General features: G+C 35.6%; 1 protein-coding gene across 1 annotated transcript; it reads right to left on the bottom strand.

The window, feature by feature from the left end:
• Positions 1–9,059: 9,059 nt before the first annotated feature.
• On the bottom strand, positions 9,060–40,407 carry LOC131151986 (transcription factor bHLH104-like). The gene is made up of 5 exons (XM_058103529.1): positions 39,942–40,407; positions 39,391–39,474; positions 19,827–19,904; positions 19,216–19,378; positions 9,060–9,501 (listed from the first exon to the last, which is right to left on the bottom strand). The coding sequence occupies exons 1-5, from the start codon at positions 40,031–40,033 to the stop codon at positions 9,253–9,255; spliced, it is 666 nt and encodes a 221-aa protein (XP_057959512.1). The 5' UTR covers positions 40,034–40,407; the 3' UTR covers positions 9,060–9,252.
• Positions 40,408–72,089: the final 31,682 nt, after the last annotated feature.

A 72,089-nucleotide genomic window follows, 5' to 3' on the forward strand; every position in this document is an offset into this window, starting at 1 on the left:
AAGTCACATCGACTATCCATCTCCCACCCCCTTGTGGGGTGGTTAGCACAAGTCTGAACATAGATATCTTATCTGTATAGCAACAGTACCGTGCTCGTGTAACTGAACTGAACTATCATCCGGGTTCTGATAACATATAATACATGATAATATACAGTTTAACATAAATAGATTGATATCATTTTTTGTAATAACATTTTACATACGGCCTTGCGTCGATTACTTTCATATATGTGGCCTTGCGCCAAAATCATATATATACATACGGCCTTGTGCCGAAATCATACGTCATTCATGGCCTTGCGCCAGCTATCAATCACGACCTTGCGTCGAACATTTCATACATATCACTCTGAATAAATAATTCATTTATCATGTATTTTGAAACATAATATACAGCATGCATTATTTCATAATTTCTTAAACATATTTCATTCATAAATTTTTCATATCATAATACTTCCCACGTAAAATAATATTCATGCCACACATTGCTGTATAAAACCATACATTATATTCTGAAATCATAATTTCTAGTATTTCAAACAAATATATACATTTCAACATAATAGTAGTATTTTCCCAAATGTGCATTTTCTTCATGATATACAAATATAATACATGCTTTCTAGAAAATTGATTTGTTGATAAATAATAATAATTTGTATGAAAAATAACTGTTTTAGTTTATTCTCTTACCAGAAATTGAAAAGAAACTTCCTAAAATGCACTCGTCTTGCACCTGCAGGGTTCCCTGTTCAACACCCTAAAACGACAACTTCCAGAACTAAACTTTAGTATTTTTCTGTGAATAACATTTCCTATAACTATGGTAAGACCAAATTTTGCATAAAAAGCTTTACCTTAAATCGAGGATGAATTTCAACTCTGCCCCACCAACAATCCACTTCAGCAGACTTGGAGAGAACTTCCTCAGAAGCATTGTGATGGCCTCAAATCGTCGATCCAGCAAACATCGGAGTTGAAATCGAAGAGAGATGAGAGAGAGAGAGAGAGAGAGAGAGAGTGTGTGTGTGTTTCTGTCGATTTCTCTACATAAAAAATCGAGTTTTACACTATTTATACTATGGGCTTCATCGACAAGCCACATCATCTCGTTGACGAGGTCAAGAGACAATTTGTCGACGAACTCTCCCCTTCATCGACGAAATTCAGAAGCCCAAAATATCCCCTCAGTATCTTCTTGTCCACGAAATGCACCCTTGTCGATGAGCTCATAGTGCCACGTCGTTGACGAACGCTTCAAGCCTACTGCCTCCTTCTGTTTCTATTTCCCATTTTCCCTTTTCTTTATTATTTAAATATCATTGTTCTTCGGGTCATTACACCCTTAGTGGTTGCCTCTAATCTTGATTATATCAAGATGTCTTATGAAAAGCACATTTAATATATATTAATCATTTATGATCAATAGTGTTTTAAGCCTAGAGTGATGACTTGATTTTGATTTAGGCTTTTCGTATTCAAAAGTGAGTTTAGGGCATAGTGATATGTGATATAAGATGGATCCCTATCACTTAGTATTGTGCAATGGACAACAGTGGCTTAACTTAAAGATTTATATTTAAGCATAGGTTAAGCATTTGGAATTATTTACCTGGCAAAGATGCCATGTCCATTTGGAAGTGGATTTCATTTCAGCAAAGTGCCAATGTTTTCATATTTTCACCAATCATTATGATATATATGCATTTAGTTCAAATTGGATATATTACATGTATTTCCACACTGACGTGATTCTCTAAAGGTTCTTAGTAAAACAATATTATATAGTGAATGCATATACCAAGATTTGATATTTTAAGCAAAGACCACTTCCTAGCCTTTTGGTCATTACTACCCTTAATCCTAGGAACTAAGGGTGGATTAAATAATTATATAATATTAATTTAAATCCACTTTTCCTTAGGTCCAAAGGGGTTTGCCTTCATAATAACCCACATCATTTCTTTGTCTATATTTCTGGCATTTCTATGTTGGATACGCCCTTTCATTTTACAAGATAAGCGATATTTATATGCATGTGCCAGATTTTACTTACTTGTTTTATTTTGATTTGACAACGTATGACTGTGGGACTTATAATATGAACACTTTTTGAACTATTTATTTCTTTTGACTCTTAAGGGTTTATTATGATTATTCTTTTCATATTCAGCTTTGATTATAACTCTAGAATAATCATTTATTTCTTCTTCTAAGCAGATAATTTTCAATATCTTATTAATCTTTCTATTTTCTAATGTGGCATGATAATCTTTTAGATTTTCTAATTGTGCTGCCAACTTTTCACTTTTGTTTTCAAGAAAGATTTTCTACTTAGACATCCTAACTATAATCTTATGAGCATTGAGGAATTTCTTTTTCAGTTTCTCATAAGATGTCATGCTTCCAAAACTAGATGCACATGATTTAACATTATAAGATTTATCACCATAAGTGTCACATGAATCATTGCATGCATTCATAGCAACATCATCACAAGAAACATTTGAAGATTCATCACAAAATATATTGTAGACATCAACAGAATAATCATCAAATGCATCATTAATAGAGATAGAAGATAAATCATATACCTCTTCACCAATTTGCATTATTAATCCATGATTTACCTTTTCTTGATCATTTGAGATTGGAGCAACCAGAGTAATGGTCTCTTCTTTCTTAGGTACTCCATATTTCTTTTCCAGCTATTCCCAATTTCCTTAGCACTAGCACAAGCCATGATCTCATGAAAAATATCAGTCTCTAAATCACAGTATAATAAATCCATGGCTTTAGAATTAATCATATTAAAATTATTTTCATTTATTTGTGCACATCTTCCCTTAGCAGTCACAAGCCAGAACCTCTAGTCCATAAATTTTATAAATATGCTCATTCTAATTTTCCAATGGGTGTAATAGACACCACAAAACAATGGTGGACTAGTAGGTGATTGTCCCTCTCCGAATGGGGATACACCAATGAGAGTCATCTCAATCTTTTAGCAAAAACGTTTAAGTTAATGCCACGAGACTTTGATACCAATTGTTAACTTTGGTGCAATCCCAAGAGGGGGGGTGAATTGGTATTTTAAAATTTGTTCACTAGGTCAGTCCACTGATCTAGCAATAGTATTACGCAACCTAGGGACAATTTAAGTATGTATGAAATTGCAGATATGATATATTAACAAAATTCAGCACATGCACTACAATTTCAGTATTTATCAACAAGATACAATACCATGTCAATCAGATATGCAGTATATTCAATAGGGAAATTAAATCAAGCACAAAGCAAAATATAATGCATGAAATGTAAAAGTGACATCGAATATGATATCGGGGTTCAGCCAATCCTGTCTGTGTCCCCGAATTGTCACACCCACACAAGGATTACACTATAAGCTTACTTAATAGGTAGAGTGGCACCTAAACAACCAGGTTAATTAGCACAGGACTGACCTCAACTTTTACAAACAATCCTTACCGGACTGGATTACCACCCCCTCAGGCCACACTTGGAATACAATAGTATTTTCACAATATAACCGATACAGTAATTATGATTCTCAATAAAGAAAATATGTACCAAATGTAATCAATCACATGCACATCAACAGTATAGGTTATATAAGCTTAGTGATGTGTATCTTTGTGCAACCAACACTCAACAAGATGTGATAACAAGTATACTCAACTATATCTTTGAAACAAGTTATATCAAATCTCAATAACAAATCAAATTTTCAAAGATGCTAATCAAATATTCAAACTAACTCAAAATATTTTCCTTCAATGAAATAAGCACAATAGTAGTTTGAAAATACTATAGCTTGGAAAAATATTTGCACAACAAAATCAAAGCAATAAGAATCTTGCAATGACAATGCAAAGATCTTTAAGCTTGTTAGTTTATCCCAACACAAGACTTACAATATTCAAATCTGTGGGATAAACTTAACTAAACTCCCCAAAATTAATATCAATAATCAACCAAAACAAAGGGAGTATTAGTAATATCTAATAAGCACTAGCACAATCAATAAGCTCTCACAATGCTAAGATGTATCAAGGGAATGAAGATATGAGAGTATTTGGGTAAAATAGGATTTTGAAATAGAGAGGAATTTTGCTAATGATTTTCTTAATCTTGTTGCTAATCCATCCAAATGAGGTCCTATATATAGACAAAGGCCAAAATATAATCGTTTAGGACATGTAGGGCATTATTAGGAATGTTTTAAAACATGTTGACCTTATGGGACATACCCTGTTTTGATTATGACAAATATTCAGTCATTTAATATCTATCTAGTTCATGTGCAAGTTTAAATTGGCATATCATAATGATGGCACAAAGAAGAGATTGAAGTTGAAGACCCAATATACGTGTTGTAATGTATTTCATTTATTCAAAGGGTCTGTAATAGTAAATAGGGCTTTGATTTTAATAATTGCATGCATCACCTGCATAATATGATAGGTAAGCTCAAAATGAAAATGACCTTAGAAAGACCTTAGGGATTACCCTTTGGTCAACCTTCGGTCGACTGACGTCAAATTTTTTCAGTGTCTTCAAAGGGACGTAGAAAAGACCCTAGGACACTCACCATTACACTTATATGTGTTAGTCACTTGAATAGGATAATTGTGAATTAAAATAGAACCGCAATGCACATTTTATGCACTTTCAGTCGACCGGAACTTTCAGTTGACCGGCACATGCATTTCATTTCATTTTGCCCCCGGTTGACCGAATCCAGTCTCAATCAACCAGTTGACCACATCCCGGTCGACCGAGCCATGATAGTTCATTTGACCTTGGTCAACCGAAACCCCTTGAAGTCAATAGTTTGACTTCTTGGTCGACTAAGACATTTTTGTACTGCACCAACCTGGTCAACCGAGACATTTTTGTACTGCACCAACCTGGTCGACCGAGTTCCCACGTGTGGGAACCCAACAGTTTGATCGACCGAACAGTTAGTTCATTTCACCCTAATCGACCAAATCGCGCTATTTGGAAAAATCGCCCTTCTCGGTCTACCAACCCTGAAGTTCAAAATTGGCCCGATCGAATGAGCCATATGAACTTTAGTTGACCAAAAGTCTTCTGGTCGACCTATGCTCTCAAGTTGCTCCAAATTTTTACCGCGGTTAACTATTTTGAATAGGGTTAATCAGGGTTAAAATGATTTAAAACAAAATTAATAAATACACTACATGTCCTAACGGCTAAAATTCCTCCAACTTCTATAAATAGCCCATCATTTGCAAAGATTAAGGGGGATTAGCCATTTTGATTAGGAGAGATTCTCTAAAATTCCCAAAATCTATAATACTCATCTTTAAGCCCCAACCACTCATACTTACCTTCTCTTATTGCCAAAAGTCTTTTGTAAGTTGATTGAGTGATCATTTTGAAAGGTTTGCTCTGCTTGTTTGTTTGATTGAAAAGATTTTCTTGAAAGCCAAACCTAAGTCTTCTTAGGGGACTTTGTCAATAAGCCTACCCTAAGAAGACTTGCATTTAGCTTCTGAGTATCACATTTGTATTGCAATATCTTAGGAAGTTTGTATTTGCTTTTGGGCTGCAAAAACGTTTTCAAAAACATACTCAAATATCTTATGTGATTTATATTGACATATTTTTGAAAAGATATTTGTGTTTGTGATACTGATCTTTGTTACAATATTTATTCACTTACATATCATTTTCTAAATACAAAGGTTAAATATCTTTCGCAAACCAAGTATATACACTATATTCGTGATTGAGATATCCTACTGATTGATATACATGAGACGTACTTGACATCTTTGTGTGAATCTGTTGATTGAATTTCTTGAGATACAAATATTGTTTGTTGGCACTCTTACGCACTAATTACAACGATTGTAAATCTATTTGAGAGTAGACATCTAAGACCACATTGAGCTTGCATATTATATCTTGTTGGTGGTGTATGTGATTGCACGTAACTGGGTACACATCTGCTTTACACAAAAGCACAATCACTGTACCAATCTTATTGATTGAGCAAATAATATTGTATTTCCAAGCATGGCCTGAAGAGGGAGACTAGCCCTTTGAAATAGTCTCGGATTGGCTTAGACCCAGTTAGAAAAGTTAGGTGCATCATCCTGTTAAGGTATAGGTTGAGGTCAGTCCCGCTAATTGACCTGGTTGTAAAGGTTGAGGTCGGCCCTGTGCTAATTGACCTGATTGTAATTAGTGCCGCTCCACCCGTTAAGTGAGCCTTTAGTGGAATCCTCGGGCTTGTGAGCTAGAGGTGGGGACATACACAGAGTTGGCCGAACCCCGATAACATATCATGTGTCTGTTTACATTTTTGCACTTTATATTTACCACACGTATATGTTATGGTATGAATGATGTGCATGATTTAAATTTTCGCATATTTTATTTAGCGGCACGTTTGGAATTGTATAAAAAGACCCTAGGTTACCAAATCATATTGACTTCTAACTTAACCTATATGAAAAGTTTAGAATTCCAATTTACCCCCCCCCCCTCTTGGGAATACACCAATTCTAACAAAACACATTAGAAAAATCAACCTTGTTTAAAGTATTTTAACCTCGGTAAATAATTTGCAACCCAGGTTTCGGGTGGCTGAACTTTAGTTCGGTCGCCTGAATATACTCAGCTCAAAAATACATTTTTAATGGTTCGGGTGCCCGAGTTCAATTTTGATTGGCTGAATAAAAGTGGGAATCTTTGGGTGCCCAGGACTAAGTTCGGTTACCTGAATACAGGTCTTCGGTCGCCCGAGGCTTATTTTGAATTAAAATGTTCGGCAGCCCGAGTTGGTGAAAAGTATCCTTTTAAGGGTTCGGTCGCCCGAGGGAGATAGGATCATTTCTGGTTCAGTCGCCCGAAACCAGGTCAACCCATTGACTTTTTGGCGGTTTGGGTGCCTGAGGTGTTTTGAACACCATAAGTTCGATCATCCGACCTCTCACAGGATTTTCATTTTAAGTTCAGTTTGTCTCAATTTTAATCCTCTGATTTGTGAATGATAATGAGGACTTATTTGGGAAGTGTTAGGACCTAAGGTCTCACTAAGGTCTATTAAGCTTACAATAATTATTACAAGACATTTTTCTCCTAATTACTATTACAAACTCACATTACATAAAATGAATTACAATCATAAAAATAGTCTTTAGGGTCTTCATATTTTGCTTTCACGTGTCATTACTTGATCTGTTAATATAAACCTGCACATACACTTGAAAGCTATTAAATACTAGAGTATTTGTCATTATCAAAATCGAGTGTGGCCTATAAGGTCAATAGCCACCCACATAGCGGCTTTGTCTCAAGTTTATTAATACTCTCACTTATGATGGAGGAATATCGTGAAAACAAAAGGACACTTGGAGCTTACATAAGAACCAATAAAACACCCCGCGCATCAAACCAAACAAAAGAAAAAAAACAAACACATACCAATACCAAAATAAAATCAACTAAACATATTTCATATAAGTTGTACCTCATACAACCATATAATTCTTCTTATTACGTGTTTGCACTTTATTTTCTAATGCCCAAGTTTTCTTAAAAAACAATCGTTTGCTTCTCATTTTAATTTTGGAGGTGCCTGCCTTTTTTCTTTCCTTTGTTCCATTCAAATTTTTGTGAAGAATTAAATCCTTCATTGTGTGCACTTTTGAGGACTATGTGCTTTGTGAGCCCTCTATTCCTCTCAGTTTTTTTTATTCCTTTGGACAAAATGGACAAAACTTCATTCAAGTTAGGCCCATACCAATACATTTGGTATAAAGTCAACCTACGAGAAGTCTCATGTAGATAAATCCTACACAAACGAGTGTTCCTCACAAAAATATTAGCATGATCTTTATTATATAAAGATAGTTCAGATTGCAACCTTATTTATGAGCAAAACTAGTCCATTGGGTCAAAGTGATAATACTTGACCAAGTTGTATCAAAACCGGTCCATGTTTGGAAGCTTGTTAAATTTGAATTTCTACAATTTTGATAAAATACAATATTAAAGTATACCGAGTTTTTTTTTTTTCCCAGACTTACACTAGACCAAATTAAGATATAAATTCCAAGCACTCAGATCAATAAAATATCTTCAAAGCTTCCCTACATGAATAAAAGAGGACAATTGTGTCTCTACCTCCATGCTTGCATGATGCATAACCTTGCTTGGCTAAAACAGAAAGCAAAAGTGGAAAGGATAAACAGACCCTCCTACAATTAAACTTCGTTGCACAAAAAACAGTTGAACTAGATGAGGCCCCTAACAAATATTTAGCCCTAAAAAAATTGAAATTTTGATTTGACACTAATTTAAATTTCAGCATATTAAATAGTCCATTGAAAGCGGTGATGGAAGGAATAAAACTTTACAAATAATTGGATCATATCAGTATTTGACATTGAATGTGATTTAAATATTGTAGTACATTGAATAAGATCCAATAAATGCATTATATGATATTTATGATATTTTTTAGAACAACTTTTGGTGTATTAAAGGGAGTAGATTTTCCTATAAATCATTTCTATAAAGAAGAGAATAAAGTGACAAATGCGTTGACTCGACAAGGTGTCATGAAAAGGAATAATTTTGTTTGCAAATAGTAGAAAACTTCCTATAGTTATCAAAGATTTATATAGATTGGTTAAGATAAGTACAATTTATATGAAATATATTTAGTTGGTTTCCTTTTGACATTAGTAAGATTTTTTTTTTTTTTTTTTTTTATATATATAAGGTGTTTTTATTTGATTATGTAAGCCCCAAGTGTCCTTTTGTTTCCACAGTATTCCTCTACCATAAATAAAGGTTATTAATAAAATTATATATATACCATCCTCTTTTACTATAAATAAATAAATAAATCAATAAAAATAAAATAAAAATAAAAATGTTGGTTGTTTGCACTCCATGTGATCTGCAATATCCAAAGATTAGTCGACGAAAATTGACGCCAAATTCATGTCAAAAATAACTCTAACTGCCACAACCAACCTCGGAGGGGAAAAAAAAAACCAATTACCCTCTTATTAATTATTCCATCCATTCAATCCCCAATTATTCCATCCGTTCGTTCCCAATTAAATCTAAAATTCGGTCAAATTAGTGTAGCAGTAACTTTTTGATAATACAAAATGGGGTGAAAAAACAAGAATCATAAAATGAGCCATCAAGAATCAATGCATACAAATAAAATTGCTATGCAGCAGGTGGCCTCAGCTCATGGTCATGGGATGTATCAAGCGTAGATGGAGGTAAACATTGCCACATTGGGATCAAACCATATCCAGGGAAAACAGGCATCTTGCTCGCCCCAGCATGATAAGCTGTTGGGTGCGCTGGCATAAACCCAGCTGGTCGCATTGTCATAACTTTCAGTTGCTGCTCCAGCCTTTCTTTATCTGTCTTCATTTTGAGTTTCTCCTCACGAAGCTCATTCTTCTCTGCCTACGTTCAAGAGTGAAATTAAAATATGAATACTGGAAAGCAGTTGAAGAAAAAGCAGTTCCAGACACAAGCAAGACTTGAGCTCTTCATAAATGTGGGTATTTGCCTTTAGATGAGCATTATAAACATGAAAAGAAGGTTTCGATTAACCTACAAAATTCAACCAAAATTTGCCGTTCAAACCTTTGTTCCTGTATGTCTACATTTTCTCTCTCTTATGCCTTTATTAAACCTTACTTTTTGATGTACCAGTTGGAAAATAAGATCTTGTTAAAGAACAAAAAGTGTTAGCGCCTTAAATGACCTCAGCTTCAGCAAACCACACAAAAAAAAATATATAATCAATGAACTGCATAAGATTCCCTACTTTTAGTAAACAGGAAACCTCCTCTAAAATGAGATCCGAAAAATTAAAATAATCAAACAGTGCACACTGCAATTAAAAGGTAATTAACTTTTCAGTGACTCACTTATTACAAGGGATCATTCATCTTAATACAGGTGACTTACCGACAGAGTCCATATCTTCAAAACAGAGGAAACTGTACACAACCTATTTGAATTTAAGAAGCTGTAAAAAATGGAGTGTTTTTCAGAATCAGCAATAAAAACAAGGGAAAGGAAAAATATTATATGATGGCTGAACTTTTATGACCCAGCATTTTGAGCAATCAAAAAATTGGGATTACTAAGATGATGGCCTTAAGATGACGAATGGCAGTACCAACACAAATAATAATAATAATAGAAATGAACACATTCATGAGAAGCTAAAAGAAGCAATAATTAGAAAAAAAAAGGTTTTGTAGGATTTGGTCATCTATAAAAATAAAGGCAATTCAGGCTGAAGAAACTGTGTACGAGAGAGACCAAATAGAAGGTTGAGGCAGAATGTCTCTATGATTTAATAGAGGACATGGTCCTAGTTACACAGACTGGCACAAAAGAATTCAGCAACCAATCCCAAGTAGTTTGGCCCGCTGGAAATCGAGATACAAAGCTGTTGTCATGATGTCTTGTATTACCTTGATGGCGATGATGATACCAACCTGGCTTCATGATTCAATCTGGTTTGATACAGAGGAAAAAATAAGTGGGAAAAATTAGAAATCTGTGCTGGTAGCACAGTACTTGGCCATCAAACCCAGACTAGGGTTTTAACTTTATTTCAAATTATATTTTTAGTGAGACGACTGAGCCATTATTTTATTGAGTTAAGAAGCTGAAATCATTTCATTAGTGAAAGTTTGATCTGTGCATCTTTCATGGACGTCGGTCTCTTGCTAAACTTCGTAGATCTTTTCTTGTATATGTGCTAGGATTCTAGTTGACCTTCATTATTGTTTCAATGATCAACAAAGGCTTTATTTGGTAAGTTAATGAAAGTCTATATCCACAGGCCCAATATATTACTGTAACAATGAACCTAAAGTGTAAAGACAACAGCCTACTTTTCCTTTAATACATACATAGCTAAATTGTGAAGTTGTCAATATGAAAATACATAATTTCATTTTCAATAGACTCGCATTTCAGAGATTCACCACACAGTACCTAGGGAAAAATAGAAAATGATATCAATAAAATAATTAACAAACTTATGGTTCAAGGTACACCCTTAAACAAAAGTAATCTACTCAGAAGAATAAATTCAGGGGTTGGAAATAGACGCATCTATACACCACATTTTTCATCAACAATTCATCTTTGTTCACATAATTTCAGGATTTTGAGCGTTCAAGGGGTCATTAGGTCTCATTTGTGCTTAAAAGCCGAGTCAAATGGCAATTTTGTTGGATAAAAATTTCATCTCATGGCAATAATAAAAATTAATGGCAAAAATCATCCTAGTTTAGGATTCTGGGCCTCCATTTTTTATTAGGCAGGAAATCAAAGGCTAGCCCCATGGAAAGAACAGTCCTTTCCACAGCTGAGGTCATGGTTTGAACAGCATTCCCCTCCCCATCCAATGAACCAAAAAATATATATATTTTTATTAACATGGATTTGCTTCCCAATTTGAGATTTTCATTCCTTGGATTATTTCTCACTCAATACTCAACCCTTGGATCATTTACACCTTCAACAAACGTAAATCACTAACATGATAACCCTCTTGAAGCAACTACAAATACTAGCCCCCAATCTAATCTAAAAACATTAAACTACCATGCAAGATTTTGAATATTCTTTTAGTATTCAGCATCTTCGTCAATAAATACTTTGTACCCCTCACTGAATTGACTAAACGATATCCCCTCATCCTATACCTTCCCGTCAATGTGAGCTCTTGGGGAAGATCAGCCTGTTATCCTTAAAGTAACTTTTATCCGTTGAGCGACGGCCCTTCCACCACTTCCTCATGAATTTATTTTAAATCGGGATCTTTTGGCTCAACTTTTTCCGCTCACCCTCGATATCTATCACCTTAAGAAATTAGGGGTGAATAAAACCCATATCCTGTCCTCTTGATAGGCTAAGAAATTGAAGGCCTTAAACCTCCCTCCTCAAGCATCTAACTTGTGTCAAAGCTTCAAGCTTCCGCCACCTAAGTAGAAAGTCAAATAAAAATTTGGGAAAATGATTTTCGACCCCTCAAAAGGTAATCAAATTATAGCATTGGGAGTTACATATCATGTCCCTTTTCCCTTTGATTGCAGATATTATTAGGGATATTTAACAGAAAAAAAATGCTTTTATAAATTCCCTCTTTTACAAATCCCTTAAAAAATCCTTTTTCAATCAATTTTTTTCTAAGAAATGTTATTTTACTTGAACATTGAAGTTTCTCTTAGACATCTCATCCTCCATCTCCAAAAGCTTCTCATAAGAAACACTTTGACCAATTTGGCCAACGTGGATTTGCACATTGCAGGTATGTAAATCAGCAAAGAGAAGCAAAACAGAACCTAAACCCTGAGTAGACTAAAGCTGGAAGAAGAAACAGGGTTTAGAGTGGAAAACTTGAGGGGTCAACTTTAATACGAATAATGTGAAACAATCAGTCACAAAGGGCTATTTATACTTGGTTACAGTGGCTCTCTAATATCATTAAAAGGTCACACACATACTAATCATCTGACTACTAAATACGAGAATTGAAACTACTAGGCTGAGACCACAATATATATACATATATGTGTGTGTGTGTGTGTGTGTGTGTGTGTGTAAACAAGAGAACAACTTGAAACTGACTAAAAACACAGGGCAGCAACACTTGTGTTTAAGACATAGGGCTAGTACAGTATATGTGCAATATTAGCAGCCATGCCCCTGCATTAATCTCCCCATCTTGAAAAGGAAACCACCAATAAGAAAAGACCTCAACGACTTCAGCATATGCTTCTGGATCAATCTACTTTAGCTCGTCTTCTGCAAATCCAAGGTCCTTCACAAGCCTGCTCACCCAACCAATTTACCAGATATTGCCTAAATTGGTCATTTCTTGGTTTCAGCACTTCGACATCTAACACATCCTCAATAACATCTGCTTATCCCAAAATTAATTGCCAAAATTGATTAGATCTGTCAACAAGTATACATCAGAAATGATGAAGATTGGGCTAATTTGTAAATCAGGTGGTAACCCTATCAAGTTGTGAATCTCGTTTTTGCGCCCACCAAAATAATAAAAATGGTGTTTTAATTTTTCTTTGGATATTCTTTTGACCTTTTTTTTAGAAATTAAATTTCTTTACAAATTTTGACCACGCCTTCTAGGTTGACAATAAGTCATCATCCTTTAATTAAAAAGTAAAAAAGAATCAACTGATCCTAGAATGGGTCATTTTGTCTAACTAATTTAATTTGAAGAGGACAAACTGACATAACGTATCACTAATAAGAAGCACCATTCCAAAACTCTAAGTGGTAGGAATCTAATGCATCCTTATCCCTCAATCATGAAACTTGGCGTTAGGGAATCTCTATAAATCTGAAGTTGATTAGAGTCTTAAATAATAGGAACCCAATTTAATGAAACTGACACCTTGTTAATTATTTAAAAAATATGCAAAAACAAAACCTAATTTTGAATCCAAACTTGGAAAGGCATCCTTACGGAATTCTACAGTCCAAAAATTAAGTTACAAATTGAGGTCAACCAACTTAGTAAAAGTCCATCGAGCACCTCAATTACCTTTTTCATTTTTTTTTAACAAATTGATATTCTCTTATTCCTTGGTATAAAAAATAAATAAAAAGCAAACAAACAAATAAAAAAACAATGAATTCAAATTTAAAGCATCACAACAATATTCACCTATAGAAAGAAAATAAATATGAATATGACATGAATCTAGCCTAAAACACCATATATCGCATACAACAACAACAACAAGGCTTAAAGAACTTTCCTTTTTATTTTAAGGGTATTCTATAATCACACAACACGCCTAACACACTCTATTTTACCCAACCTACTTTAACTCTATGTATTACATCCTCTTCAATTTCCCCTTCCACTTGCATAATAGATCCAAGATATTGATATCTACTAGTTCTATTAATTTCTTGATTATCAAGTTTAATCTTCTCTCCAATACTCTCCCCTTATGTTACTAAAACTACATTTCATATATTCTATCTTATTCCTACTTATGTTAAAACCTTCAAACTCTAAAACAGTTCTTCAAAGTTCTATCTTAGATTCCACACCACTTCGGAATGCACGGGAAAGCCTTTTCTAGTAGACCTGGACATGTTCCATAGCACGAAGTCCCTTCTTATCTAATAGCTCTAATTGTGGGGATATCTAAAAAAAAGGCTCTCTCTCTCTCATCCACATCCAAATGTTTGTCAAGCTGGACCGTGATGAGGGATGGGAATGGCTGAATCCGTCTGCCCTTTCTTCGGTAAGCAACTGGCCTTAAATTGTATCGAGCTACAAACAGCCCCTATCTCGAACACTCATTCCTATCTATTGATAGAAAGATCTTTGTCAAATACCACCTTATTTTTTAGGAATTCCTCATATCCAAGGCAGCTTACCACAAGCACCCCACCCCATATACCAAGGGGTCACATTTTGGATATTCGTAGTTCATCGTATATCCAAATCCATTAATTATTTGATGACAAATAAATGACAATCTAAAATAAAGAATAAATAAAAAATAAGAATCTAAATATAAAGAAAACATACATCCTTTCAACCTAAACAAAGGTCAAGCATAATCAATCATTACTTCTTCCCATGATAATCATACTCCACCAAACATGAAGCAAGCAATAATAAATATGTAATCTATACACATATATGATCATCCTAACGAATCAAGGCTATCAACCATGAAACAAGAAAAAAATAATAAAAATATGATCTTTGCATCATCTATGGAGCAAGACTTAACACCTAAGCCTATGTATAGGGCTTAAGTTGAGCAAGTCATGGGAAGCCAATTTGGTACCATCAATGTTTTAAAAGGCTTAATTGAGGCTCGCCTCAAGGCAAGCCATGCCTAAAACTTCTTTAGGCTCAACCTAAAATACCAAATCCCAAAAAAGCTAATGCATCACATACTGAGACTTACGCATTTGTGCAACAAGCATGCCTTTTGCGCCTTTGTACTTGAGGCATATGCATTTTGGGTGTGTGATTCTCAAGTAAGATTTGGCCAGAAAATTTTAACTCTATGCCTATATAACAGGAATGGCATATTATGAGTTGATTTCTGAAGCCTTGAACCTCAACCTTTCCAAAATAATTGAGTTGTATCTTAGATCTTGAATATCAATTTGAACTTTGTAAGGTTATAACTATCTCTTGTCATGATTTACGTAATGAATTCAAGTTGGCAATTTTTAAATACCTAACAAGTAGTTTTCTAATTATATAAGATTTCTTTTTTACATTATATTTGTGATTTTCTTAATTTTTTATTTATTATATGTAATTTATTTATATATTTTTATCTAAAAAAAAAATCTCGAAAAGGCTTACGCCTCGCCTCTTAAGGGTTAGAAAGCCTTGCCTTATGCCTTCGCCTTTTAAAACATTAGGTATCATCAAAATAATATAAAAAATAAAAGTAAAAAAAGAAATAAAATATTTAGCTACAACATACAAAGATGATTTAGATATCAGCACTTGGGATGAAAACCCAAGTTGCCTAGTTATCCCCATCCTAAATAGAAACATAATCAATCATACTGGAAAATAATCAAACAGAATAACACGGAAACAATGGTAAATCAAATCTTAACAATGCTTGTACCTAACTATCCATGAATTAAAACCTAAACACCCAATAACTTACCTTTAAGTAATAAACAGAGTTTTGTAGTAAATTAAAGATTCAACCAACTAAAGTTCTAAACGTTGTGATCTTGCGTGACAGAATCCTCGCAAGGTCTAATTATTATTAGCTCTTCATGCTTTGAGCAAGACAGCTATATTTTGCTCTTCCTCCAACCACCCCAACAGAAAACCCCTGAATTCTTCTTTATAGGCAAACCAAAAGCCTTAAGGTTAGGGTTTTGCTCTAGGGGCTAAGAAAGCAAGGCAAGGGAGTGTTGAACAGCTGCCTCAAAGTTTGTTTTTGCCCCTTTTTCTTTCTCTTAACTTCCTTACATTTCCTTACGCAGCCCACTCAAAAATTAAGTTAAGATGTGCTCTTTTTGTGTCTTTTATGCCCAAAATTAATGTGCAAGGTTTAATGAAGTGAGGAGCTTCTATGTTTATAGAATTTTAAAAGGATTAAACTTATTGCACATAATGAAAAAGAATGATGATGCATGGAGCAAAATGGGGTACCCAAAAAATAAGCAAGCAACTGCCTTTAGGAAATCAGTCTCACTTTAAGCATAAAAGTACCAAGTCCCCAAAATCCTTGGCTGTTAGTGTTGATTGGCATTAATTGCATAAGCTTCATTACAGCTTTTAATGTTTCTCTTAATTCCTGTGGACTCATTGAATATGTTTAGCAAAGGCCCCTCCATCATCACTTACTGCTGGCAATGGCAGTACAGCACCAAGTCACGCACATCAGCTATTTCAATGAAGCTTCATGATAGCTCTATTTACGGAATCATTGTATACAAATATAGCTTTGGTATAACAAAGGTCCAAGTCTTCACATATAATGAGACACCTCAACATATTTCCCAAACTTCAGTTGATTGTTTCAATCTAACCATCAATTTGGGGGGTTGCAGATGTTAGACTAGTTCAATTGAGTCCGTAATTTCCTCTACAATGTTCTCCAAATTTGCCTCTATAATTTAGTGTACTTTTTAGAGGAGAAAATTTTCCATTTCCCTTATCCACATTTAATTTGGGTGTAACCTAAATATCTCTAACAATATACATGGATAGATAACATCTCTGTGAAAGCATCTAATTGTTGGTACATGGACAATGAAACACAAACTGTGGTGGCCTTCACCCAATGACAAGGCACAGCTGCATCATATCACAAATGTAACATGTGAAGCAACATGATCATTCCAGATTCTAGACTTCATAGCAAATCATAAAGTTTGCAAATGAAAGTTCACAATCAATCAAAAAGGCCTTATCCCACATTATTACCATCTAATTTGTAATCTGCTCCATCATAAAATAGATGTAATATAATTGACAAACTCTTGTCTATAACAAGAAACTGTCAACTCGATCTAGTCCTATTATAGTTGCTTTAAACAAATCTCAACTGACCCCCCCTCCCCCCACCCAAAAAAGAAAAAAAGGAAAATAACAGATAGTAGAAACAAAAACTCACCCAACCCCTACTCATAGCGGAACATTGCTGCACCAGCTGTGTGAAGGGTGTCCTCTTCTCCCTCATCTTGCACCTTCAACTCATGCCAATGATCTTCTAGGTATGAAACAACAACCATCTCAACTAGTACTCCATCAGCTTATCATATCATGGCTACTTAGGATTACATTAAGAAAAACATGGTAAAACTAATGGAGCTTTGGATAAGCTGCTGTTTCAATTAAATATTTCAGCACTTTTCACAGCAAAGAGAAGATTGTTCACTTTTTTTTTTTTTTTTTTTTTTTTTTTGATAGAAAAAGAAATTCATTAGATAAAGAAAGAATGTACAATCAAGAGAGAAGACATCTCCTTAGCAAAATCTAGTAATCCTCAGAAAAACCAAAAAAGAAAAAACACAAAAATAAAAAACAATAAAAGAAACTCAAGACGCCCTAAGAAGAGACTGCCAATCGCACTGAACCAATAGGGTAACTTCTTCCCTGCAAATATATGCAGATTACGTTCCTTCGACAAACCCCTAAACACTGCAAATAAAGCACAATTCCATAATGCAATTCCTTCCTTCTTCCACCCAAACCCCACAAAATAAATTCCCAAGAACTCCACCATTCAAGGACAACCCAGCTTTCTTCGAAGTAATTGAATAACTTGTTCCAAACCTTCCATGCAAAATCAGTGCAAGAAAAATGTGAAAGAGACTCTGAACAATCAAAGCAAAGCATACATATATCAGGAAGGAGAGCCTTTAAAGGTCTCCTCATTTGCAACAGGTCATTAGTATTTATCCTATTAAACACAACCAACCAAAGAAACACTTTGATTTTAGGGGGGATTTTCCATATAACCTTGTGGAGTGGAAAGGAGAAATTTGTCCCAACCAAGAATTCAAAGAAAGATTTACAAAAATAAACCCCCGAAGAATCCAACAACCAATATCGACTATCATTTTCAGAAGATACCCTACAATTATTCAACATAACCAACAAAGAAGTTAACTCAATAGTTTCTCTTATCATTCAAGGCTCTCCTGAAGCGAAAATCCCATAAGGGTAAAGGACTGTCCAAATCTACACCAAACAAAGAAATAGGATCATTTTTCCCTGAGCTCAAGCAGACAACATTCCCCATCCAAAGTTATTTCCAAAAATGGATATTACAGCCCTTACCCAAAACAAATTTTGTATGGGGAATAAAGAGAGGTTAAATCTGAAATATAGCTTTCCACAGACTTTTCGAAGAGCATCCAAAACCCAGATTAGTATCCCATCCATTCCCATCAAGACCAGATTTACTTTTGATAACTTTATGCCACAATGAAGAAACCTCCAGCGAGAACCACCAGAGTCATTTAGATAGAAGAGCCATGTTCCTAGACACCAAATTTCCAAGACCCAAGCCACCCTCCCTCTTAGTCCTACAAACCACCTCCCAACTCACCCAATGATCCCTAGAACCCACTACGCCTGACCAAAGAAAATCTCTTATAATTCTTTCAACCCTACTAGCGACAGTCATTGGAATTTTAAAAATAGAAAGGAAATACAATGGTATACTAGAAAGACATGCCTGAATTAGAGTAATCCTCCCTCCTGAAGAAAAAAGGCTCCCTTCCACCCATCAAAATGCCTAGACACTCTCTGCACCACTGGATCCGAAAAACTAGATGATCTAAGAATACCTCCCGAAGAAACCCCTAGATAGGACAATGGCCAACCCAGCTAGCACTTTGGTGATTATTTTATGAACACTTGAAACTAAACTAATCAGTCTATAGTCAGAGGGAGAATTCACAAAATGACCAATGTTATTATGTTCTTAGTGAAGAAATGTATGAAATTGAAGGACGCAAGGTATGTAAACTCTGGAAAATTCAACAAGCATAGGATGCATAAAATCTTTAAAATAAGGTTAGATTTCCAGTGCCAGTGCAAACAGAAATCAACAAGATGAAAATCATTATTCATATAAATTTTATGCACAAATAACTAACCTTTAAGCTTTTAATGTCATCCAGCAGCTTTTCATTTGCCTCTTTAAGCTCTTGAGCTTCGGTTCTTAGCTGATTCACAACTTGGATGGCATCACTGAGGATAGTTAACTTATCAGTTTTGGCAGGTCTCCCAGGTTCCAAAGTGGAGCTCAAGTCTGAAAACCTGGATGATGCCAAGTAAACATTTATCCTTCAAACATCAGTAATAACTGTGTGTGTATGTACACACCTGAGAGAGAGAGAGAGGTGTTGATATATATTCTCTTTATGAGAAATATGATATAGATTGCATGCAGTTACCACATAATATGTCTCTCTTAAGTCCTAATATTGCAAGAAAATATTATTCTGTTTGTTTCATACATCATCCAACTACAAGATATGCAGCAGGAAATTACAAGAATTTGTATTATAATCCACTTAAGCAGAAATTTTTTATGCATTCCAATAGAAAGTAACACTGAACATTTTCAGGCAACAATACAATTCAGTTTTCTGACCCCTTTACAAACACATGCCAGTTTTTATTATATACTCACATGTGCTGGTTTAAAGTCACAGAATTCCAAAAACAAACAAAACCATGATATTATCAAGGAATCAGAACGTGCCTGTCATTTAATTTTTCCCTCCGCAATTTCTCACGGCAAGCTTTGGTTCCTCCCCTGCTCCATGAATCACTGTGTCCCCTGCAGATAGCCAGTAGGCAGTAGGAAAATTACTGAGTAAACACACAGCAAAATAACACAAATAGATTATGACATTAGCAGATGATAGAGAAGGACAATATAAAACCAAACAATTTGCTTAATCTTTGAGACCTAAAATTCAGGTGACTCGGAAACAGCATATTACAAAACATAGGCCATGCAAAAGCTGTCTGCTTTCCAAAAGGTAATGAATGATATTAATGCCAAACAATTAAAACCCATACTCTCAACCAATATCATTTTCTTAACTTGAGAAAATATTTATTTAAAACTACCACATAAATAGGAAATAAAATAAATGAAATAATACCACTGGAGAAAATTTAAGCAAGACAAGCTTTTTTGCTTTTTACTCTCTCTCTCTGTGTTGAAATAAGAACAATTGTAGTCAAGTTTAAGATGCTTTGGAACATGAAGAACCAACTAGGTTTTAAAGACATTGCCGCCAACCCTGTTTCAGTATTACATTGGTATAGACTGTATCCATGTTCATGGCAGTGCCTTCAAAATGGAGAAAAGGAAAAAAGATTTGATTGTGATACAGCATAGATTTGATTCACAGAATCCCTCAGGGTTCCCAGGGAATGGGATGCCCACATTTGGTTTGGCAGTTCAAAGTTGGCACTAACATATGATGCTGTAATCATTGAATCCCACAAACATGGGAATCCACTCCCATGCTCGCCTTCCATATGTGCAATTTCCATGGGCATCCAAATTTATAGGACTATGTCTCCAGTGTTTTAGCCACTTCAAAACAATACCCCTTATAAATATAGTATTATCTCACGCTATTATGATCTTTACAATAACAAACTATTGTAATATAGAAAATAGGAAGTAATAAAAAACAGGTAGTAGTGGTAGTAATAATAATAACAATAATAATATTATTATAATGATGTTATAATAATATAATATTAAATTATAGTATAATATTGTTTATTATTAACAATTTTTTTGCTACTGTATCCATAAAATAATATAACAGTGCACTTTATAATGTATTATTATCATGCACCTGTATGATGTTTACGATAATAAATTGTTATAGCATTGAAAATGTAATATATTGCATATATATATATATATATATATATATATATATATATATAAAGAGAGAGAGAGACAGAGAGAGAAAATTTCACTTCATTAACAGAAACGGAGAAAATTTCAGAGAATGGAGGATAAGATATCCTCCTAAAAACACACACAGAGTTACATTAACCCCACCCCCCCCCCCCCCCCCCCCCCCCCCCCCCCCCTTCTCTTCTGAGGATAAGACTGAAAAACTCCCCAAAAGAAACCCAAAGAATGAGCCCAAAAGGAAGCAAGGAAGACAACACTATACTAGATGTAAGGGAGTTGTTCTGCCATTAAAAACCCTTACACTCCTTTCAATCCATAAAGGCCAAAAAGGGGCAAAAAAATAGCACTGTCCATAAGACTATCCCTCTCTTACTCCTCCCAAAACCTCTATATCACACCAACAAGAAAGCATCAGCAGTCCATGGCAGCCCAATGCCTCATCAAAAACTGATAACAGACTGGTCCAAAGCTGCTTAGCCACCCAAAAATGGAGAAATTCACTAGCCTTTAAACACATAATACAAATATGCAGACTGATAGCCTTATAAGGCCAACTCACCTGCAACAAATTAATAGTATTAAGCCTATAAGCCAGCAAAAAATCAGTATTATTAAGCATATTAAGCCTAATATTGAAAGAATCTTAGCCTTCCCAATAAGTAGTTCAAGGGGCAATACGAAGGATTTGGGGTTTTCTAACAACTAAAGAAGATTCGTTGAAAAGGAAGCAGGAGAATCCCTAATCCAAATCCTCAAATCATTCCTCATTTGAGGAGCAAAAGAATCCAACACTCAATAAAATGGCCAGATGTTAAAAAAAATGAAAATCTCAAGAGAGAGAGAGCCCTCCTACAAAGAATAAAAAGAACTAATCAGAGCGTTATGCATGGAAGATAGTCTGAAAAGACAAGGGACCAAAGATTCCAACAAAGCCTCACCCACTCAATTGTCCTTCCGAAACCAAATAAGATACCATTTCCAACTTGGACCCGGGTGATGTAGGACAGTTCTAATTAGCACTAGTCCTATAGTTGACCATCAATGGTGGACTTCGGGTGGTCATCAACGTGTCACAATATCCACGAAAGATATTCGAGGTGCATGTTGATCCCCATCACCGTGTAAAAGCGTAGAAGAAGTGAGCAAGCTGTGGAATAAAATTCCAAGGGCACAAGAAGCATTGCCACTACCTCTAGTATCCCAACTATTTTGATGCAAACGTTACTTGCTTTTAATTACAATGTGCCACAAGGAATCAACTTCCTGAGCCAACTTTCATAACCATTTTCCAACTAGAGAAATGTCTGTAGTCACCACAAAACCCAGAATCCCAAGGCCCAAAACCCCTTAAGATTTAAGTCTTCTAACCCAATAACTAAAAAGATAATCCCTCTTCTCCTCCCCACTATTCAACCACAAAAAACCTCTCATAAGCCTCTCGAGGGTAGCACCCAGAAACTATAAAAAGATAAGTAAATAAATGGAGATAATAGAAGGAGCTGCATTGATGAGAGTAATGCAGCCCCCTAAGGATAAGTAAGCCCTCTTCCAACCCTCCAACCTACTATCCACTAGGAGAGAGTAAATAAATGGAGATACTAGAACGATCTGCATTGATGAGAGTAGTGCAACCCCCTAAGTACAAATATGCCATCTTCCAACTTTACAACCTACTACCCACACTCTCCAACACTGGATCCCAAAAGGCAAAGGAATTGGGATTTCCACCACGAGGAAGACCCAAATAAGTCACAGGCCTCTCTAAATTAAATAGAACAATCACCTGGGACCACAAAACCCTCTAACTCGCCCCTCCCCATATTAATGTCCTCAACCCCACTCTTAGACATGATATTCAACTCCAAAACTTTCAAAGGTCCACAACACTGTCCTCAAGAAAACAGAAGGCTATTGTCAGCTCAAGATGGCATGATACACCCACCTCCCTGCCAACCTTTCAACCCCAAATCATATCAAGGCCTTGAGCATGGGTAAACATTCCACTCAACACATCAACTGCTAAAGTAGAAAAAGGGGAGAGGGGGACCCCTTGTCTCAACCCTCACGAGGCCTTAAACCACACTCTCAATTGACCAGTCACTATGATAAACATGGTCAGTGTGGAGACGCACACTTTAATCCAACTCCTTCAAACCCCTTCTTAGCCATCACTAGGTCCAAAAAAACCAAACTCACCATATCATATGCTTTTTCAAAGTCCAATTTGAACGAAACAACCATCCCTCTTCCTACTCACACCCCCTACCACTTCAATGGCAACCAAAACAGCAACTAAAATTTATCCATCATTAACAAAGGCAGCTGTACAGAAGTGACTACAACCCTTCACACCTTTCACAGCCTCTTAGACAAAACCTTAGCCAAGAATTTGTAAAGGCTAAGAACAAAGCTCAATGGACAAAAGTCTCTCTTCGAGCGCTCCTTCAAAACCAAGGGTATAACAGTAGAATTTGTACTCTTCCCCCACCATCTTGTTTCAATGAAACTCATGAAAGAACTTGAATCACCTCCCACCTATTTTGAAAGACATGGTAAAACCCTTATGGCCTAGACCCTTGTCTCTCTCCATCTCAAACACAGCCCCTTTAACCTTCTTATATCAGACGGTCTCTATAACCAAATGGCAATGTCCTCACCAATATTACCCCCAATCAACACCCTCTAAGATCAACCTATTCACACCATTCTCAATATACAGCCTCCTATAGAAATCCCTAACTGCCTTCCAATCTGTTTGGAATATTGCACCGCAATTCCCAAATCTAACTTCATTTCCTTAAAAAGGCTCTTCCCCATTCTCCCATTGGTCATCCTATGGAACAAATTAGTATTACAATCCCCCTCTTTTACCCATTTAACTCTAGACTTTTATCTCCAACTAACACAACAACAACCAAGTATTAAGTCCCACTATGTGGGGTCGGCTACATAAATCCTATTTGCACACTCATGGGTAATATCCTCATACTATTTCCAACTAGTACCTTCCAAAAAAATGGTTAAATCCAAGTCATTACTAATGTTTCTCCTAGTCCTCTACCTTTTACCTTCCAAATTGCACCCCTCCCACCTGTCCAGACACTTAATCTCAATAAGAATTTTTTTCTTGTTCTTTTTTAAATTCTCAAAAACATCTTTATTCTGCAATTTCAAATTCTTTTTGACAAACTTCGGATTATTCATAAATTTTAAACTCATTCACCCCTAAATACTACCCTATCTCCACCAATCAACGTAATATTTTCGAATCTAAATGGCGTAGTGCTCCATTGCATAAGACGAGCATCCAACAATGCCGCAAAATGATTCAAGACTAGCCTAACTATCCTAAGAAAAACTAGAGAGGATGCCTTCCTAATCATTTGAAAACAAGGAAAAAAATTAATACGGGAAGAAGCAACCTACGAACCAAAGCCACCTAAGTAAAACAACCACTAGCAAAAGCTACATCCCCAAGCCCAAAATCCCGAATAAAAGAATTGAACATCCTCATACTACTAGTCACGCTAGAACTCCCTAACCTATCACTAGCGAGATGAATGACATTGAGATCCCCTCCAACCATACAATGAGAACTATAAGGACAAAGAGATTGGATAACTCATCAAAAGACCAAACTCGCATGGAGGTGAGAGTGGGCATGTTGACAAATGTGAACCACCAATCCCCAATAATCTAACCCCTAGAAACAATAGAGGAAGGGTGAAACACCAGATCTCTAAGCCTAGACTCCCACACACTCATCAAAAAACTATCCACCACTTCAACCTTAGATTCATGAAGAAACAAGCTATCATAGGAAACTCAATTGAACTCTTTAACAACTCTAAGCTTCGGAACACTCCATAACCCCAAAACATTACAAGAGAAAAGATTCATTAATAACCACTAATATTACCTAATAGCATCCCTCACTACTCATAGTTAACCAATGAGACAAGCTCACCCAACTCTTTGCTCAATTTTGAGGCTTTTTTATCTTTCGTCATACCCCTATACCAATCATGAAGGTTTTAGGCATCCCAATTGCCCCTCCTCATTTCCTAAAAGGCTCACAAAAAGCGTCACTCTTTAGTTGACTCCCTTTGGCACGACAAAGAATCAAAAGAAGTACCAAAATGCTTTGGAGGGGAAGAATACTTAAGGCTAGAGCAACATTTATCAAGCAAGCCCCAAGAGGTTCATTAAAATGATAACAAGCCACATCATCTAAATAATACTCGAGAATCAAATTTGGGACTACAAAAGGACATGAATTAGACCTGCTTGATTCTCTCAAGGTTCCTCGTAAATTCAAGTCTCATCTATACTATAAACTCCCTTAAAATTATTATTACCATTAGTGCCTGGTGCTGAGCCTTAAATTGAGTCTTGATCCTTCTCCCTTCAACTCCTAACATTCCACTCATCCTTCATTTCAAAAAATATCCACAAAATTAATAGTTTGAGATGTCCACAAGTTGTAAATGTTAACAGTCCCTCCTTGAAATCATAAGATTGAAGAGATTTGTTCTCCTTATCATCTTCTTAAAGGGATAAAGGCTTAATAGAACCTTCTTCCTTCCTCTTTAGTTCACCTCCCCCACCCCCCTCGGGAAGCCCCCATCATCTCCGTTGCCTTCACATGAACCTCCGAAAGTCTACATAACAGCAAATTAGGTTATATCACAACTCCATCTCTACCGTCTTCAACAACCTCACTGACTTCCTGATGCAGAGGCAGCATCAAGGTTCTGCAGCCATGGAGAAATTAGAAGAGAGGAATGAAGGAGAAGGGAGGAGAGAGGAGACAGCAAGGAGAAAACTCACGTTCAGTTCAATTCAAATTCATCAACAACTGCCTAAATCATGGCTTGCACACACTATTTATAAGAAAGCCTCTAAACACATGAAATTACACACATACCCCTAAAACAACATTGCATTACAGACATACCCCTAAAATACACAGCTGCTACAAACAAGCCTCCAACATAAATAATCCTAATACAAGCAAACTACACACACATACTTAAACGACTAACTAACTAAGCACATTTGGGTTTCAGACCAATAAACCATTCACCCTATTCTTTGACATAGGCCTCCTATGGATTGAAATGATCTATCCAAATGCCCGCTTCTCATCCTACATCACTTCCTTTATCCTATCTCAAATTCCTTAGATTCCAAAAGAAAATAGCTCTAAAGTACCCCCAACATAGAGACTACGCGGAATTGTTGGTCAAAGAGGACAACATATCCAGTTCAGCTATGGACCTCAAAAATTTTGGTTCTGCAAAGAGAAACTTGGACCGATCAACAAGATGGCCATTAAGCTGGGGCCTAGGAGCTCCTTAGTTAAGTGGTCTCCTTAATTTGGATTAAAATAACCAGCCATTACTCATTGAATTTGACCAACTTTCGTAAGGGCAACCTACGCTTGCCCTTCTTGGATGGTTTTAGGCCCTAATATGCGAGATGGGCCTATCATCCTACCTTCATTTAATGAATTTCCCTCACTCGCTCAAGTTATGGGCTCAATGATTTGCTACTACAAAACCCCATTCATTCTTTTTAAAGAATTTCCAATTGTACCAATAGGATGTACTACAACATCCTTGATTTCTTGCTATGACGAAGACTCCCAAATTTGTGTTCTTGCCTTCCATGTCTCCCCTCACCTCTATCATTCACCTCTAAGGATCCTCTAAACGATTGAATGTTGCTTGCCTGTGGCTAGGCAACTCTATTGACTATAATCCTTGATTTGCATTCATACAAGCACATCCCAAACACCCAAGTTTCTTCCCATCTTCCACCTTCTACAACTCAATTATTGCTTCATTTCTTTGCTACCTTCTGCTTAACACTCGACCAAGTTGAGAAAATTCTTCTATCCTAATGTCTTTACCTTCTAGCACACAAATCATTTGGATTTCCCACTAGTTCGAAATCTTCTCCAAAGAAATGAAATGCCATAGCTTTTTGCTCTTAACTATAACAAAATGAAATGGTTACGTGCCCTAAAAGATTTCACAAGTGCAATTGGGATTTTGTTAAATAAAATGGCATGTAGCTCCTACATGAGCCACCTTTGCTCCTTAACAAAAAAGTGGAATAAAAACATTGCGTATTGGTCTCAATAGTGTTGCAAGAACTACCTTTTTACTCATAAGAAAAACTTGTTATGTTGATTGAAATAATAAAATTCCCCGTAAAATTTTGAAAAAGAATGTCAAAGAGAAAAATGATTTTGAAAGATAAAAAACAGCAGAAAAAGCTAACAGTTAGAAAAAGGCATTGGAGACTCACTATAAGCCATCGCTAGAATTCCTCCCTCACAACTTGACTAAAGACTTAATCTGGCTTTTTTATCTACTACGTGCATTATGTTGAGAAACTATTTCTCACAAGGCTGTCAGAGCGAACTTTTACAAACATGTTAAAAGAAATCAACACATTACATGCAGTTTATGGGACTTCTTTGAGATATCCATCAGTGGAGCAAGACTACATATTTTCTATTTCATATCTTTTTCTATATAATAATAAGATGCTTCGAGATAAATATTACAACACAGGAATGGACAAGAACACACAACAGAAACAACAAGCCTTAAATCCCACTAAAAGCTGATTAACAAACATGCTAGACCCAGCTTTTGCATTAAAAAGGAGAAGTTGGGGCAAAAAATCCGGGGGGGAGGAGGATGAGCAGAGGCTCCAATAAAATATTATATTCTATTGTTGTCCTCAATTGTTTTCAGATATTACAAAACTATCAAAGCATCAATTATACTTCCTAAAAGTACACAAGCATTTTAGTTATTTTAAATACTTTTAGGCACCTTACAACTTTTTTAGCGAACATCCAAAGCCAGTTTTTTTCTTTCTAACAGCTCTTTTTTATAGGAGGGGCCCACCATTTTTAAAACAATAATAAGCTCCTTTTCGAAAGATCCTTTTACAAACTACAGAGGGAGGGGGGGGGGGGAAACTAAGCCTAAATCCTTCCTCACTACCTCATTCCAAGTAATTTTAGGCCTACCTCATCCTTTTTCATACCAAAAACAGAACTGGCGCACTCCCCATAAGTGAGCCATCTAAGCAGCCTTCCCTTATCTTGTCTTCAACCAGTGCTATGCCTAGTTTACTGCATATATGCTTCTTCCTTAATTTATCTTTTAATGTTATACCACTCGTCCAACTTAACATTCGCATTTCAGAAACATTTACATTTTGTACATGTTTCTTAATTGCCCAACATTCTAATCCATAAAGCATAGCTAGCCTTATAGTCGTATTATAGAATTTTCCTTCTAATTTTAAAGGTATTCTACAATTACATAACACAACTAACGCAATCCTCCATTTTACCCAACCTGCTTTAACTCTATGCATCGCATCCTCTTCAATTTCCCCTTCCGCTTGCATATAGATCCAAGATATTCAAATCTACTAGGTGATTAAATGAAATACTCAAAGAATAAATACAAAATAAAAATAAAAATTGACAACATTTAACATAGAAATCTTTATTTAAACCCTTCCCCCCACCCCCCCCCAACAATTCACCTAACATTTCAAATTTGCTAGTTCTCTTTGACCCTACTTCACCTTAGTTTTATCACCATCTAATCAGATTCCGTTTCCCCCACAATCCATAAACCCAATTTATCCATCAATTGCTGAGCTTGAAGATATTTCCACGAAGTCTTCTTTACAGGGGTTGGCAAAATTCCATCCTTAACCATTTCTTTTACTATCCATATCATCATTTTTGAAAATGCTAATACCCTAAATCCTTCCCTCCAAAGTGGAAGAGGCAGCACCTACATGAAAACCCTAAGCATATCAAAAGAATTAGAAGCATAAACTTACTAATCCCTAATCTCGTCCAAAATTAAACTCACATCATAATCAAAATCACTTAGTCCTTCATTGTCATTGTCCAAAACATCCCCCCAATTCCTTTTCCCTTGCACATACTAACCCTCTCACTAGTATCACCCTTATGAACAACTGGCTCTTCCACTATATTTAAACTTCCTCCTGAATCTCTCCTTAGATCTTTTTCCATTATCTCACCAAAGGGTTCATACTTCTCCTCATTTCAACAATCGCGCGCCACCTTCCAACTAATGTAAACCTTTTGAGTGATTTATCAAAATTTTCTGCCTTCCAATAGATTTTCCTCCCAAGATAGCATTATTCCCCTAAACCTTGTTCCCACAAGAATTTTCCTTCTTTAAAGAACCCCCCCCCCCCCCTTTTTCATACACTGCAGAGACCCACCAAACGTCCTCTCCTCTATAGGAATTTCCTCTTTGACTAAAAGAATAGAATCATCAATCACAATCAAGCTTCAAAATTTTTTAAGTCATTCCCTCTAAGTCTTCCGGTACTATTGCATTTTTTTTATCCAAAGAAGAGGGAAAACCATCTTAGCCATCATGAATCTCCTTCAAAGACAAGCATTCAAGTATCAGGCTTGTGACCAGTTTCAACTTTGAAGATAAATTACCTATTAAATCCCTAAGCTGCCTACAACAAATATCGGGAGATCTTTCGGCATGATCAAGTACAGGCACCTCTTGAACTTCTTGAGAGAGGCATTAGCCTAGGTTCAAATAAATGAGATTGAAGCACCTCCTTCGTACAATCCTTTCAGGCCTTGTCATTTAGAAATTAGGCCTATCCATTTATGCTGCCCAACTGCAGAATAACCAGGCCTCTCATCCCTTCACTAATCTGGCCCAAATTCAAAATTCCAAACTGATCGTAGTCTTGATCAATAGGCTATTTGGCATACTTACTATAGGCGTAGAATTAGGAAACTATGATTGTATTATTTTTTTCCTTGTGTGTAGTTTCCTATAATGTTGGTACTTTTATGAAAATATGTGTCGCAGTTAGTTTTAGATATAAGTACTTGGCTTGAAAGTTGTTTGAGACAATTATCAGATTTCCAGACTGTTTTCCCTCCCTTGCAGCCATTTCACCTCCTCTCTTTCTTCCTTCTTCTTCTACTTCCTCCTCCTTTCTTTTGTTCCTTCTCCTTCCTCCTCCTTTCTTTTGTCCCTTCTCCTTCTGTTCTGCTCAATTCTCTGCTCAGTCCTTAATTATGTGTTTTGTCCAGCAGCCTGTCTTTATCTCTGTCCTTCTCCTTTCTTCCTCTCCTCCCATTCTTCTCTTTTTCTTTCTATTTCTTTAACTTAATTCTCTCTATCACTCTATGTTTATGATTTTCTATTCCTCTCCAGCATCAATTTGGTAACAGAGAAAACCAGAGTCACCATGCAGGCTGTTCATTTGCAACATTCCAAAATTACTGTTGTGCCACCAATTTTCAAGCACCTCAGTTCCAGAAGGCTTTCACAACAACACCCACATCATCAAAAGTAAGAGCCCCCCGAAACATCACCCCTTGAAGTCTCATCGCCATCCAACTGCCAGAGAATCCTCACGTGCCACCTCAATATTTCCAGCTGCTGACCCCTCTGAAATCCCACCTTACCACAGTTGTTTGACACACCAACACCATTCAACTCACCACCCCTCAATCTAACTCTATCTAAAACTATCACTGGACGACCCTTGCAAGCGGCACACACAGCCATGTGCCAGCAACGCGCACATGAGAAACTGTGTTCTCCTTCCCCAAAATGATGAGAATTTGATTTCAGCCACAAGATTTTGGATTTTTACTTAGATTTTGAAGCTGAATAGAGGAAATACAAGTATTAGTGTATGTTACATGTTTTTGGAGGATAGTTCAGCACCAACACTGGATTTTGCTGGCACATGAGAAACTGAGTTCTCCTTCCCCAAAATGATGAGAATTTGATTTCAGCCACAAGATTTTGGATTTTTACTTAGATTTTGAAGCTGAATAGAGGAAATACAAGTGTTAGTGTATGTTACATGTTTTTGGAGGATAGTTCAGCACCAACACTGGATTTTGCTGTTTTTGGAGGATAGTTCAGCACCAACACTGGATTCAGACCTATTTGCTGCAGTTTGGAGGCTGTTTTCTGAGGACATGACAAATTGGGAGTTTGAAGTAGTGTATGGCCAAGCTGAGAGCTTGATAATTGTTGCAATTTGTGCTTCGAGTCTTTGGTAGTGTAACCAAGATTCTCCCACTTATCTTCATTAAGTTTTACATGATTAGGAAAATGAATAATTTGCATAATTCCAAGTTTCTTGTCACCATTTAAAAGGGGGAAAAAGTCTTCCTTTCATCATGAGTTCCTCTAGCTCATTCATTACTTGAAGACTTGTTCATGCCCACACTCCCCTATTGTCATATTATGTAGAACCATGTCAACTCATGTGCACTATGTTCAATAGCTTAATGTGTGAACATTTTAGTAATTTTAGAATTCATATTACTCGACTAGTTTAGTCTTCCTCGGCATCATTTTATCATATTGCATTATCCATTGCCAGCAACAATCCCACCGAACTTGAACCAATTGATATCCAATATTTATCTGTTTGATCAGACACTCTTCAGGACTACAAACCAAAAATTTGAGCATCTCACCAAAAGGTTTTCACAAGTCATGAATTTGTTAGGGAAACACAAGTTAGATGACCTAGAACAATTAGTTAGGCACCCTTATAAGTCCCATATTTAGTAGAATTAGCCCAGGGCATTATTCCCACTCCAAGAGTTCCTATAGCACCTAACAAGATGAATCAGGGCCCAAGACAACCCAACAAACCAATTCATCCCCTTGAGCCTCAAGTTAACCTCAAGTATAGGCTTAAAGACGATATTTTTGATGAATTTGATTGTGTAGGGTACCAACATAACCCCAAGCATACTCCACATTCCCCTATGTATGAGCAGAAGGACCATAAGGATATTACTAAGAGGATTAAGGTATATATGCTTACTTACTTTTTAGTTAGCTGTAGGCATAAGTACTTGGCTTGTAAGTGGTTTGGGACAATTATCAGATCTGAATCCCGATTTCCAGACTCTTTTTCCTCTCCCTCTCTCAATGTCTCTCACCCTCCTCTCTTTCTTCCTTCCTTCTTCTTCCTTCTCCTTTCTTCTTGTTCCTTCTCCCCTTCTTCTATTCTTTCTCCCTTTCTTCTCTTTCTTCCTTCCTTCTTCTTCCTCCTCCCTTCTCCTTCTGTTCTTTCTCTGTTCTGTTTTGTTCCATCTCTCCCTCCCTCCCTCTTCAGATTTCCAAACTATTCTCTCTTATTCCAAAACAATCATCAACAAGCTTGGCCAGCACCACCCAACCTCCCAAAGGAAACCCTAGCTGCCTCTGAAACCCTCACATCTCCTGCTGGAAGCCTAGCCATCTTGACCATGGGAGATCTAAACTTCAACTGAACCATATCTGCTCCCTGTGATGAAAGGTCATGGTCTTCCACTTGCAATTTTTCCCCACAACAAACACAAACATGCTTTGTCTCTGTTGTCACAACATTATCTGAGACCTTTAACGAAAATTTCATGCCTGTGCAGCGTCCTTTCACGCCGACACGGTGACACCTCTTGGCTCCACGAACAGTAATCATTTTTCTCACCAACACCCTCGCCACCACTGCCAAGAAGAAAAGACCCAACCAGTGCACTAAATTCTTCACCAAAACGACGCCCATCGCTTTTAGATCCTCCAAAACATAAAAACAGAAAATCTATTTCCTTTCCAAACATCCCTAACCCAAAAACTTCCCTACCTTTGTTGTATGAATCCCTATCCAAACTTCCAAAGAATGATGAAGACCCATTAAAAAAAAATTTGCAGCGACTGACAACAGCTTGCTCACCTGTTGTGCACCTTGTTGTGGTCAAGGACAAACAAAGGAAGAACCTCCCCCACTTTATACAATCTCATATCAAAGGTCTTCACTTCAATCTGGATTAAGCGAGCCCCCTGATTCATGACCTATTGCATCCATGATGAAACAACGAGGGATACAAAGGTTAGGGTTGGTTTCACAGGAAAGAGAAAGAGAGATTAGTTCATCACAATTTTCCACTAGTCTTACCTCCTATTACATATCTTATAATAACATAATATTATTATCTTAAAATATGGTAACATAATTTATCACGATATCTTATGATATTATGATACTATAATACTACAGTGCAGTGGCATAATTAATGCAGGGGCAGCATCAAGAATCTGCAGCCATGGAAGAAATTAGAAAAAATAGAAGAGAGGAAGGAAGGGGAATGAGGAGATATCAGGGGGAATTCACATTCACTTCTCAAATTCAAATTAAACATCAACTGTTTACAATCTGTCTTTCACACACTATTTATAAAAAAGCCTCTATACATGAAATTACACATATATCCCTAAAACAACATGAATTACAAACAAACCCCTACATTACACAAATATTACAAACAATCCTCAAATACACATAATACTATACTAATAAATACTAAACACATAATAAATTACTAACTAAACCCAACAATCCTTGATCCAATTCTCTCAAGTATTCTCCAACAACGATCTTCCCAAGGCCTCACTTCTTGTCCTACACCAATAATATTATAGTATTCAAGAAAATATATTTATATACTATGGAAATAATAAATATGCATCACATATTGTTATATACAAAATATGCGAGGGTTCCCTAGGTCATCGCCCCGAAGCGACACGCCGTGTTGGCGCCCGGGTACGGTGTCAAATATGTGAGGGTTCCTGCATCATTTTGGACGTGGGCAGGTAAAGACATTAGTTCAGGAAACTAGGATTAGATTAGCAACTTGGAATATAGGGACACTTATGGGTAAAAGCATGGAAATTGTGGATACAATGATTAGAAAAAGAGTTAATATAATTTGCCTTCAATAAACTAAGTGGGTGGGGGAGAAAGCTAGAGAAATCGATAAATCAGGATTTAAACTTTGGTACACTGGAAAAGAAAAACATAAGAATGGAGTAGGCATTATTATAGAAAAAACTTAAAAGATAGCGTTGTGGATGTAACTAGAGTAAGGGATAGAATTATAAAAATCAAGATGGTATTAGGACAAGAGATAATAAATATCATTGGTGCTTATGCTCCTCAAGTTGGCTTAGCAGAAAATCTTAAGAGACAATTTTGGGAAGATATGGATAGTATTATACAAGGCATACCAGGGACTAAGAAAATATTTATAGGAGGAGATCTTAATGGACAAGTTGGAAGAGATAATAAAAATTATGAGTGGATACATAGAGGATATGGATATGGAGACAAAAATGAGTCAGGGGAGATGATCTTAGACTTTGCTATGTCATATGATTTTAGTATAATGAATACTTACTTTAAGAAGAGAGAAGAACACTTAATAACCTTTAAAAGTGGACAAAATAGAAGTCAAATAGATTTTCTTTTAACTAGGAGGGTAGATCGTTTATCATGCAAGGATTGTAAAGTTATTCCAGGTGAAAGCATAACCACACAACATAGAGTCTTAGTGTTAGATATATGTATTAAAAAATGGAAGAAAATAGATAAAATAAACTAGTGTAGGAGAACTAGATGGTGGAACTTAAAAGGAGAAAATATAATAAAATTTAAAAATAAAATGATCAAATATGGGGATTGGACCTTAGAGGATGGGATAGATACAAATACTCTTTGGAATAGATTAGCTAGTTCTATTAAAAAATAGCAAAAGAGATTTTAGGTGAATGAAGGGGAAGATTCTCGAATAGCAAAGAAAGTTGGTGGTGGGATAAAGATGTACAAAAAATCATAAAGACAAAGAATTTGGTATAAAACGTGGCAAAAGTGTAAAAATAGAGATAACTTTAAAAAATATAAGAAGGCAAGAAAAGATGCAAAAAGGGCAGTTAGTGAAGCTAAATATAGATCATTTAATAGTTTGTATGATAGATTAGGTACAAAAGAAAGAGAAAGAGAAATATTTAAACTTGCTAAAGCTAGAGAAAGGAAGAGCAAGGACTTAGGAAATGTAAAATGCATAAAAAGTGAGGATGATATTGTCTTGGTTAAGAACGAAGATATTAAAGAAAGATGGCGAAGTTACTTTAGTAAATTGTTTAACGAAAACCAAATAGAAGGCTTAAACTTAGAGTTGCCAAATGAGGAAAAGACTAAAAATAAAAGATTTATTCGAAAAATTAGAGTTAACGAAATTAAGTTTGCACTAAAACAGACGAAAAATGGGAAAGCTATGGGACCAGATAACATCACAATTGAAGTTTGGAAATGCTTAGGTGATAACAAAATTATATGGTTAACTAATTTATTTAATACAATTGTAAAAACTAAGAAAATGTCAGATGAATGGAGGAAAAGCACTTTAATACCTATATATAAAAATAAAGGAGACATTCAAAATTGTAATAACTATCGTGGAATTAAACTTATGAGTCATACGATGAAACTATGGGAAAGAATTATTGAATAAAGACTAAGGTTAGAAACGAAGATCTCAGAAAATCAATTTGATTTTATGCCTGGGAGATCTACCATAGAAGCTATTTATCTTTTAAGAAGATTAATGGAAAAGTTTAGGGAAAAGAAGAGAGACTTGCATATGATATTTATTGACCTTGAGAAAGCATATGATAGGATACCTAGGGAAGTTCTATGGTGGGTTTTAGAAAAGAAGGGTATATGTTGTAGGTATACCGATGTCATTAAGGATATGTACAATGGAGTAATGACTAGTGTAAGGACTATAGATGGAGAAACTAGAGAATTTCCAATTACCATAGGTGTACATCAAGGATCTGCTTTGAGTCCTTATCTTTTTGCTTTAGTGATGGACCAATTGACTAAAAGTATTCAAAAGGAGGTTTCATGGTGTATGTTGTTTGCAGATGATATTGTATTAATTGACGAAACTAGGGATGGAGTAGAGGCTGAGTTAGAATTATGGAGAGAAGCTTTGGAATCTACAGGCTTTAGGATAAGTAGAATTAAAACAGAATATATTAAATGTAATTTTAGTAATGATAAGAGGAATATTGGAGACAAAGTTAAATTTGATGATGAAGAAATAAATAGCACTTGTAGATTTCAATACCTTTTATCTATTATGCAAGCTGAAGGAGAAATTGAAGATGATGTAATGCATAGAGTTAAAGCAAGTTGGGTAAAATGGAGAAGTGCTTCAAGTGTGCTATGTGATCGTAGAATACCCTTAAAATTGAAAGGGAAGTTTTATAGGACAGCTATAAGACCAGCTATGCTATATGAATCGGAATGTTGGCCGATGAAGAAACATAATATCCAAAAAGTAAAAGTTGCCAAGATGAAGATGCTTAGATGGATGAGTGGTATAACATTGAAAGATAAATTAAGGAATGAACATATTTGTGGTAAGTTAGGTGTAGCTCCTATAGAAGATAAGATAAGGGAGGGGCGACTCAGATGGTATGGACACTTGCAACGTAGGCCTTATAGTGTACCTGTGAGGAAGAGTGACTTAGTTATTGTGGGGGACAGTAGAAGGGGTAGGGGTAGACCTAAAATAACTTGGGAGGAGATAGCGAGTAAAGATTTAATATCCTTAAATCTATCAAAAGAAATGGTCCATGATCGCATAAATTGGCGGAAAATGATTCATATAGCCGACCCCACTTAGTGGGACTAAGTTTTGGTTTTGTTATTTGTTGTATTGTTATATACAAAATATCTTACCAAAATACCAAGCATGATTCTTGTGTTGAACCAAATATAGACATGGGCATTGCATGTAGATCTGGTTATCTTATGATACACATCATTCTCAAAAATTCTATTCCTAAGCATGTCACTCCAAATGAGCATTTGAGATTCTGCAGACCAAATACAACCTAAGTGACATATTGCATACATGAGCGCAAAGAACTAATGAGGTAAATAATGTTTCTTTTCTTCATATAGGAAAAGAACAGATTTTAATCATTTCATTAATAAGAGAAGAATTTACAAAAGAATGAAACATCACCCGTCAAAATTCTAGAAAAAAACTAAAAAAAAAAAACTAAAAGAAAATAAATAAATACTAGGAAATATCAAAGCAAAAGATTCCCCCATTCTCGCTTAACTTCCAAAAAGCTAACCCCCCTAAAGCATCCAAAGCCAACACACCATAAAGAGACCAAGCATTGAATCTTTTCCCAAACCAGCTACCAGTTCAATTTTTTCCCTTAAAAAATCCGGCATTATGCTCCAACCGTAATCCCCACAACACTGCAAACATACCGCATTTCCAAAGTGCGGCCCTATCCTTCCTTCTTCCAAAACCCTCAAAAGAAATAGCCAACATTCCTTCCACCGACACTAGGCAAACCCAAGTTTTTCCCAACATGCCAAATAATTTACTCCAGATACTCCAAGAAAAATTATAGTATGAGAACAAATGAGATGCCGTTTCAAAATTCAAATAATAAAGCACACAAACATCTGGAGATAAGGCCTTCAAAGGTCTCTTGATTTGCAATAGATTATTAGTATTGATTCTATTAAGCACATTCAGCCAAATGAAAGCCTTAATTTTTGGGGGAGCTTTGGCCTTCCAAATTAATAAAAATAGGTGCAAAGGCTCAATCATGCTCCATACCTCACGGCAGGGATGATTTAAGAAATATAGCTAACACCACACAAATATAACATGGAACTCCGCTCATGTGAACAATCATGCAACAATGCCATGAAATACCTATGAGCTGATTAACTAACAAGATAGTTGTTGAGCGTTGAATTCTAATATCAAACTCCATGATCCGCAAATGCTTTAGAGCTACAAAAAATCACAATTATACCTAGAAATGAATCTCATGGGCCAATTGGAATATGTATGAGCTGACTAACTAACAAGATAATCGTTGAGCACTGAATTCTAATATCAAACTCCATGATCTGCTGCAAATGCTTTAGAGCTACGAAAATTCACAATAATAACCTAGAAATGATTATGGGGCAATTGCACTTAAAAACAGGAAACAAAAAGCCGTGTCTTACAATAGTACTATCCCAAAATATTTCATGAAGGCCCTAATATACTTCACACCTAGAAGTGATATACCAAAATTTACACTGCTACATGCATCTAACATGAACCTCCATTCATTGAAGCTACCCATATAACAAAGTCATAAATAAAAATGTAACCAATTGGTTTCTAATATCACAACTCAATGACCCCTCAAAAATCTCTCTAGTTATAATGTTCAAATAATAGCATAGAAATGGATTACTTTAAACAAAAAATACTTTATGCAGGGTAACAGAACACAATTGCAGATAACTACACACCCACTAATCCACTCATCATATTGACCATAGAACCTCCAAAGGTGAAACTCAAAATATATATATATATATATATATATATATATGATGTTATTCAGTATTATGAAGCAAAGTTTTGCGGGATTCTGCATGCATGTACCTTTATTTTTTTTTGGCATTTCAGTGCCAAATAGGAAAAAGAAATTCCATGCCAACATTGATATCAACGATTCAACATGCTAATTCAAGTTCTTATAATGAAATTCTTTTTTAAAAAAATGGACAAATTATATGCCACTACTTTCAAAATTGCCGTAAACTAAATTATAATTATACATTTCACAAGAATAAATTCTATGACAAGGCAGTACATTTAAGTTATATGGTGATAGAGTACAAATAAAAAACAAAACTATATAAAAGGCCTTTGCTTCAATGGCAGGCACCCTCATGCTACTGATCTCTAAGCCAACCACATGTAAAACCTAATGTGTTTTCTATAACTACAGCTCATATTGCTTGTACTAACATGGAAATTAATCAGAGGGAAAGAGGAATGAAAGACTGATGGATGAAAAGTGATCCAAAAGTTATTTTCCGTCTTCTAATATGGCAAAGAACTGGGAAGGAAGGCTTGTAGAAGGAGTAGGACTTTCTTCCTTCGTCTCAAAATCAATCCCTACAAAAGTAGGTGGAAAAGGAAAGAGACTTGTCCATCAAAACTGAGTGATAACCACTTTCCTTCCTTCTATTTTTTCTTCATTCAACCAAACAACAGCAGGGAAAGGAAAGCATGCTGACTTTCCCTTCTCCCTCCCTTTTGCACTTCACAGACACAACCTAAGGTACTTGGAAAGAACAAAACAGAATAATTTTTGAAGGAGAGGAACACATCATTGTAAAATTAAAAGGTGTTTTCCCTTTTTTTAGGTCCTTCTTCAGACCATTTCTTGGATTTTGTAGAGTTTCTGAAGCGTTGTTTTTTTTTTTTCTTTTTTTGGTTTGGCTTGGCCCCTCTTCTTTTTCTGCATTGGTTGGTTGGCAACCCCTTCATATAATAATATAAAAGAAAATATGGAGTTTTCAAGAGCTTCTGCACTGCAATAAGATGTATATAATCTTAATAAAAAATCCAACATAACAGTACCTCTTTCGCGTGCTATCATTTTCTCGGCACTCTTTTTGCTGCTGGGATGCCACACCACCGTGCGGAAAATCAATTTCCACAGCACTGAAAGAACGCCATCATCACATCAATACAACAATTCAAAGCATTACCAAGCAGATTTCATTCTTGAAACAATCTCCACAATAGCTTTCAGCAAAGCATTCTCCCAATTATTTATTGAATGTTTGGGTGTATTATGTTACTAAAATTTCAAATTTGAACCCCTAACTCCTTTTGGTTGCTGAGAAAATCGAGGAAAAGAAAAGGAAGAGAAAAGAAACCAAATTTTCTAATCTAATATCATAAGTTGTACGAAAGATCTACTGGTTAAAGAAGAAGTCGTATGAAAGAATCACCTCAAGTGAAGCAAATAATTGCATTACTGTCCATCGGGATAAATTTTATTCAATTCTTTTTCAACATTTTTATGGCAACAAAACGTAGCATTAAACTCAAATAAAAGCTAAAATCTAACAATGAGTTTGGAATTAAATGAAACACAGAGAGAGGGTCACATTGGGAATCGTAACCTGCGGGTAATCCAAGACAAATCGGTCGACGGGGTATCGTTGATGATACTGTAATCAAGAAAATCCCAGCTACTATCGTCAAACGATTCCATAGCAACCGAAGAAAATTTTAAAACTGGAAAATAGTGAAAACCTAAATTTTAAAATCGAGAAAGGAAGCACTCATTGATTAAGAATAATCAGAGGTGTCAATAATGGCACACTCTGATTTGAAGGAGATACGACTTTTTAAACCCTGAACCTCCGGCCCCGGCGCTGTAATGGATAAAGAGAGGAAAAGCTGAAACGGCGTCGTTTTACAATGCTCTTGACCGACGGCACTCTTGTCCGGAACTTCAAAACGACGCCTGATCAAATTGGACTGGATCAGTCAAAGAAAATGAGGCCATTTTTAGGGAAACGACAGAAATGATTAATTAAAGGTGTTATTTTAGGCATATTGAATTTGTTGTATCCCTTCTTTTCTGCATATTACTCATTCAATTTTTTATTTTATGTGATTTCATTTCCTTTGCATAGATTTGTCACTATTAAAAATTATAAAATAAAAATTAAAAATTAAAAATTAAAAATAGAAATTATGAATTAAAAACTAACAACTTATTTGCTAATATTTATAAAATTAAAATAAATTAAAAACTTAATTAAATAAATACTAACTTAAGAATAATAAAAACACAAAATAATAAATTTTAAAAACTAAAATAAAAAGGTATGGCTTTTATAAGTGGCTTCTATAAATGCTTAATTTTTATTTTTTAAAAAATTTTATGGACATTTTTATTTTAATTATATTTAAGCTCTTATGATCATTTTTTTTAATTTTAATTAAAGGTATGAATGAAATAAATAATTTTAATAAAAAAATAGTTAATTTTGGACACTAAAAAATTTTGATAACAAATTGTCAAGATAATTGAAAATCATAAAATCCAATTTTTAATTTATTGATTTTTTTACAAACAGTTTAACAAAAGCAAAAAACTAAGCACGTAAACAATTGTATTTTGATGATATGTGTTTTCACTGTACGGAGAAAAAAAAATTAAATAAAAAAATAAAAATGATACCAACCAAAACTCAAAGATAATGTTAATTTTAAACAAGCAAGTGATGTCAACATGACATAGTGATATACATTTATAAATGAAAACAATTTTTGTTATGCTCTAGATTATTAATTGCTTATTAGCATCAATTTTGCATGTGCATAATAATTAAATTAATTAGTAATTATGTTATATTTACATTCTTGCAAGGGGTTAGGATCGGTAGTGCGCACTTGTATTGTAGATAGAGACATGTGGTAGGTTTGAATCAAGGTTCACTAAAAAAGGGTCCTATCCTATAACCTTTTTTCCTAAACTGTTCAAACATGTTTGTGTAATTCGTAACCCATGTTTCTTTTTATTTCCTTTCATCCTAACCTTATGTCATGACTTAATTTATTGAAAAAATAATCATTTTTATTACTTGAGATATGACATCCCAATTCATTATTGAAGAATGACATCTTGCACCATTTTTCCTCTCATGTATAAAATACCCCTTGTTGGAATTGGTGTGATCTTAAGAGAGGGGGTGAATTGGGTTTTTAAACTTTTTAATTAATTTAATTATTTATCGATTCACCACAGTTCATATCTCATTCAATATTAAAAATGTGTATATAAAACAATTAAACTATCAGTGCAAACATGCACGTGTGCATCATATCTCATTTAAATTAAATGTGTGCATGCGAATAATTATAACAGTAAATAAGCAAGCATACACATTTGGAAACTAAAGTATAATAATTAAATAAGATAGAGAGAAAGTGACACACGATATTTGTTATCGAGGTTCGGTCAAACCAGCCTACGTCCTCGCCTTGGACATGTCCCCCAAGGATTCCACTATCCCTACTTACTTAAACGGGCGGAGTAGAAGCCGTTTACATCCTCTCCTTACGGGGCGAGAAAAACCTTAACTCAATTACCAGGCTGAGCCCAACTAGTCTCCCTTACGGGGCGGAGACTCCCCTGTTCAATTTCTCGGCTGAACCAAACTGATCTCCCTTACAGGGTAGAGACTCTCCAGTTCAATTACGGGTTGAACCCAGCCGATACATTAAAAACATTTTGTACATATAAAATGCTTCTAAAAATACAAGTAGAGATGTACATGTTAAAGCTCAAATACATACACTCTAATATGATATGAGTTGTACTTAGTAGAGTAAGGGTGTTTATCTAAATATTAATGCACAAATAAAGCATATGAGAATATCAAAATGATTATCATGTTCTCTAACTAAGATTTTTGTTAATAAAAATGTTTGGAGGATTTGGAATTTAAGCTCAAGAAAAATATTTGTACAATAAAGGATTTCTTCCAAGAATGTTTATTAAGAAAAATAACTGGAAAAAATCTTAAGGCTATTCTCAAAAATGATTTTAATAAATGAATATGCAAATGAGAGTAAATGTAAATGAATATAAAATAAATGCCCAAAATAAATATGCTCTCCTTCAAAATAAGTTTTGAAATAAATAAATAAATAAAAAAAAAAGTAGAAAAGATTTGATAAAAATATGCCCCCAAAGAAATGATTTTATTAATAAAAATTGGTTTTGGGGAACTTTGATTAACAAAGAGTTCAGAGAGAATTTGGAATTAATCAAAATTACTAATCTAAAGTTATGAAGGGATAGTTATAGATTTTTTGAAAATTATGACCGTTCGGGACACATTTGGTATTTTTCAAATTGTTTAATTAAGAATTAATATGTAATTAGTGCTGGAGATTAGAAAAACCCGAGAGGTTCAGTTGACCAAGGCAAGGTTCGGTCAATCGTACTAGGCAAGCCGATTGACCAAGCATAGGACCGATTGGCCGAGCTCTCATAATGATTTCAGTTTTCAAACAGCTCAATATACCTAAAGGAAGGTCGGTCGACCGACTAAGACGTGATCCCGAACCCTTCATGGGTTCGGTCGACTGAGGGACAAGGACGGTCGGCCGAAGAATGAGATTCGGTTGGTCGTGGCATTTTGAACTAAGGCGCCAGTTAGCTAAGGGCTACGAAGGAGTTTAACTTTTGCATCGATCAACCATGGATGGTGCGTTCAAAAGAACGTCAATCGGCTTAGCAAAGTCAACTTTTGACTTCAGGTTGGTTCAGTGTACCGAGCTGATTAAAGCTCGAACTGGTTGGTCAACTGAGGGCATTAAAACACCCAAAAAATCAACATTGGTCGACTTTCTAAATTTAATTTTGACCCTATTTTTAACCCTAAATTCATTTTGAAAACCCTATATGATTTTAGCAATTTTAGAAAAAGGTTTTCTGTGAAAAATGTTCGTCCCTAGGGTCTGTCTATTGTCCTGTCTGAGCATTTAACCATATCATGCAAATGCATGCATTGTTACAAACCAAATAATAAAAATTAAATGCATATACAATTTAAATAAAGTGTCGTTTTCTTTTACTCTTCTGGTGTCATGGAATGCGTCTGAGTGTGTGGTCTTTACGTCCCTTTTGGCTTCCATGTCCTTTACCTCATGCGTGTGCTGAATCATGAACATGTTAAAAAATGCTAAATGCACACAGGAGATACAAGTACTTTGTCAACATCAAAGCAGGGATCGAGCTCAAAAAGTCAACACCCCTAATTATTTCTCAAGGGGGATTTTTTTTTGGCACTTTAACAATTAAGCTCTCTCTCTCTCTCTCTCTCTCTCTCTCTCTCTCTCTCTCTCTCTAGTTCATGATGTTCCTTCACCATCCAAAATATCTTTGCTTGTCATAATCCATCCAAGATTGAGCTTCTAGGGAATTTCTAATTCTTCTCTTTGATCTTATCAACACATCCCTAAGGAGGACATCGACGCGGAGGGATGGTGATCCCTGAAAAATGATAAGAATGTATAATAATGAAGGATGGAGGATGTCAAATCAAAGTTTGGGGGTAAAAGTGTTGTGGATTATGGTGATTGTGAAAAATGGGGTCAATGAAGTCTAGGGAGTTGCCACTAATCATTTATTTATCTAATTGCAGTTAAATCACCTAACTACTACTAATAAATTGGTTTTTAAGTCCAACCTAAGGCTAAGGAAATCATGTTAGCTTTGGTGTATTCCCAAGAGGGGAGTGAATTAGATATTGAAAAAATTTATCCTTAGGTCAACCAATCTAGTAGCAGTATTACACAAACCTAGGATCTTTCTATTTAATCATAAACCCAAATAACAAATGTACAACATATAATGAATTAAACAAAATACATACATGTGCTGAAAATAAAAATGTAAAATATAAACTGCGAAAATAAAAAGTACACGCACCATATGTTATCGGGATTCGGCCAACTGTGCCTACGTCCCTGCCTCTAGCTCGCAAGCCTGAGGATTCCACTAATGCTCACTTAACAGGTGGAGCGGCACTAGTTATAATCAGGTCAATTAGTGGGGCTGACTTCAACCTACACCTTACCAGGATGGTGCACCTAGTTTTCCTAACCGAGTCTAATCCAATCTGAGACCATTCAACAGAGCTAGTCTCCCTTTTCAGGCCCATGCCTGGAATACAAATGATGTAAAATTTTACGTACAAACAAACGCTTCTTACATAAGTAGATATGTACCACTACACACAATATAATCAATGCACCTCAAGTATGTATGAACTATAAGCTCAGTGCTCTATATGTGCAATCAACACTCAATAAGATGTATAATCTCAAATATGCGCAGAGTGTTCTAACAGGCTAATCTTTGAAAGCAAAATATATCAAATCTCTATATAAGATTAGTGTTTCAAAGATGTTAGCAATAATATTCAAACGAACTCAAAAATACTTTCTCAAATGTATCTAACACTAGAGTTGTTTGAAATCAAACTTTGTAAAATATTTTTGCACACAAAAGTATAAGCCCAAATGAGTATTGCAATGATAATGCAAACTCACTTAGCTGTATGATTTTTCCCAACCAAAGATTTATCAAAAGAAATCGGGAGAAAAATCTAACTCAACCCTCATTATGAAAATCAAATGTGTAATATACAAGTGAGGGCTTTTAGCACAATACAACAAACAATAAACACTCACAAGGCAAGATTTCTCAAATGAATGAAGGTATTTGCGTGTTATAGGGCTATAATAAACAAATAGGGTTTAGGAAATTTGAGAGAGTTTTTGGCTAATCCTATTTGCTAATCACCATTAATTTTTGTTAATGAGCCCCTATATATAGAGAATGGGTAAATTATGACCGTTGGGGACATATAGGGTATTATTAGATTTGTTTTAAAACCAATTAAGAAAATTAACCCTGTTTAACCTTTTTAACCTCGATAAAATATTAAGTAACCCGAGATGATTTGGGTGGCTGAACTATGATTCAATCGCCCGAATAAACTTAACTGTAAAAGGCTTTTTAAAAGGTTCGGGTGCCTGAGTTCAAACTCAGTTGGCTGAATAAAAGTTAGAAAGATTTAGTGCGCGGTTTGGGTGCTCGAAAATACGTTCGATTAACCGAACTGAGGGATTTAGTCACTCGAGGCCTGTTTTGAACTAAAAAATTCGACAACTCGAGTTGGTAAAAAGTCACTTTCTAAGGTTTCGATTGCCCGAGGGCGATAGGCTCATTTCTGGTTCGGTCGCCCGAAACGAAGTTAACCCGCTGACTTCCCAGCGGTTTGGGCACCCGATGTGTTTTGAACACCTGGGGTTTGGTCGCTCGACCTCTCACATATTTTGCTCCTTTAAGTCTAATTTTAAACCAATTGATTCCCCCGATTATGTAAGTGATATGGGGACTGTTTGTGCATTTGTTTAAGGACCTAATGACAGTTATGGTGCAACCCCAAGAAGGGGGGTGAATTGGGTATTTAAAAAATTTGTTACCTAGGTCTGCAAATTTTAACAATAATGTAATTTGGCCTAGGGTTAGTCTATGCAATCATCAAACAAACATACACGTGTAGTAAATGTAAATTGCTGAAATGTAGAACACGCACAATATGTTATCGGGGTTTGTCCAACTGTGCCTACGTCCTCGCCTTGGCCACATCGGCACAAGGATTACCACAATAATGCTCACTTAAACAGGTGGAGCAGAACCTATACAGCCAGGTCAATTCAAGGGGCTGACCTCAACTGACACGCCTTAACAGGATGACGCACCTAACTTTCCTAACCGGGTCTAAGCCAATCCGGGACTATTCCATAGGGCTAGTCTCCCTCTTTGAGCTCGTGCCTAGAATACAAGCAATGTGTATAAATTGTTTGTACACGAAAATGTGCTTCAACAAAAGCAGATGTGTGCACCAATATAGCTAAGTCAATAATACAAGCACGAATGATATGTAAATATGTTCAGTGCTCTAATGTGTGCTAAACACTCAATCACATATATATTTTCAGTCTAGATCTAGAGTGTATATCTAAGCAAGATTTGAAACACACTATTTGAATATCACAAAATCATATCAGAGTTTCAAATATGCGAAGCAAAATAAATCAAACAAACTCAATAGGATATTTCAATGTATAAAACACAATGAAGTTGTTTGAAAGACTAACTTTTTATAAAAGGATTTTTGCACACAAAATCTAGGTTTAGGTAACTTGCAACAATAATGCAAGAACCAGAAAACCTCAAAGTCTTTCCACACTAGATTTATCAAATGAAATCGGTGGAAGAACTTTAGGCTATACTTTCAAGTAAAATCAATCAATCAATCAATACACCAAGAGAGAGTATTAGCTAGAGAAATTTAAGCACAATAGCCTTGTAGAGATACTCACAATGCTTAGAGAAAGATAATGAGGAGTATGTGAATGTTTTCAATAAGTATTTGGCTAATATAGGGTTTTTAGGATTTTGAGAGTTGAGAGAATTTTTGCCTTAATCAAGTTTGCTAATCCTTTTGTAATTAAGACAAATGAATTGGTATATATAGGCAAGGAGGATTTTTTGACAGTTGGGGACACAATGGGTATAATTAGAATTGTCTATAAGACCATTAAGAAAATTAACTCTATTTACCCCATTAAAAAATCTGGTAAAAATTATTTTAACCAGCAAGGTTCGGGTGCCCGAACAGACACAATGAAAAATCCAATTTTAAGAGGTTCAGGTGCCCGAGTTGAGGACCGGTTGGCTGAACCAAAGTTAGTAGTCAAATGTTCGAGGTTCGGGTGCCCGAAGCTGAGTTCGATTAACCGAACCAGACAGTTCGGTCACCCAAGCCTCTATTTGAAAGTAAAAAATCGGTCGCCCGAGTAGTTAAAAAGTGCTTTGACAAGCATTCGGGTGCCCGAGGAAGATACGTTCAAAAGAGGTTCGGTCGCCCGAAGCTAAGTCAACATGTTGACTTATTCGGTCGCCCGAACTGCTTTATACGACATAGGTTTAGTTGCCCAAACCCTCTCAACCTTTTTAGTTTTTCAATCTAATTTTAGCCAATTATAATTCCCCTAATATGAAGATGATAATGGGGACTTATTAGTGCATTTGTTTAGAGACCTAAGGACTTTCTATCTTACCAAAAAAATTCGGTGTCAGTCGACCGAAGGGTGATCCCTAAGGTCTGTGTAGGTATCTAAAGTCCAACTTTGGTCGTTTTGAGCATATCTACCTACCATGCATGATGCAAATTATTACAAGTCATACACACGCATAATTCATAATAAATTACATCCCAGAATGAAGAAATAATCAAATGAATACAAAATATAACACATAAATCTTCATTCTTCGACACGAACACCGCATGCCATCATGATATGTCTTTCAGTCCTAAAACGCGCACAAGGTGAACTTGCATGCAATTCTTAGTATAACCATTAGTACCAAGAGTACTTGTCATAATCAAAACTGGGTGTGACCAATGAGGTCATAAATCTCCTCCTTTTTGATGATGACAAATACCTTATGCAAAAAGTGGGTTTAGCCAAGAAAGGCTCGTCCTGACTTTATGCATAAAGATATGGGTAATAAGAGATGTAAGTAAAATGAAGCACAGTAATACCCACTTTTGCCTCTTCTCCCCCTTTTGGCAACAGCAAAAAGGGTTAAGCAATAAAGTGTGAAGGCAAAGAACATCAATTAGATACAAGAGGTATATTGGGAAGATTAAAAAATTCGACAGCATGCCAATTGAAAGTAGACTATTCTCAATCATAACTTTGTATCTAAGTGACCTATTTGGAGTTATAACAAATAGTATATAGCATGTTTCAATCAATTAACCCAAACAAAATATGCATCAAGGAAGTATAAGTAGCATGCAACACGTTAACAATTTTAATGTTCTATACTCCTCCAATGGATGATTATGCAAGGATGAAGATTAATCTTTCATTTGGTTTTCACTCATCCTTTCAAAAATATTTTAAAGTTAATTTTATCATAATCATCTCTAGTTTCCAAAACAAACAAGTATGTCCATAAGGTATAGTATATTAAACGTGTGAGTCTGATACCAATCGCTATAACTACGTGGTAGAGAAGATACCAACTATAAAAAGAAATTCCACTAGTTATAAGAACATATTGTTAGTTTTGAAATGAACAAGATATCAAATATAGATTTACCAAGATGTGCACATTGATACCAATTGTTATACATATATATATATATATTTATTTATTTATTTTCTCAGAGCCTAATATTTTGAGATAAAGGACTCCTCCTAAGAATATGCATTTTCTTTATAAATCAACTTGAGTAAAATTCATAAATTATCTTAGAGACGCACTCAATTTTTAAGGAATTTAGTATTAAGAAAATGATATTAGGTTATGTGCTCAAAAATTTTGGCAGCATTTTGTCTAAAGATGTAAGCAATCGATAAGAATCTGCCAATATTCTAAATAAATACGCACAACCAGCCCCAAGGAGTTTAACCAAAAAAACGCAAATGAGCCAAGTGTAAGTATGTAGACTTTAAGTATAAATCACATTTGCACACAACAAAGCAAATCATCTCAATTATTTTGGGCAAATGTCTACAGAAAATTCGTCAGCATGCTGGCTGTAAACAAGACATTTCCCAAAATTAACCTACACAAAAATGATTCTCAAACAGGTAGTATTTCAAGAGTAAGGCATGCGAGAACCTATAATCTACCAGCAGGCAATTCTCATCCACTGAATTCGCCATGCAAGAGGCTTTCTATACTAAGCATGTATTTCAACAGAATAATCATTTAATCACAAGTACATGCAAATCAAAGTACTGCATATATATATCATAATCAAAAGCACAGTCACCATATCATAGTATCTGTGTGTGTATGGTGAATGTGAAAGTCAAATAAGAACAGATATATAAGTTGTTTTAAGTATAGATACAGACCAAATAGAATTAAAAAAAAATGTATCTGAATAAAATAAAATAGATGATCAAATAAGGAGCTGTAGAATGACGGATTGGATCCTCATAAAGCACTCCTAGGTCTCTCCGTCATTATGATCATCATCTCCCTTCTCCCCACTCAACTCCATCTGGTCATCCTCACAGATATCCTCGTCATCCATCCCTCGCAGTCGCTCACCAAGGATGTGGAAGTTAGCCCGCACCTCGGACCGGAAATCAGTGAACTCGCTATAAAGGGAGTCAAGTCTAGCCTAAGAAGAAGATGCATGCTCAGTCATGGAGACTCAGAACTCCTAAAACGAGGCGAAGAGATCGGCGATGGCTACCATGATCTCAGCGGTAGATGGTACATGGGGCAGCTCCTATGTGACCTCCTGAGCTCTTGGCTCTCTCTCATGTGTAGTAGGCAACCACATGTTGCCAGTGAGCTCGTATCCCATCAACTTCAAGGTGGTGGAGTTGAAGATGTTGGAGGGCCGCACCTTCTTGATGGTAGCTAGTGGTGACCTATTCAGCCTTTCCCTAACGAATATCCTAGATAGAATCCCACCATAGGGAAAAATGATCCTTTTTCCCACGGTTTTGACAAACATCCACCGTAGGATCAATCTAGGCAGGTCTAGCTTCTTCCTGGTGAAGAGGCGCCACATGACGAAGCAGTCCAAGTAAGACACATGATCCCTCGATCTTGACTTGGGCAAAATGATATAGGAAATCAAGTGGTCTACCACCTTTGCCTCCAAAGTCAAGGATCTGTAGCTGGGGGTATGGGTCAAGCCAGCTACAAGGTTTTTCATGACTAAATTAACAAAGGTACTCATAGTGAAGTCCTACTCGACCATCCAGGTGGAGGAGGAATCGGGGCAGATGTAGTCGCCACACTAGATGTCAAAAGTTTTCGCCAGGTATGCATCATCGAAGTAGATGTCTGTCTCTAGTACCCTGGTGTAATAGCCCTGACCATCTTGGGCAAGGTTGGCATAGAAGAGCCGAACGAGTAGTAGGTACATCCCCCTAGGCTGAAAGGTGATGAGCTCGTACCATCCCTAATATCGAAACATGTCTAGAACATTGTTGAAGTGGGTTTACATGAATTCGATATCGAGGATTTTTCTTAGAATGAGATCCTTCAGATGAAACACCCTCTCATATTTTATTCTCCGATTGAGTGTGGGAAACCACTGATCCAATGGGACACCTGTGGCAACACGTCTCCCATCTTTGGCCATGGAAATGAATCTAATAGAAGGCTGGGGAAGGATGTGAGAGAAAAATCTAAGGAGGCTCTCAAATGTGTGGAGAAAATGAACTATTTTTCGCAGAGAACCATATATATCAGCGCGGTTCGGCGCCTGAGCATTGGTTCAGTCGCCTAAATAACTTTAATTATGAGGGGTCACTAAGTCTGTTCGGCAGCCTGAAGCTAGGTTCGGTCTGCTGAATTTCAAGTGCCATTTTGTATTTTCGAGGGTTGGCCGCCTAAATAGATTTTGAACTGATTTAATCGGTCGCCTGAAATGCTCAGTTTAGTAGCCCGAATATATATTCGGGAACCTGAAGACTGTTTGGCAGCTCGAGCAGATTTAAACACAAAGATTTAGCTGCCCGAAATGTGGTCAATGGCTTGGTCAACCTTCTGGTTCGGTCGACTGAAGTACAAATGTACTTAAAGGTTTGGTCGCCCGATCTGGGTCTATTTATTCTTATCTATTTCTTTGAAACAAGAGATCTTATGGATTATCTATAGGGGTTAGGACACTGAAATGGCTTCATTGGTAAGATTAGGGCAGGATTTATGACTTTATTTCCGAACCTCAAAGCTGAACAATGGACTAAGTATGCTTAACGTAAGATGTTCGAAAGGGTTAAGCAATTTGAAGTTTAAATGCAAGGAACTCATGCCATGTCTATTTAGGAGAAGATTTTTATTTGAATAGCCAATGATTTATATTTAAACCAACAAGAATATTCATTTAGGTCAGATTGGTTTTGTGCTTCAATTTACATATTGGTTTAATTCTCCAAGATGCTTGGTATGCTTTTAAATGGTGAAATTACGAGATTTCATATTAATTAGACCCAATCCATTACCTAACCCTTTAGAGAATGCTACCTTTACAGCTAATCCTAACTACTAAGGAAGAGTTATGTGATCATGTAATTTCTATTTGAGCAAGTCCTTCCTTTTCTTTCTTAACCACCCATACCATTTTTCTTCCTTTTACTTTTGATAGGTTAGGAGTTGGTGATTCTTTGACTTTCCATACTTGTTTGGGTTTCACACCTTTTCTTTTAAAAGGGCAATCAAATTTTGTGTGCCCCTTCTTTTTACATAAGATGAATGTGGTGTGAGTGTATGGACTAGAGGAGGTACTGGCATAGTGTTTCGATTCTTTTACAAAGTACCCCATGTATAGGTCCTTTCTTTTCTTATTCTCAATCCCATTATAACCTATACCTTCTTTATCTAAGGTCATATTTTGTGCACCTAGTAGTTTATTAAAGTTTTCCTTGCCACTAGTGAACGTATAGATGATCTTAGATTGGTCTTCTATTTTCTTCTCTCGATCTTGAATTTTTGAGTTTTCCAAATTTTTGCAAACATTCTGAAGTTTCAAGAGTTCTTTAGACATGTTGTTTGCTTTACTTTCAAGATCTATAATCAAGTAATCTTTATTATCATCTTTAGAAACTTTAGATTTGAAGACGGTTAACTCATTTTCTAATGATTCATTCTTGCTTTTCTAGTCAATTGATTTTCAAAATATTTTCTCTTTCAACAAGAACTTTAGAGTCACATTCTTTCAAACATGCTTCATACTTGTTTTCCAAAACATAATATTTCTTATTACATTTAACAAGTAACTTATGAGTCCTAAGATATTGAATTTGTAATTCCTCATAAGTAGGCATGCTTTCACTATCAGTGCTATCATATGATTCATTATCAGATGCAGTATTCAAATCAGAACAAGAATCATGCTCATATTCATCTACTAAGATAAAAGGAACTGAAATAACCTCATCATTGGTTAAAGCTACATAACACTGGTTACCTTCCTTAAGATAAGTGGAGCCTGAGTCGCATGGAGAGATGACTCCTTTTTGCATGGACGCACCATATCTCCACTCAAGTTCGTCCCAAATTTGCTTAACACTACTACAAGCCATAACCTCACATAAAACATTAGAATCTAAAGCATGCAGTAAGGTATTCATGGCATCAAAGTTTACCTGTACTAAGTCCCTATCATGATCATTCATTTCAAACTCAGATTTAGGAACATCAGTACACCCAATAGACTTCATAGGCACACAATCACCCTGATCAATGACTTTCCAAAATTTCTAATTTAGAGCTTTTAAATACATAGTCATTCTAAATTTCCACATAGCATAATCAATACCACATAATACAGGTGGGTGTCTGACTAATCTTCCCTCACAGGAAGGGGATGCACTAACACGAGCCATCATGATCTTTTACTAAATAACTTCTAAGTCTAAGTAACGAGGCTCTGATACCAATTGATAGTTATGGTGCAACCCCAAGAGGGGGGGGGGGTGAATTGGGTATTTAAAAAATTTGTTACCTAGGTCTACAGATTTTAACAACAATGTAATTTAGCCTAGGGTCAGCCTATGCAATCATCAAACAAACATACACATGCAGTAAATGTAAATTGCGAAAATGTAAAGAACACACACGATATGTTATCGGGGTTCGGCCAACTATGCCTACGTCCCCGCCTTAGCCACACCGGCACAAGGATTACCACAATAATGCTCACTTAAGCGGGTGTAGCAACACCTATACAACCAGGTCAATTCAAGGGGCTGACCTCAACTGACACGTTTTAACAGGATGACGCACCTAACTTTCCTAACCGGGTCTAAGCCAATCCAGAACTATTCCACAGGGTTAGCCTCTCCTTTCAAGCCCATGCCTGAAATACAACCAATGTGTATAAATTGTTTGTACACGAAAATGCGCTTCAAAAAAAGCAGATGTGTGCACCAATATAGCTCAGTTAATAATACAAGCATGAATGATATGTAAATATGTTCAATGCTCTAATGTGTGCTAAACACTCAATCACGTACATATTTTCAGTCCAGATCTAGAGTGTATATCTAAGCAAGATTTGAAGCACACTATTTGAATATCACAAAATCAGATCAGGGTTTCAAATATGTTAAGCAAGATAAATCAAACAAACTTAATAGGATATTTCAATGTATAAAGCACAATGGAGTTGCTTGAAAGACTAGCTTTTTATAAAAGGATTTTTGCACACAAAATCTAGGTTTAGGTAACTTGCAACAATAATGCAAGAACCAAAAAACCTTAAAGTCTTTCCACACTAGATTTATCAAATGAAATCGGTGGAAGAACTTTAGGCTATACTCTCAAGTAAAAATCAATCAATCAATCAATCAATATACCAAGAGAAAGTATTAGCTAGAGAAATTTAAGCACAATAGCCTTATAGAGATACTCACAATGCTTAGAAAAAGAGAATGAGGAGTATGTGAGTGTTTTCAAGAAGTATTTGGCTAATATAGGGTTTTGAGAGTTTAGTGAATTTTTGCCCTAATCAAGTTTGCTAATCCTTTTGTAATTAAGACAAATGAATTGGTATATACAGGCAAGGAGGATTTTTTAACCATTGGGGACACAATGGGTATAATTAGAATTGTCTATAAGACCATTAAGAAAATTAACCTTGTTTACCCCATTAAAAAATTCGATAAAAATTATTTTAGCCCGCAAGGTTTGGATGCCCGGCCTGAGGTTCGGGTGCCCGAATAGACATTGTCAAAAATTCAATTTTAAGAGGTTTGGGTGCTCGAGTTGAGGACTGGTTGGCTAAACCAAATTCAGTAGCCAAATGTCCGAGGTTCGGGTGCTTGAAGCTGAGTTCGATTAATCGAACCAGGCAGTTCGGTCGCCGGAGCCTCTATTTGAACATAAATAGTCGGTCGCCCGGGTAGTTAAAAAGTGCTCCGACAAGCATTCGGGTGTCTGAGGAAGATACATTCAAAAGAGGTTCGGTTGCCCGAAGCTAAGTCAACATGTTGACTTATTCGGTCACCTGAGCCACTTTATATGGCATTGTTCGGTCGCCCGAACCCTCTCAACCTTTTCAATTTTTCAGTCTAATTTTAGCCAATTATAATTCCCCTGATATGAAGATGATAATGGGGACTTATTAGTGCATTTGTTTAGAGACCTAAGAACTTTCTATCCTACAAAAAAAATCTGGTGTCGGTCGACCGAAGGTGATCCCTAAGGTCTGTGTAGGTATCTAAAGTCCAAATTTGGTCGTTTTGAGCATACCTACCTACCATGCATGATGCAAATTATTAAAAGCCATACACGCGCACAGTTCATAATAAATTACATCCTTAGAATGAAGAAATAATCAAATGAATACAAAATATAACACATAGATCTTCATTCTTTGGCACGAACACCGCACGCCATCATAATACGTCTTTCAGTCCTAAAGCACGCACAAGGCGAACCTGCATACAATTCTCAGTACAACCATTAGTACCAAGAATATTTGTCATAATCAAAACTGGGTGTGACCATTGAGGTCAACACCTAAGGTCTTTGCTAAGGCCTTTTTAAGTACGCTAAAAAAACCTGGCGTCGGTCGACCTTCCCCTAAGATCCCTCTAAGGTCTTAAGCTTATAGCATTATATGAAGATTATTACAGACCTTGGATGATTATTATTAGAGACCCAATAACATTACAAGAAATAATAAATGTGTCAGGGTCTTCCTTTTCTTCAAGTCTTTGAGTGCCATCAAATGATATTGTCAATGAAAACCTATACAACAATTCGGTAGACATTAAATACTTGAGTATTTGTCATAATCAAAACAGGGTACGACCCATAGGGTCTACAAACCAGAAGTCAAGGTTCGAGTCACCAAAAATGAGTTCGAGAGTCAATTATGTAAGAGGAAGGTAACAACACTCTTTACACACCTGTTCACGGAATAGTACCTGATTGGCCAAAAATGCCTTCTAATTCAACTGATCAAGACTTTTGGTTCTTTCATTTTATTCAATTATCAAGCCTTTAAATATTGGATAACCCTATAAAAGACAAAAATTACCTTCACCTTAGGATCCCAAAAGGTGTGTGAAGACACAACCCCCAAAGATCCCCAAGAGGATTAATTGCTTATTGTGTTTTTTTTGAATTATAAATATCTTGTTTACCTAACCTTTAGATATTGGGAGGTCTTGCATGAGACAAAAACTCCCTCTCTCCTCTATTTTCTAAAAGGCATGCAAAGACATAAACCCTCACGACCAAAAAAAAATTCGTTATGGATATCAATTTATCCAAATTAAGTATACTAACACATGCAAAGACAAAAGAGACATGCAACCAAATATAAAAACACTACTGCAAGTAAACATGCAAAATATCCAAGGAAACGTGTAATTAATTACACATAAAAACATAGCTACAAATAACATGTAAGACACACATGCAAATACATACATAATCACAAATACAAATGTACATGCAAGAATTACACAAATTGTGTACAGAAATTAGAGAATCTAATAGAATTACCATTGAGCAAGCTCGAAGTAATTATGCTAGGCTCTCCACCCCTTAGAATATGATTGAGGACAACATAACCTCCTTTTATTAAGTCCCCCCTCATAGAGGTGTGCACGCGTGCACGCGCGCACACACACACACACACACACACACACAAGCAAACAAGTGCTTACAATCATGCATTTAAGCATCAAGAAACACACTAAAACATGCAACAAAAATCCATCCAAAGTCAAAATATAATAAAAATTATCCAAAACCGAAAAGATCCAAAAAATATTTTTCCTAATTTTCTCTATTTTTAGGATTTTGTTTGCATTTTTAATGAATTTTAATGAACTTATATATATATATATATATATATATATATATATATTATGATTTTTAACTTAGGATTTTTAAATATTTTCTTTAATTTCAAAACTCCCAAAAGCTCCCTCAATTTTTCTGCATTTTTTTATTTTTTATATTATTTTTAATGAATTTAAAGGAATTTTATCTTCATTTGCACCTATTTTTCCAACATTAAATTAATTAATTTTTAAATTTTTGATAAAATTTTTAGATTCAAAAATCCCCAAATTTTCTTTTGCAATTTTTCATTATTTTTTCCTAAATTTCAAAGATTTTAATTTAATTTTTATGCAATTTTTAATTAATTTTTTTTTTTAAAAAAAAGTGAAATAGGTTAACCTAGTCAAAAGGGCAACCCGAATAAACCAGGGTCAACCCAAATCAAATGGGTCATCCCAATCAATTGGGTTAACAAGTCAACCTAATTATGTTTGAGTCAACTTAAGTCAAAGTTGGGTTAACCTAGTCAAATCAAGTCAACCCAGGTGAATTAATTAATTTTTTTTAAAAGGAGGAAAAGAAAAAATGCAGGCCAAATCCAACCTTGACACGTGGCCTAGGCCTATCTCAAAAAATGGGGGCCTCCACCTTTTCTTCCTTCTCCAATGCTCGAAACCGGGGTGGGGGGGGGGGGGGTGGTGGTCGAGCCACAACTCAAATCTCCATCGTCGTCACGCAACTCAGCCAACATTTTTGCTTACCACCTTCGCCATCGTTGGCCAATGCGCTGGCCACCCCAGGACTCACCGGAGCTCTACTAACTAATTTGTTTTTTATGACCACTTTATGATTCTCTCTCCACTTACTTTGATTCCTCTCTCCTTTGCATTTCTCTCTCTCTCTCTCTCTCTCTCTCTCTCTCTCTCTCTCTCTCTCATCTCTTTTTCTCTCCTTTGTTTCTCTTTCTAATCTTTCTTTCTTCACAGCTCCATCTCTCCTCTGTATTTTCTATTTTTGTTTTATTCTACTATTTTTTTAGTTTTATACTTCTCCTCTATGTTTCTTTCTTTCTTTCTCTTAATCTCCCTCTTAATTTTCTCTTTCTCTATGCTTCTCTAGTTTTCTATCTTCCAGCCACTCTCTCATCTTCTCTCCTCCTCATCTATGTCTCTCTCAATTGTTGGTCCTCTCTCTCTCTCTCTCTCTCTCTCTCTCTCTCTCTCTCTCTCTCTCTCTCTCTCTCACACACACACACACACGCACATACTTTGATTTTTGATTTCACAAACAACACAACATGTTATAATTTACACAACAGGTCCCCAAAATCACATCCAATAATTAACTCAAAACAACATCATATGCTAAATCAAGTATAATCCTGAAATTATTTTGGAGCAAATATGTACTGGAATTTAGATTTGAAATCAATTTAGCTTGAAGCATATTCATTCATTGAATATGAACATTATCATGTACATTGAATTTGCATCTATTATAAAAAACCCTCACATATTATGGTTACTCAATAATATTGGATTTCTAATACCACACATCCACACATCAATTATGATCTTGAACTATCTCAAGCTTAGAAATCTTGTTTTGATTTTAATTTCAAATAGAGCAAACAATTTTGACTTAAAGAAAATTTTTTATCCTCAAATTCTAGTTCAAAATAGAATTTGACCTTGAGAAACTTATCTCAATTCATGTGTAGATCACAACTAAGGTCTGTGCAACTCCTCTTATGTCGCAACGTACTAGAGAAGGGTTCGCAATGGCAAGAAATAATAATATTGAAATTCAATGGTGTCGGCCCTGGTGTTTGTCTAGAGGGGGGGTGAATAAACATTCTTTGTGGATAATCAATTTTTCTACAAACACAAAAATTCCTTGGCAAGAAGCAAGAGTGATATTCCACCATATATTTGAAAGCAAATAAACACAAGCAAGTAAAGTAAGAAAGACAAGGGAAAGAGAAACTTAACATGATGATGTTAATGTGGTTCAACACCAAGCCTACATCCATGCCTTGAGTCCAACTCAAGGATTCCTAAATCCACTAAGCAATCCCCTTCAAGGTGGAGAAGCCTTTACAACACGGGTACAAAACCTAGCTGCTCACCAAGAGGTTCAACCTTAGGTGTTCATCAAGAACTACCTCAACGAAAGCTTGCCAAAAGCCTTCAAGATTCACAAACAATAGTAAATGGAAAGATTATAATATGATGCTCCTTCTTGAGCTGATGATACAATATAAACCTCACACTACTCTCTATTGCAACTGATGTGTAACTAAGAACAAGTAGCAAGAGAGCCTTGAGCAAGTGAATGAACAAGTATGAATGCTTCAACTAATTTTATAGACAATCAATGCTCAATTAATTTCTTTAATGAATACTAAAGGGTTATATTTATGGCCAAGGAGATGAACTAGTCGTTGGGCAATTAATGAGGCAAGACAAATCAAAAACTCGCTGTTTTAGCGCATTTATTACAGTCTGCCTCCGTGCAAAATCATCGACGGTTTTCTGGGCTTTTCCCAAACCATCAACGATTTTCTATAGGATGACCATATTTTGGCCCAAACCGTCGATGGTTTTTCTAGGCTCTTCCCAAACCGTCGACGGTTTTATGTAGGCCAGGCCCTTTTTAGAAAATCATATGCACTTGATTTGAACCATTTCCTTTGGGTGCTTAACCATTGTTTAAACAAGAGAGGGACCAAGTTTGTGAGTTATTAACATACTAATCTTGTTTAAAACTTGTCCTTATAAAAGTTTGTTAAGGTATAGGATATCTTGTAAAACCATATTTGAAAACTTATTAAGTTTGTTAATGATATCTTAAAACTATCATGCAGATGCAATTGCTCAACTCTTGCTAAGTATTCTTACCAATATCATGCCACAAGAGTTATTGGAATTTCATACCTCAAACACATATAAAATGTAAGAACCCGAACCGTGATATATGGATTTAAATAAATAAGAGAAGGGAAAAATTGGAATTTGAACAGGCTTCATCGACGAAGCTAGAGTTCGTTGACGAAGGCCTTGTATCTCTCGTCGACGAAGTTCAGAGGCTCGTTGACAAGGAGAAGCCGAGAGATTTCAGGAAACCGGGGATCTCAGGTTCGTCGACGAGGCCACCAATTCGTCGATGAAGGCAATGGTAGATTAGTCGACGAGGACGCCATTTCTTCGATGAGACGCCCGAGTCAAAAGGCTATAAATATCAATTCTCTTTACTTCTCAACTAAGAAAACTAAATCCTATCTCTCTATCTCTTTAGAACTCTCCCTACTCTTCATTTCTCTAGATTTCTTCACCATTCATCATAAGAATCGTAAATATGAAGTTACCACGAGGATCGTGGAAGGATTCTCTACAAGTTCTACGGATCAGATTTTCGATTCGACCATTTTCGGGTTTTGGTGTAAAATCGAGGTAAGGCTCGGTTTTCAATTTTGATACGGTAGTTTTGTAGGGAACAGTCTTGTGAGTATATTCTATACTGTGATTTGTAGGTTTTGGAACTCGGTTCGCTGTTTAGGAGCCTTAGAGTTCGGGATTTGCTATTCGGAGAAAAGGTAAGGGGGATTGTGTTTATATTGGTTATTTTTTAAATCGGACTCGATGTAACTATGGTTCACGGTCCTATGTGTGTTTTGGCTACTCATTTGGGGGGGGGGGATCTAATGAGAAAAACTATTGGTTTTTCATGATTACAATTTTGGGAAAAAGGGGGGCGACGGGCTGCATCCTCGGTTTTTTTGAAAACCGAATGTAAATGTTGATTTATACTGTGTTATAGGGATGGTCGTGCCTTGAATTGTTTAAACTGTATGTGTTTGGAAAACCATGATTTTAGATTACCAAATGGGTGTGGTTTGTTTGGTTATATGAGCATGCATGTGTGTGTGATTGGTTGAAATGCTAGTAGGAACGCGGTTCTGAATTGTTCCAGGTACTGAGAGTGTCTGTCTCTATATCTGAGGGCGTATGAAATCACTTGCCATAGATTGACAGAGTGTCTGGCTTTATATCCGAGGGCATGAGCCTATTCTAGCAGATCAGGGCGAAGGGTGTGGATCCACCAGTTTAGCGCTGGTACGATGTCATGGGAGTTGGGGACTAGCCATGTGCCGGTGGCGCCGTGTTCGTGGGTTAGCTATGAGCCAATGCTATATGTCGCGGGCCGACTTCGGGCCGAAGGGTGTGATGACACTGGGATTGCTGATCATGTGTGTGTGCGCGTGTATGCACTGTTGTGTAAAATTAGTACTGGAATTGCATTTAACTGCGCGTATGTTGCATCATGATAACACTCAAATGCCGCACACCGATATAACATGTGTTCTTCCTTACTGAGAGGTGTCTTACCCCTATTGTACGTACATTTTTACAGGTCCTTCGAGTAACCGGAACTAGCATCCTGGTGTAGGGAGCGTAGTGGCCAGTGTGCTGCGATTAGTGCTTGGGTAAGTGCTAGGATTGTGTTTTGGTGGGTTGTCATTTTGAGATGTATTGGGCACCCGTTTTTACGGTTGTGATAGAGCCGTGTTTCTACTCTTATATAGACTCTGATATGGTACTGCATATGTATATAGTAAGACCTTTTTCCGCTACATATATTCTGTTATGTTTAAATGTGTATAGGGTGCCTGGGAACCCCACAAGGTTGGACCCTCGTCCATCGTCCTGTATCTTTGGATGTTTTGTATGGTATAGGGACTGGTTGGTTTACATTTTCATCCCTGGGTCCCATTTCTAGGTTCGGGGCGTGACATAAAACATATAAAACCTCATCCCCACTATACATATAAAGCATCATATGGTCTTTGGTTGGTTGTGCCTTATTATTCCTGTATGCTTTTGCTCATTGCTCCATCAAGATTCGTCTTGATCCTTATGCTTGCTTTAGTGTCTATTTGTTTATTTGAACTGAACTTGAGGAAAAAATATTGGTTAACCTAAGAACCACTAATAGGTTGTCATCATAAAAACAAGCTGGAATGAAGAACCTTAGCCACTAGGGCTAATAGATGGAGTCGCCACTAACTTGCTATTTACCTAGGTACGGTTAGTTCACCTAATTACTACTTTTTGATTGGTCTCCAGACTAATTATTGACCAAAGAACTAGCAGTCTCGGTCTTCTTTTTCTAGAATTGGGATCGAGAGTTCAATTATGCGAGGAGAAGGTACTAGTACCCTTTACACACCCGTTCTACAAACGCTATCTAATTAATTATGAATTATCCCTAAATTGAATCTAATGGTTTTTAATTAACTCCTTAAATAAATAAATAATTTAAAAGAAAAATAAAAATTATAATGCGATTTAGGAATGTCTAAAAAGACCTTCAAAGGAGGGGATCTTGTTAGATAAACTCCCCTTAAAACTAATATATGTGAGGTTTGAAATACATCTTTACCCTTTGTTAAATTATTGGTATGCACACACACAAAAAATCATGCAAATTTGAGCAAAAAAGTGGCTTTAAAACATTCCTAGTTTTTTCCAAAATTTTATAAAAATGTTCTAAAATTTTTCAACATTTTTCGAAAATTTTCTGGGATTTTTAAAAACTTTTTCTAGTTTTTTGGTATTTTTATTTTCCATTTTTAATTATTTGAGTCAAAATAACTCAAATAATTTTTATTTATTTTTCCTAATTATGTCTGATTTTGTTTTAATAATTTTTTCCTATTTTTAAAAATTAAAAATTGATAAAATAAATAAATAAATAAAACCAGTGGTTTAGAAATCTGATCGGTTCAACGAAATTGAACTAGGCTTATCCCGATTGGGCTTAGTGGATTAATTGAGTTGTGCCTAATTCAATTTCGGTATTGGGCTAAATAGGCTAAATGTTGGGTTAACGATCAATGGAACTTGGTCCAATGGACCCAGGTCTTGACTTTTCAGGTCAGATCACAATATTAGGTCATGGGTTATGGTTTGACGGGTCAGATCTTGGGTCAGCAGGTCTAATCCAAATAATGGATAAGATCCAGGTCACTGGGTCGGATAAAAAATTTTAATTTAAACATGATTCTTCATTTTAGACATTGAATTTTCAATTTCAAAATTTGTACAATTTAAAAGCTAAATTAAATATAAAGACAAAACGAAAACCAACCTTAGTCTTCACACTCCTTCGATCTTCAGGTTCAGTGTCAGTCCTTCTACTTCTTTTGTAACGACCCGACCCTTAAACCCGGGTTCGGCGCGTTATACCTGATAAAATCCCTGATAATCCATAATCCATAATATACGCAGTGAAAAACATAACGATAGTCTCCACATAACATAATACCAGAGTTTACTAATTCTAACTACCAACCATAATAAATTAATCATCCACCAGTATTCAAATATATACATGTCTCCAAAACATTATCCACTAATACCAGTATGTTTCATAACCATCCATATCTTATAAAACTTAAAACATAAATTATAAAATATAAAATATACATATCAAAATTAACATAAAAATATACCATTTTTTCTTATATCTTCCAACAAATGTTATAAAATCTCGAGCTCTCAAAGCTCGATCCTGAGAAATCCTAAAAAAAAAATGAATTCATATTCGGGTGAGACACATCTTAGTAAGGGAAGAAACAATATATTAAACTCAGCGTGTGGCCATCATGAGATTATACATATCATTTTATAATATTTGCAAATCATTAACATAATACTGAAAGTCATTTTTTGATCCTAAACAAACACATGCAAATGTTTAACCCACGAGATTACTCGAGGATAGGGGTGATTACCCGCCCATACAAGTAGCACCCTTCTTCTCTGATACATTTAGCAACTCGAAGGTCACAATTTAAGCATACCAGGGCACTTACCTTACTCAGTAAGCCCTCAAGTGTTAGATTGATCTCGTACTCACGCATTCAACAATAGTTTACCGGCAAAGGCCCTAAGGATTGGGAATTCTACCCGCCCATACAAGTAGGTTCCCTCTGCTCTAGTGCGTTATGTAGCTACTGCCACATCTGAAGCTACTAGTGCACTCGCCTTACTCAGCAAGCCCTCAGGCAAAAGGTACGCCTCGCCCAATCGTAACATGTTCTACGTATATACATACTTCTATTATCATAATACATCATTCTTTTCTATCATTATACATTCATGCACATTCATTCCTATTCATAACTTAACTTTGCATTTCGTTTCACTTTAAGTGACTCTTTCCCATTTACATCATTTACCTTTGTCATTTTCATTTCATTGTCATTTCATTGCATAACATTTCATTTCATTACTTCGTACTACAGCTGGTCTTTAGCCATCATTTGTTAGTCTACGTAGAAACGTGCTAGATCTGCTAACACAACTCCTTTTAACTATCATCAATTAGTCTACACAGAAGTGTACTAGATCTGCTAACATGGCTGTCTTTCAGTTGTCTTACATTTACATGGTTGCATTTAACATACACAGGCAACATTGTCCATATCATATTTTATTTTCATTGCTTTACTTAGCCTGCATCTCATACGTTTAACATATATTTGCACAAAATCTCATGCCACACAATTTAGTAATAAAATTCATACACTGCCTGTAAAATAAGCCAACCAACATTTAATGTTTATATACTGAAAATACCTTTCATTTCTTACTTAATTATCCTGAAAATATTTCCCACTTTCATCAGTTCATTTTTGCATATACATATCTAATAAACAACCCTAAATTCAAAAGAAATATAATTTAAACAATTGGCATTTTACCCATACCGAAACATATACACGCACATATAACACAATTTATTTTTTCATTAAATTCATGAAAATTCTGATTTAATATATATTTTTCCCCTTACCTGATTTCTTGAACTACGCCAATAGGGGCTCCGAAAAATACTTACGGTGCTCACCCAGACCCTGAATAAAAAATTTCCTAACTCCAATAAATTATTTTTGAGTAAAATATTATTTAAATATTTCCTAGGCCTATAATTCCTAAATAAATAAATAAATATACCCTTAAATTTAGCCAAATTGCCAAATTTTCCAAATCCCACTCTCGCTTTGGAGTAAGGCCTAGAAAATCCCAATTAAAAAATTACCTACGCCAAAATGACGACAATGACGATTAGGACCCGGTGGTGGTGCCTGATCGTCGATTTAATAGTAAATTTAACTAGAAATTGAGAAATTGGGGAAAAATTACCTTTCCCCAGGATCAGTACCTAAGCCGTTCCCACGACAAATTTGCTTCAGTAGAAATGTCAGTAGCGGAGTTATGAACCCAACGGCACCTTCCGTTTCCCGATTAGTTGAGTATTCGTTGAGAAATGAGGGGAGAGAGAGAGGCGGAGACGGAGAGGCGACGGGTGAAACAGAGGAAGAAGGAGAAAGTTCGAAGAGAGATTGAGAGAGAGACGTCTGAGTTTCATCTTTTTTTTTTTCTTTTAACTTACTTTTAGATAACCTTTATATATATATATATATAAATATATATATGTATATATATTATACTTTAACTTTTATATATACATACATTAAACTTATATATATATATTTATTCCATTTTTTTTACTATTACTTTTTATTTATTTAAATAATATTTAATTAATTCATTAATTAATTAATAATTATTTTTTTTCATACTATTTCTTTTTGCTTGTTTATTTAATACATTAATTGAATAATGTTTAATTAATTCATTGATTAATAATTTTAATTAATTAATTTTTTTTAATAATTTTTTTTTGGGTCATTACATCTTTGCAGTACTCAAATCTTCAAGCTTTGATTCATGAACTCTAGCTGCCTCTGCCTGAGCTGTAATGACCTGAAGAATAATGGTATTTAAATAATAAAGAGGGAGGGAAATGGAAATAGAAACAGAAGGGGACAGTAGACTGCGTTGACGACGTTGCACTTTGGACTCGTCAACGAGGGTGTCCTTCGTCGATGAGTAGATACTGAGAATATATATGAGCGACTCTGAATTTTGTCGATGAGGGGGGGGGGGGCGAATTTATAGATGAGTTGCCTTCTTGACCTCGTCGACGAGATGTGGCTCGTCCATGAGGGCCAGTGTATAAATAATGTTAAACGAGGATTTTTATGCAGAAATTCAGCGGGACTCTCTCTCTCTTCTCTCTCTATGGTTCCTCCTCCCTTTCTCCTCGATTTCGGTCCCGTCGACCACCGGATCGACAATCTGAGGCCACCACGACGCTCGTGGGGAAGTTCTCCCTAAGTTTGCTGGAGTGGATCATTGGTGTGACGAAGTTGGATTTCATCCCAGACTTAAGTTAAGGTCTTTTTGTCAAAATTTGGCTTTCCAACAATTGTAGGAAATGTAGTAGGCAAAGAAATAGTAATATTCTGTTATGACAAATATTGTTTTCAGGGTACTGAGTGGGGAGCCCTGCGGGTGTGAGGCCCGTTATAGTAGGGGATTTTAGCAGGAATCAGGTAAGGGAAATATGCTATGTTTGGCAAACCTATTATGAATCAGTATAAATTAGATGTTTTCAGCAAATTATTATTCAGATTATCTATGTAGGTTCAGAGCTTGACAATGTTGATATTTAATTGTGTGGTATGAGTTAGTATTAGCTTAGTACAAGGTTTCCATAATTTTCAGAATACCATGATTTTGAGCATACGCGTAGAAACTTGTATTTTGCAGTATTTTCAAAATATTATGATATACCTATTTCAAAACCATAACATTCAGTTCATATAGTAAATCAAATATTTCAGTTATTCAGTTGAGCAGATATCTTAGAAACTCAGTTATTTTAGTTTACTCAGTAATTTATATGATGTTATGGTTATTTCAGATGTTACATAATCATGGTAAAAATAGTTTTTTTTAGAAATATCAGTTATGTATATAGTATCAGACCCTGAAGGACCATATCCAGTAGCAGAGTACAGTATCGTAGCTATATACAGTTAAGAGTGCAACCATATATTCCGATAATACGTGGTAGATAAGTCGATCGTGCTTATGTTGTGGACAGACTCCCCATTAAATATGGGTTGAGGAGGGCCGATCTGACTGACAGAATATAGTGGTTTATCTTGGTAGGCTAGCTAGTGATAGATCCTGCCTACGGGCCGCACAACCCTATCATGAGGGGTTAAATCATGACATACAACTATCCATCTAAGGAAGTTTTTCAGTTATTATTATGTATATACAGTTTTACAGAAATAGAGAATATACTTATGTACATTAGAAGTATTATGAGTAGAAACTTAAAATATGGATATGTTAAGCAACATGGATATAGGTGGTGGTTTATATTATTTGTACCATATTTATAGATTCAGTTATACAAGATTATATTGAATCAGACTTTTATAGAATTGTAACTCATTTGCCACACAATAGCAATAACATATTGCGTCTTACTGAGCGTCGTCTCATCTCATCATATTAATATTTTTTTTTTCAGGTGATCCAATTAGGCAAGCAGATCAGGCTCGCAGGTAAAGGGACTACAGTACCGCCCTGTCAGAAGGGTGAGTCTTTTGGGGTAGAAAATATTTTTGTATAGCCCTATTCAGTTATACACGTGTAACTTGAGGATAATCTAGCTCGCTGGTATTGTAAGATTTTTGTGTATTGTTGTGGATATATGACTACAGCTTCTTGCTGCTTAGGTGGATAATTAGACCTGAAATAGAAAGTATCAGAGCAGTGTAATTTCAGCTTATATGTGAATATTAGTATATGTGGAAAAAAAATAATAAAAATTAAATTATAGTAGGTTGTTACATGAGCTCCTCTAATCCTTCCTTTTCCTTTACAGTATCTCCTATTCTCAAGCACTTTAGCTCAACCTTGATTAAAACTCTCTACTTTTCTCACAACTGTCTATATGATTTCTCTCTATGCTCGTGTCTCAATTAGAACTCTTTGATTTTTTTTTCACGATTTGTCTGTGCTCTCTTCGTGATTGTGTGTACGTGTCTCTCAAAAAGCCTCTATTTCTAGGCTTGGGAGCATTGATTAGCATTAAATTTGATTGATAAATCAACATTTAAACTTGCTCAATCAAATAAAAAAAAGGATCAATCAAATTAAAAGCAAATCAATCAAATTAAAAACGGATCAATCAATCTTTATTGTTGATTTCGTAACGGCTTGTTCTTCTATGTGTGTCATATCCCTCTAAGAAAGCTTTTATTTATAGGCTTGGGAGCATTGATCAGTATTGAATTTGATTGATAAATCAACATTTAAACTTGATCAATCAATTTAAAAATGGATCAATCAAATTATAAAACAAAATCAATCAATCTTTATTACTGATTTCCTAATTTTTTGTTCTTCTATGTGTCCTATCCCTCTCAAAAAGCTTCCATTTATAGGCTTGCGAGCATTGATCAGCATAAATTAACATTTAAACTTAATCAATCAATTTTTTTAAAAAAATGGATCAATCAAATAATAATAAAAAAAAAATCAATCAATTTTTATTTCTGATTTCCTGATTGTTTCCTTTGTGCGTGTGTGTAGGTGGCAACATGGAATTGGAGAATATGAATTTGTTATTTTTCTTTTTTGCATTTTTTTATTCTTTTCAATGTAAAAGGTTATTTCCCTGGATTTTTTTCCACGTTATGAAATAAATTTTTTGTTTAATTTTGTTATATAAGCCCCTGACAAATTGGGTGTCAGCATCCTACATCTTCTTCTTAGAGGGATAGAGATAGCACTCTACATGGCTCCCCCACCCAATTCCAAAATGTGACCCTTTTAAAATTTGCCCAAAGTAAAATTTGAGGGCGTGCATGTGCATTTTAGTGCATGTGAACATGATTAATTAGTGAAATGTGATGTTAAAGGAGTGCGATTTAAGGACATTTAGCTGATTAAATGTGCTAAAAAAGCAATTGGGTGAAATTAGGGATTGTATGTGTGAAATTGTGTGAATCATGGGTGTGTAGTGTGTGAAAAAAAGTGTGAATTGGATTTTAATTTGAAAAATTTTGATCTTAATTTGTGTTCAATGCATGAATTTGGTATTAAATTGATTTTTAAATATGAATTTAGTTCGGGGTTTTATTTTTTGGGATTCAAGATTCATTTGATCTCAATTTGAAAAATTAAAGTTCAATTGGGCCTTAATTTTTGAAATCGAGATTCAATTAGACCCGAATTTTGCAATTAAATGGTCAGTTGAGCCCTAATTATTAAAATTGAGGTCCAATTGACTACAATTTGAAATTTAGTACTTAACTGAATCTTAATTTGAAAATTTGAATCAAATTCAATGAAAATGAAGTTATGTAGTGTGATTTGATATTTGTGTGAATTTGCCTTGTTTGTTGCTCTTGTAAGGTTTTGTGATTAAAATTTGATAATTTTGTGTGTTATACAAGTGAAATATCATGGAGGTTAAGCTGATTGATTTTTTTTGTTGATTTTATGGTGTCTAGATGGAATATGGGTATTTTTGAGTTTGAAAATGACGTTTGATCGAGAAGGTGAAGTTGTAGCATGTGCACACAATAAAGAATGACACCCCACCCTTCTTTTTTTGGCGAAAAAGGAGGAGTAGTGGAAAAAGTGAGGCTTTCAAGGAGGTTGAGTATGCAAAGAAGATGAGAAATCACTAACTAGAGAGGGATGTAGACAAAATTAGGAGGGAATAAGGAATTTTTGTATTTTAGTATTGAAGAAAGAGCATTTTTTTTTTAATTTTTCTTATCTTTTAAGACTTAAATAAAAATAGATAAGGGAGTTTTTAAAAAGTCTTTGTTCATCAAGAAAGAAACTAACCTACTAGAAAAGAAAAAATTAAAAAAAAAATGTAGAAAAAATGCAATGAAAATTGTCGAGAGGCCTTATTTAAGAAAAAAGGGCTCACCGACCCCTTAAAGGTGGTAGAGAGACCCTATAATGTGTCTCTGAGGGCTCAAAATAGGTATGGACAAAATTAGGTGCGTACAACAACCCCCTTTTGTTCATCACTTCAATTAGAAGGATGTGTTAGATTGCCACTTTACTTAAAAGCTTAAGCTGTTAGGTTGCGGGCCAACAATGTATATCAAGCTTTAACACTCCCCCGCACATGCAGCCTGATAGCACGTGCATAAATAAATAAATAAATAATAAATAACACCATAGAATAAAAGGTGGGTGGCAAGACTAGAACCTAGGCCCTCCTGGTAACCAAAGTTTTGATACCATGTTAGATTACCACTTTACCTAAAAGCTTAAGTTGTTGGGTTGTGGGCCAATGATGTATAACAAGTTTTAATAGGATGCAACAAAGTTAGGAGCACAAAATTTGGTCCAAGGCCAACTTTGAGCACTCAAATGTAAGATAAGATGAGTGGAGAAGGTGGTTGTGAAATGTAAAGTGCAAAGAATAATGAAGGTGATGAAGGACAAACAATTAAGAAAATGATCAAAATAAATAATTGAGTAAATGGATGAAAGATGTTAGGGTGTGTAATGTCACCCCCAATGAAACCATACATAAGGTGGAAAACAGTGAAGGAGTTGGATGACATATTGTTGACTTTTTGAGTCCGATCTCTATTTTGATGCTGACAAACCACTAATGTCTTATGTGTGCATTTAGTGCGTGAACAAGTTTTCATTTCAATACAGACATAAAATACTGGAAAATGGAAGCCACCAAGAACTTAAAGCTCACATCAATATGGCGCACTCCATGGAACTAAAGAGCAAGACAGAAGAAGACGTACACTTTCTGTTGTAATTTTATTTGTTTTTGTATTTTGGTCTGTAATAATGCATTACATGCATGATGTGAATAAATAACTCAGAACGACCATAGACAGACCCTAGGGACCAACACTTTACACAGAAACTCATTTCTTAAATACCTAACTGGTTAGGGTTAAAAATTAGGGTTAAAACGAAGTTTATAAAGGTCGAACGATGCCAGGTTTTTAGGCTTAATTCAAAAGCTTCGACCATAGGGAACCAGACAAGGACCATAGTTAACCCTAGGGGCAAAATTGGAATTTCACTTGCCTTGGTCGATCAAACATCACAACGTCATTTGACCTTGGTCGACCGAACTATGAAGCTGACCAAAGTCAAAGCTTCGCTTGGCCAACCCTAACATACTAAGCAACTTTGGTCCATAGGATCAAACAGTTGACTATTTGGTTGACAAAGTTTGAAATGAACTTCAACGCTCTAATTGACCGAACTGGCACGGGGGGAAATTCCAACGCCCTGTTCGAACAAACTTGAATTTGAAAAATGGCCTCATCGATTGAACATCCAAATTCAGTCAACTGAACTTAGCCTGGTCGATCGAACCTCGGAGATTCCAAAATCGCCTCAAGTCTGGTCGACCAATACCTCAGTTCAAAAACACCCTAGTCGACCAAACTGAGTAACCTGGTTGATCGGACCTTAAAAATGGTTGACCGAACCTCTCAGGTTGCTCAATTTTTACCTAATTTAAACTGGATTATTATTAATTAAACTCACTTAATCTTTTTCCAAAATACCCAGTGTGTCCCCAACGACAATAATTCTTCCCAACTCTATATATACCCCCTTATTAATCATAATTAGAAAGTAGATTAGCCCAAAAATTCTCTCATAGTTTATACTAAATTTTTTACTCTCTTTTGATAAATCTTACAAGAGAGCATTGTTTTTGAGCATTCACTTGGGCATTTATTTTTAAAAATCATTTAACTCTCCTTTCATTCTTCATTTAAAAAATCTATTTTGGAAGAGAGGTTTTATTTAGGGCATTTTTTATTCAAAGCATTTACTCTCAATATTCATACTTTGAATATCATTTTTTTTAGAGTAGGCTTCTGGAATCTCCCATATATTTATTGATAAATATTATTAGGAGAAAATCTATATTAGTTATTTTGAAAGACTTGAGCACATTTATCTTATGTTAGGAAAGTATTATTGGAATCGTGCTTACACACACACACACATATTATTTTTGCAACTTCATTTGAAAACAAAACCCTAACTTCCTTTGAACAAGTTTTTTTGAAAATCTTTTGGGAAGAGATCTTTTGGGGTTGAATCTTTGAAATATTCACTGCATACATTTTACTCAAAGATTCTGATAAGTTATTTTAAGAAAAATCACTATACTCATACTAAGCTTATTTTCATATCATACGTGAGTGCTGATTACGTGCTTAAATTGCATAATTAAATGTTTTAATTCATGCATTACGAATTATATTTTTAATTAAATGCCTAATTAATCTCAATAAATTAACATTGTGTCATATTTATAACATTTGGGTTTTATGGAGTAAATTATGATTTTTTGGTATTTTTTATCGCAGGGCGATTATTAGAAGCTAAAAACCAATAGTACTTCATAATTTGTGTGTAATTCTCCCATCCGACCTCCAATTCTAATGATTTAAGATGATGTAAAAAGATAAGAAAATGCTCTATAATTTTCATGTTTTGAATTTTGAAAAATACTAACTGCATCAAGGTCGAAATCAGACGTGAAGTTACCATACACTGTTTTATGGACTGTTTCGGCATTACTCCGTAATTTGTGCGTAACCTTCTCGTCCGAGCTCCAATCAAGATGATGCAAAATTCTAGGGAAATCTGATAAAGAGCTATACAACTTTTGTGTTTTGAGTTTTGAGAGATACAAGCTTCAGTATGGTAGAAATCGTGCTTGTGTGCTGGGCTAGCAGTGAGGTGTGTGAGAAGCAAATGAAAAACAAAAAAAGGAGTGGGTCGGGTCTTTGAAGTGACCCGGCCATGCAAGGCTAAATAAATGGGCAATCCGTGTGTGGTGTGCTTGCTAGAAGAAGGCTAAAGGGCATGGAAATGTAAAAAGTAAAAAGAAAGAAAAAGCAAGGAAAAGTAAAGGGAGGCTAGGGCAT

Source organism: Malania oleifera, chromosome 3 (assembly GCF_029873635.1).
Source record: "Malania oleifera isolate guangnan ecotype guangnan chromosome 3, ASM2987363v1, whole genome shotgun sequence".
NCBI classification, from domain to species: domain Eukaryota; kingdom Viridiplantae; phylum Streptophyta; class Magnoliopsida; order Santalales; family Ximeniaceae; genus Malania; species Malania oleifera.

Coding starts and splice junctions, on each gene's coding strand:
- LOC131151986 (XM_058103529.1), bottom strand. CDS start 40,033: ATGGAATCGTTTGACGATAGTAGCTGGGATTTTCTTGATTACAGTATC. Junction 19,379..19,826: donor AGGGAAAAATTAAATGACAG/GCACGTTCTGAT, acceptor GGCATCATCCAG/GTTTTCAGACTTGAGCTCCA. Junction 9,502..19,215: donor ATGACATTAAAAGCTTAAAG/GTTAGTTATTTG, acceptor TCTTGAACGTAG/GCAGAGAAGAATGAGCTTCG.